We start from the raw sequence: 68197 nt of genomic DNA, 5'->3' as shown, positions 1-68197 counted from the left end.
TGTGGATTGAAAGTGAAACCAACCAAGATACTGTCCCTGTCTTCCAGGGTAAGTGTCTTAGTTAGGGTCTGTATTATTGTAATAAACACCATGAGCAAAAGCAACCTGAGGAGGGAAGGGTTTATTTCAGCTTACACTTCCACATCACAGTCCACTGAAGACAGTCAGGGCAGGAACTCAAGGCAGAAACCTGGAGGCAGACACTGAGGCAGAGATCATAGAGAAATGCTGCTTAGTGGCTTGCCCAGCTTGCCTTCTTATGGTACCCTGGACCACCCACAGTGATCCAATCCCTCCCACAGCAATCAAAAATATATAAAACAGGCTTGCCCACAGAACAATGTGTAGTGGATAGCCATCCCAGCATTGGCCTGGAAGTTCCAACCCCCACTGAGGCTTTGGTAATGGTCACGCCCACAAGGCGGGGCAGAGGAGGAAGCGGAAGACCAAGGATCGGGAGGAGGTCTCTCTCTTGGTTCCCGGACTCTGGACGCTGGAGGTAGACCGAGCAGAGTTCTCCAGAGAACACCGCCGGACTGCGCTATACCCTTGCCAGACCCTGTAACCTACCCCTTCATTTGTAAGTTAGCCCACAAAATAAACCTCCCTTTTAACTACCTGGAGTGGCCTTAATAATTTCACCAATAACAATGTGATGGGAACATTTTCTCAATTGAATCTCCCTCTTTCAAAATGACTGTGGTTTTGTTTCAAATTGGCATAAAACTAGCCAAGACAATGAGAAGATAAAACAGATAACTAAGTGATAATTACTGAGCATTTTTTTATTGTGTGTAAAATTTACCCTATTTAATTCTGAGATGTCATCCTATTTCATAGATTGAAAAAAAAGCAAGCCTTAGTACAATATTCTGAATCTCATCCAAGGCCAAGTCATACAAATAGAAAATGGTAAGTAGACCTAGTTTTGGAACGCAGGAAGACTCACTCAACAGACCAGGTATTTTCACATGCTGACACAGTATGCTAATGTGTTATTAAAGATTGCACTATTGAGGGCACATAGATGCACACTCAACTATACTTTCAACTCTGCTTAACTATTCTAATAAAAAGCTAGAAGGAAGGATCTGGGTGTGGAAACACAGGCTCTAATCCCAGAACTTGGGAGATGAAGGCTGAAGGGTCAGGAGTTCAAGACAACCTTGAAGAAATATAGCAAGTAGTAGGCCAGCCTGGGCTGCATGAGATCCTATCTGAAAAAGATAAACAAATAAACAAACAAACGAGGAGCTGGACATGGGGGTGTCTCACACATTTAATCCCAACACACAGGAGGCAGAAGCAGGCAGATCTCTATGATTCTATGCCAGCCTGATCTACAAGGCAAGTTCTAAGACAGCCTAGACCACATAAAGAAACCCTGTCTCTAAAAAACAAACAAACAAACAAAAAACCCAAAGGCAATTCTCCTTTGGCAAGCCCATACCCACAATTTTAGGTGGTCTTAATTTTTTCTGGAACACTTTATTTTTTCTATTAACCCTAGTGCTAAAAATCTATATTTATACTTTTTAAGTTAAATTTCATTTATTATTATAAGTGTATGTATGTACAAACTGCATATGTGTGCTTTGGGTAAATGTGTACCATGGTGCATTGGGGAGGTCAGAGGACTATTTCAGGAGTCTGTTCACTCTCTCCACTATAAGTGACAAGGCTAGACCTCAGGTTGTCAGGCTTGCGGGCTGAGTGCTTTTACCTCTTGAGCCATCTTACTGGCTATTAAAAATTTCTGTAAATTAACTCCAAGTCTACTTCTAAATAAACAAACAAAAGTGAGAAAGTAATTTAAAATTAAAAAATATTAACATAAAAATAATGAGGTATTAAAATTAAAAATATTAACATAAAAAATAGTGAGACATGGACTGGAGAGATAGCTCAGTAAAGGATCAGCTTGCATGCATGAAGAACTGAGTTCAATACTAAAAACCAATGTAAAAAGTCTAGGCATGGTGGCACAGAGTGTAACCCAGCACTGAGGAGGCAGAGACGGGTGGATCTCTGGGCTTGCTGGGAAGCTAGCCAAGCCGCTTGGCAAGCGTCAAGTCATCAAGAGACTCTCCCCAATCACTCCAAAATAGGTGGATGGTGTTTAAGGAATGGTGCCCCACCCAGGGTGTCCTCTGACTTCTATATGGATGTACAACATGTGCACATGTATACCCCCAACATGTAACCCACACACACACTCTCACAATGGTCATATGTAGTTATTTAACATAAAAAGTGTCTTCAAATGTAGGTCACAGCCAGGTGACAGCCAGGGTTGCCTTTAATCCCAACACTCAGGAGGCAGAGGCAGGCAGGTCTCTGTGAATTTGAGGCCATCCTGGTCTACAGAGTGAGTTCCAGGCCAACCAGTGAGACTTTGTCTCAAAACAGAAAACAAAACAAAACAAAGTAGGTCATAAACCAATACTGTCTGAGCAAGGGTTTAGCTCAGTAGTAGAGTATGTACTTAGCGTGTTCAAGGCCCTGGTTTCTATCCTGAGAACCAAACAAGCAATAACAAACTGATTATGGTGATTTGAGTAAGAATGCCTCCCGTGGACTCCTATATTTAAATGCTTAGGGAGTAGCATTAAGAGGTGTGGCCTAGGGCTGGAGAGAGGTCCTGAGTTCAATTCCCAGCAACCACATGGTGGCTCACAACCATCTATAATGAGATCTGGCGCCCTCTTCTGGCCTGCAATCATACATGCTGTATACTTTAAAAAAAAAAAAAAAAGAGGGCCCAGGTTCAGTTTGGGAACCTACATGATGGCTCACTGTCCAGAACTCTATAGTTTCAGGGATCTGATTCCCTCTTCCAATCTCAGCATGTACCAAACATGTACATGATACAATACATAAATTCATACACATAAAACAAGTGTAAAAAAAATTAAAAAAAAAATAGAGGTGTGGCCTAGTTGGAGGAAGTGTGTCACTGGGGGTGGGCTTGGGGTTTCAAATGCTCAGGCCAGGCCCAGTGTTACTCTCTCTTCCTCCTGCCTTCAGATCTGGATGTAGAACTCTCAGCTCCTTCTCCAGCACCATGTCTACCTGCATACTGCCATGTTTCCCTTCATGACAATCATGGAATAGACCTATGAACTGTAAGCCAGCCCCAGTGAATCATTTTCCTTTATAAGAGTTGCCGTGGTGGTCATGGTGTCTCTTCACAGCACTGATAGAGTCCAATATTTTTAAAAGATATTATGTGTTTACCCATTACACTCTTTTTTTAAATCTGAGGCTGGGTTTGGGGAGAGCATTTAGTTAAAAGTGTTTGCTGTATAAGCTTGAGAATTTGAGTCCAATCTCCAGAAACCACATATAGAAACAAGATAATCTGAGCACAGGGAGACAGAATAGGTGGATCTCTGGGGCTCTCTCATTAGCCAGCCTCGCCTACTGGTGAGTTACAGCCAGTGAGAGACTCAAAAACAAAGTAGACAGCACCAGAGAAACAATACTCAAGGTTAGCCTGGAGCCTCCATATATGTGGACACCCATACACATAGGTATACATATGTCCATTGGAACACAGATACATACACTGAAAACACATAGCGTGGATCATGTGTAGTAAGAGATTTGCTGGCCAATTGTCCAGACATGAGAGTCATGGATCAAGGGGCAATAGTTCCACAGTCTCTTAACTTCAAACTTTACTTCCTCTGTTGGCCAGCAAATCTCTAACTGTTATCCTGGTTTTAACCATTATCCCTCTGTCTTACTCCAAGCTTATTGCCTTAACCCATCAAATCTTTCTCTTCATCTCAATTCCTCCCTTTTAAAAATAAACAATTGGAGCCCCATGCTAAATATCTCCCCTCGGGGGTTTTTGTGGTGATTTGAATGAGAAATATTCCCTATAGTGTTGGGTGTTTGAATGCTTAGCCTCTGTATGTGTTGGCTAGTTTTATATCAACTTGACACAAGGTAGAATCTTTTTAAAGGGGGAACCTCAATTGAGAAAATGTCCCCACCTGATTAGCTGGGTAAGTCTGTGGTGAAATTTGTTGATGTGAGAGGACCCAGCTCACTGTGGGCAGTACTATCCCTAGGCTGGTGGTCCTGGGTACTATAAGAAAACAAACTGAACAAGTCATGAGGAGCAAGTCAGTAAGCAGCAATCCTCTATGGCCTCTGCTTCAGCTCCTGCTCCCAGGTTCCTGTCCTGACTTCTCTGGTTGATGGACTACAAGCTATCAGATGAAATAAACCCCGAAGTGACTTTTAGTCATTTGTAGATGATTTGAAAGAAAATGGCCACCAAAAGGAGTGGCACTATTAGGAAGTATGACATTGTTGGAGTAGGTGTGGCCTTGTTGGAGGACATATGTAACTGTGGAGGCGGGCTTTCAGGTCTCATATATGCTCAAGTCACACCCAGTAAGATAGTTCACTTCCTATTGCCTTTGGATCAAGATGTAGAATTCTCCAGCACCGTGTCTGTCTGCATGCCACCATACTCCCAGCCGCCATGCTTTCTGCCATGATGACAACAGACTAAACCTCTGAAACTGTAAGGGAACCACCTCAATTAAATGGTTTCCTTTGTAAGAGTGCCATGGTCATGGTGTTTCTTCACTGCAATAATAGAAACCCTAACTAAGGCAGTGCTTTATCACACAGCAGTAGAAAGCCTAACTATGGCACTGTATTTGTTACTTTTTTTGTTGCTGTTTTAAGACTCTGACTAAGGCAAGTTATAATAGGAAGCATTTAATAGGGCTTATGGTTCCAGAGCGTTAGAGTCCATGATGGCAGGGTGAAGCCATGGCAGCAGGAACAGCTGAAAGCCCACATCTCAAACCAAATCACAAGCAGAGACACTAAGAATGGCTAAGTCTTGTGAAACCTCAAAGCCATCCCCAGTGACAAACCTCCTCCAGGCCACGATGTAGTGGATAGCCAACCCAGCATTGGCCTGGAAGTTCCAACCCCCATTGAGGCTTCAGTAATTATCACGCCCACAAGGTGGGGCAGAGGAGGGAGGCGAAGACCGAGGATCAGGAGGAGGTCGCGCTCTTGGTTCGGGGCTCTGGACGCTGGAGGTAGACCGAGCAGAGTTCTCCAGAGAACACCGCCGGACTGCGCTATACCTTTGCCAGACCCTACAACCTATCCCTTCATTTGTAAGTTACCCCACAAAATAAACCTCCCTTTTAACTACGTGGAGTGGCCTTAATAATTTCACCAATACCACACCTCCTAGTCCTTTCCAAACAGTTCCACCATTCTGAGCCAAGTATCAAACATGAGAGCCTCTGGGCTCTTACTCCATTCTCAAACCATACAGTCCCCAGGATGGTGGCGCTGTCTATCTGGGGGAGACTCAAGAAGTGTGGCCTTGTTGAGGGGAGTGTGTTTCTGGAAGCAGGCTGATTTTGAGCATTTAAAGATTTAACACTGGGCTGGAGAGATGGCTCAGCAGTTGAGCACTAGCTGTTCTTCCAGAGGTCCTGAGTTCAATTCCCAGCAACCACATGGTGGCTCACAACCATCTGTAATGAAATCTGGTGCCCTCTTCTGGCATGCAGGCAGAACACTGTACATAATAAATCTTTAAAAAAAAAAAAAAAAAAAAGATTTAACACCATTTTCTAGTTTATTCTCTCTGATTTAAAATGGAAGACCTGAGCCCCTGCTCTCAGCATCCAATTCCTAACGCCTGCTGCCTCCACTCCACTATCACAGACTCTAACCCTCTGAGACCATACGCCCAAATAAACTCTCTTCCGTAAGCTGCCTTGGCCAAGGTGTTTTATCACAGCAGTGGGAAAATAACTAACACAGGCTGTTTCCTTCTCAAGTCAGCTGATCTTGAGCCAAATTCTCTAAGCAAGCTGTGTATCAGGGCTGAGCCACACAGGCTGCCATGTTCCTCTGCTGTTGCCAGCTTCCTTCTTTCCTGAGCCTGGCCTGGCCTGGCCTTGAAATAGAGCAGTGGCTGTGATCTGGCTCCCCAGGGGTTCCCAGCTCCATCTGAGTTATATTTATGAAAGATCATAACCTAAGATCAAGAGTTTCCACTGGAGAGGCCAGAAAGGAGTACTGTAAGGTCCCCACTGCTCACAAGGCCCTGTGAGCTCTCCCTCACACCATCCGTTGAAAAGTGCTAGAAGTGCTTCTCCATTCTTTCTAGCCAATTCTCAAAATAGCCACTGTGGGCACTGCATTTCTAGATTTAGCTGTTTGTGACTTGTTGGGGGTGGGGACAGTTAAACTAGCCTCTGTATGGTACTCAGTTGCTCACTGGTCCCTGTCCTCTGCTTCAAATGTTCTGGGTTGTTTTCTAGAAAGCCATCAATTTTAGAAGAATCAGAGTGGTGGTCCGGTACATGTATAGGCAGGCATCAGACCATCCATATTTCAAGTTCATCCGGTGCTCTTTAAGAAAACCTCTTACAAGCACTCATATCTCCAAACATTAACTCAAGAGCTATAACAGATCTGCATGTCTCAGCCTTTTCTTAGCCCCTCATTCGAGGCAGGTGTGGTTCACAAACCTCGCAGGTGGTATGCTCCTGCTTTCTGGTCAGAAATAACAATGGTAAAATGGTCCAGCAAAGCCTTTCTTCTCCTTACAGGATCCAACAAGGAGAGCTGACAGAAATCAAGGACTTGGGAATGTTACCTTACCTTGTTATGTATTATCACATAAATAATACTACTAATCTATTTCTTTTGTATGCATATTAAAAACACTAACATGCTGAGCTATTCTAATAGCTCCATAAAATAGGTATTGTTATTCTCATTTTTTAAACCAGGAACTGAGGTCAAGAGTGATTAATCTTTTGGCCTAAGGTTATAGAGTTAAGTTACAAGGTCATAATTTAAAGCCAGAAAGGCAGTCTAATCTTAGAGTCCAAGCTCTTTTTACCAGGTTCTGGCTATTACAAATAGTGCTGCTATGAACATAGTTGAGCATGTATCTTTGTGGTATGATTGAGCATGCCTTGGGTATATGCCCAAGAGTGGTATGGCTGGGGATTGAGGTAGATCAATTCCCAATTTTCTGAGAAACCGCCATACTGATTTCCACAGTGGTTGTACAAGTTTGCATTCCCACCAACAGTGGAGGAGTGTTCCCTTTGCTCTGCATCCTCTCCAACATAGACTGTCATTAGTGTTTGTTTGTTCTTTGTTTTTTGAGTTGGGGTTTCTCTGGGTAACAGCTCTGGCTGTCCTAGAACTCACTTTGTAGGCCAGGCTGGCTTAGAACTCACAGAGATCCACCTGCCTCTGCCTCCCTGAGTGCTGGCATTCAAGGTGTGCACCACCACTGCCCAGCCAGAGTCCAGGCCCTTGAATATTATGATATATGATATCTAGTTTGACAACTAAAGTGTGCATGTGTGTGCATACACACGCACTCCCATTCACCAACATGCACTCACGGGAGAATTCTAATGTGAAGGCCTTGACTCTGCAAGTCATCCCACAGAGCACAGCAATCCTCAGGTAGGAAGGAAGATCTCAGGAACGATGATTTAATTCTACACCCACAGTTAAGCAGTGGGATCCAAAGTCTAGCTTCTCAATCCATATCCAAAACATCTTCTTCACATATATTCCACAGGGAGCCCTGAGGAGCTGGAACCTGCCTTCTCATGCTGGTACGATCTTACATGCTCTGTGAGGACTTTATCCCAGACTCAGATTCCTGCTCAGCTTGTTGATCTGACTATCTGACTTGCTTCCCGATGCTTGCTCTGTGGACCTCCTGACACACCAAACTGATCTCCAGAGACTAGTCCTATTCTTCACTCACAGGGCCAGATCCTGGCCCTTCAGAGTCTGAGAATTACATGTGCAAGATCATCCCACTCTTTTCCATAGCAAATTACTCCCTCGCTTACATTCAAAACCATTATTCCAGTTCTAGTGAGCTTGGAGCTGGGTTCAGTTCGGTGTCATTGCCCACACAGGACTAATTGTTTCGCACGTCTCAGTACCAAACACTAATTAGCAACTGTGGAGCCCATCAACTCTCACTTTCCCTAGAGAGCCTTAGTTCCTTTCCTTGCCTACCTTCTTGGATTCCTTTCCTCTACTCTCTCCTCTGGGCCTGATGTATTCCAACAATGTTCCATTCCATCATCTTGGCAGGAGGTGCCAATTCCCCATGAGTATTCTTTTGTTTTCTCTGCAGCTCAAAGTTGTGGACTCGACCCTTCCCATGGGGTGGGGTGGGGGGTTGAAGATGAAAGGCCTGCTGGGTTAGGGAACATTTTTCTTTAGTCTTTAAGAGGCAGATTGGGACCCTTTTCTTTCTCTAGTATTTCCCTCTAAAAAGTTATCTACCCTTTTCAATTCTTCCAATTGCAGTACAGGAAAACATCCACCTTCCCAGAACTTTTATCAGCATCTAGATGCGGTCCTGTCCTATCTGAGCTTCCGGTCTCATCCCCTCTGTTTTCTAGGAATCAGGACAATCAGTTCCTTTTACTCTCAAACATAAACACCCTCCTTTTTCTCCCTGCCTGCCCCCCACCCCCCTTGATGTGAATTCCTTTTCCGAGTACCATTAGAATGAAAAGAAGCAGGGCGGGCCTGGGACCAAGGTCTGAGGAACAAATAATATTAAAAGGATAGGGAAGGCCATTGTGGTCAGAGAAATAAGCCAGACTCAGGAAGACAAATAGCAGGTTTTCTCTCATCTGCAGACTCGAGGTGGGAGGGGGTGGGTGTCTTGGGCACATGAGCAAGACGAAAATAGAAAGGGGACCAAGAGATCTTAAGAGAGAGGAGAAAATGATGGAGTGCATGGGACATGAAAGCAGAAGAAGAGACTCTGGGGCAGGAAGGAGAGGAGGGATCTTCTTTTTCAACAAACAGTAAGGGAACAACTGGACGGTCATTGGCAAAGCCAAACAAAAGAAGCCACCTCAAACTATACCTTGTACCTTACAGAAATTAACTACAAATAAACACAAAACCTAAACATTGAAGGTAGAGGCAGGAAGTCTGATGCAAGTTTGAGATCAGCTTGGTCTACACAGCACTGCCGGCTTAGAAATCCTGTCCCAAAGCTGAGCAGGGGTGGCGGGCGCACGCCCTTTATCCCGGCATTCAGGAGGCAGAGGCCGGTGGGATCTCTGAGAGTTCAAGGCCAGCCTGGTCTACAGAATGAGTTCTAGGACGGCCACAGCTGTTCCATAGAGAAACTCTGTCTTGAAAAACTAAAAAGAGAAAAAGAAATCCTGCCTCAATAAGACATCAGCAGCTACAATTAGGTGTAAATTTTTAGACTAAAGCATAGCAGGAAGTTTTTGCAATCTTAGGATAAAAAAAAAAATTTCTTGGATACACCATAAGCAAAACTCATAGAAAAACATTATAAACTGGATTTTTCCTAAGAGAAAAAAGGTACAAGCTACAGGCAGAAAATATTTACAAATCACATATCTGATAAAGAATTTGTATTCAGAAACATTTTTTGTTGTTTGGTTTGGGGTTTGTTGTTCTTTTTTAAACATGGTCTTACACTGTGTAGCTTGGGCTGACCTAGAATTCACTATGTGGCCCTGGCTTATATCAAACTCATGGCAATCCTCCTTAACCTTTTAAGTGCTGGAATTACAGGCATCATTCACCACAGAACAGGTTTTAAAACAAATTTTTTTAAATGTTTTACTAACACTAGGGAGATGACTCGGGTTAGGAGCACTTGCTGCTGTAACAGAGGATCAAAGTTCCCAGAACCCACATGCTGGCTCACAACCATCTGTAACACAGATTGAGTGCCTCCTGGCTTCCTTGGGCACCAGGCAAGCTCACAGTTCACTTGTATGCAGATAAGCAAAACCCTTCTATACATATGAAAATCAGTCTTAAAGGGGGTGGGGGAGGCTGGAGAGATTGCTCAGTAGTTAGGAGCATGCTTTTAATCTCAGCTTTCAGGAGGCAGAGTTAGGCATATCTCTGTGAGTTCGAGGCCAGCCTGGTCTACAATAGTGAGTTCCAGGACAGTCAGAGCTACATAATAGACCATTCTTTAAGGGGCAAAAAAAAAGGAAGGAAGGAAAGGAGGGAGGGAGGGAGAGAGAGAGAGAGAGAGAGAGAGAGAGAGAGAGGGAGGGAGGGAGGGAGGGAGGGAGGGAGGGAGGGAGGAAGGAAGGAAGGAAGGAAGGAAGGAAGAAAGAAAGGAAAAGGAAAAAAAGAGCACTGGCTGCCAATTTCTGGGACACCCACCCCACCACCCCCAGGAAAAACTAAAAAAAAAAAAAAACAAGAACAAAAACAAACAAAAGATAATTGTGTCCAAGCATGGTACAGCATGCCTATAATCTCAGCACTGGGAAAAGCTGAGTTAAGATCATGAGTTCAAAGCCAACATGGGCTATAAACCCTGTCCTTTTTTTTTTTTTTTTTTGGTTTTCGAAACCGGGTTTCTCTGTGTTGTTTTGGTGCCTGTCCTGGCTCTTGTTCTGTAGCCCAGGCTGGCCTCAAACTCACAGAGATCCACCTGGCTCTGCCTCCCAAGTGCTGTGCTCAAAGGCGTGCACCATCATCTCCCGGCTCAAAACTATGTCTTTTAGGGAAAAAAAGAAATAAAACACACACACACACAAAATCCAAAACTAATTGTATGACTCAGCGCTGTCTTGGCAAAGCACCTAAGGGCAGTCCAGGTAACAGCAGCTCAGCTGCTCCTTCCCGGCTGCCACTACCAGGGAACAGGCACCCCAGAACTTAGTGCTACACAGGACCAACTCCCCCTGCCCCTCCCCTGTTTCTTTTCTTCCTTTGTCACTTTCCCCTTTAGTGGTGTTACCACAGCAACCATCCTCACCAGAGGAGGAAGAGAGTGTAGCCCTCCACCCTTTTCCAAGCAACAAGTAAAACCAGTCTGGGAAAGGGTAAAGTAGTCAGCTTCCTTCAAACTCTTCACACTCCGGGCCGCTTTAAAGAGGGATCGCAGATGGTTAATGGCAGCAATCATCAGAATCGAGGATCATTTCATTGTACCTAGGCCAACTGCATCCAGCATTTGCAGAGCATGACTTGGGTGCTGTGCAGATGAAAATACAAATTCGGGTGCTGCAACGATCACAGAGCTTCGATGAACAGCCACGGATACCCACAGTTCTGTCTCTGTAGACCAGGGCAGAGAAACCTAAAAAGACCTTGAAGCCAAAAAAAATTCTAAATGATGGGCTTTAAAAGAGCCCCACCTTTTGTCTTTGTATTATCATGAATCTGAGACTTCACAAACTCCACTTTCAGGAAGTAAAGGGGAACACAAATTAGTGGATGACATTTTTCCAGGTGGTGAAACCCTCCATGGGGGTGTTTCTATGAGTGCTGAAGTGTTCTCCCCAGTATTAAATGAAAGTCATTGCTAAGGACCCTTACAGAAGCCTCGGGGATCCCGTGCCCCTGCACGACCCTGGACTGCTGTTTTTGGAGTACTGTTGGAACTGTTTCAACTCTTCAGCTCAGCAACCAGCTGCAGTCCTCCCAGCCTCAGAAAGACTTGCTCAAGGTCACCCTCAAGATAACAACAGAGAAAGAACCAGGAACCTTTACTCTAATTTCACCAGACGCACATTCCTCTCCTAATCCAGAAAATATAGGCCAGAAGCCTGACATCTCAGACACCCATTACCTCAAGACGAGACCCTAAACAGCACTAGTCCCCTGGCTTGCCCCTCTCCTCTCAGACACCGCACTGTTTCCTGGAATAGCAGTACCCCCCACTAGATTCAGGGGCAGAATTCCTTGCCCATGCCAGCTCATGGTATGTATGCAGTGAGTCAACAGCCCCTGCCCATTCCTCCCAGCCCGGGCTGCCACAGTTTAATGAGTGGTTATTTGTGGCACACAGCTTGGAGCTGTGCCTTTACCCCATACTGAGGAGCAGGGGATGGGGAGAGAGAGAGAGAGAGAGTAAAGCCAAAACTTCATTTATTACTATAATCTTCAATGTGCATCCCACCCATGGCGTTAACGTTCTAAAATAAACGTATTAATCCCCCCACAGCCTACAAAGCAAACACTCAGCTGGAGGGCTTTGTGTGGGAGGGAAGCAGCATTGGGCACAATGGTAAATGGCACCTCTGTCCCCTGGGTGGAGGTTGGGGACCAGGTGAGAGAGCCTTCAGGAGTCACCCAGTGGGAAGCAGAAATCAAGCTTCAGAGTTGATGAGGGTAGCTCACCCCTGTAGTAGCTCACCCCTGTAGTAGCTCACCCCTGTAACATCAGTAGTCAGGAGGCTGAACCAGGAGGATCTCTGAGTTTGAGGCTAGCCTGAGTCAGTGAGCTCTAGGCCAGCCTGGGCTATCAAGGCAGGAAGGGAGGGAGGGAAGGAGGGAGGGAGGAAGCTAGGCTTGGGTAAGCCTGATCAGTGAGAAGAAGGTCTCAGTTCATTGTTTGGGTTTTTTGTTGCTGTTTTAGGATTTTGTATTGTTTCAAAAAAAAAACTAGCTCAGGCTAGTTTTGAACTCTATATACACTGAGCTCCTGATCTTCTTGCTATCATCCCCTAAATACTAGGATTGCAGGTACACACTATCACACCTAGCCATAAAGTCTGGGCTCCTAGGCATTTATTTAAGGACACTTTGAAGAAATGCACATTTTGTGCAAAAAAGGAGGAGGGGCATTGGATGTTTTATTTGCCTGCTCTTTCTCATTCTCATACTCTCTCTCCCTCTCCATCTCATGTAGTACCACAGCCAGGCCCCCAACTCACTACCTGGGGAGGACCTTTTCCACCTTCTGATCCCCCTGCCTCTAACTCCTGAGTGCTAAGATTACAGGATCCTGTTTTATGCGGTACTGGGCAGCAGACTAAGGGTTTTGTCCATGCTAGGCAAGCAATCTACCACCTGAGCTACAGCCTCAGCCTTTGTTTGTTTAGTCATTTATTTTTTGACGCAGCCTCTCCCTTCATACCTGAGACTTGAACTGGCTACACAGCCCAGGGAGCTTCAAACTCATCATCCTCCTGCTTCCTGGATACTAGGATTACAGATGTGTACCATCACCAAGTAGTTATGAATGAGCTTCTGATTTAGCTTACAGTGGGTGTGTGGGTGTGAGTGTGTGTGTATGTATGTGTGTGTGTGTGATGCATGTGGTAGGCATGTGCATACATGTGAGTCTGTGCATGTGGTGGTGGGAGTACAACCTCAGACATCATTCTTCAAGATCTGTCCTCCGACTTTTTTGTGACAGGATCTCCCACTGGCCTCAAGCTGAGCTGACTGGCCAGCAAGGCTCAGGGATCCACTTATGTCTGCCTTCCCAATACTGAGATTACAAATGCACACCACTGCACAAGCTATTTGCTGTTGTTTTGGTTTGGTTTGGGTTGGGTTTTTTTTTTTTTTTTGGTTTTGGGATTTTTTTCTTATGTTGGTTTTGGGGATGAAATTTGGGTCATAGGCAAACACTTTACTAACTCAGCCATCTCCCCATTACCTCCATCCTTAGCTCTATCTTGCAGCTTATTCAAGCCATTTTGAGGATCAGGTTTGGTGTATGAATTTAGAAAATCATGCACATGGCATCCTGGAATCCCAAGAAGTATTCATCACTTACCATCCCAGTTAATAATCCTCCCCCACCCCCTGACCTGCCTTTCTTCCCCGAAAACCTGTGTACTCCTTGCTTGGAAGCAAATTTATCAAATGAAGGAAAACTAAACATCCAGAGCCTACTTAGTTGTCAGATATGCCAACTTTACATGGATAAGAGCTTTCCCACACTGGATCCTCCAAGGCAAATAGAATTGACAGGGGATGTAGTTATAGTTTAGTGGCAGAGTGCTTATCTAATATGAAAAATGCCCATCGTCAAAAGAAAGAGAAAATTAAGAGAGCTGCTATTATAGTCATACACCTTCAGAAAGAAAAGGTCTCCTCATCCTTGATGCTCTACAATTATGGAAAAACTAAGAACCTAGGAAAAGAAAGCCTCCCCCAGAAAGTGGCACTATCTGAGAAGGATCAGGAGGCGTGGCCTTGTTGGAAGAAGATTGTCACTGGGGGTGGGCTTTGAGGTTTTAAAAAGCCAGCAAGGTGTGCTCTCTGTCCCTGTCTCTGTCTCTCTGTCTATCTATGGATCAGGATGTAACTCTCAGTTACTGCTCTAGCATCTGCCTGTGTAGTGGATAGCCATCCCAACATTGGCCTGGAAGTTCCAACCCCCATTGAGGCTTCGGTAATGGTCACGCCCACAAGGTGGGGCAGAGGAGGGAGCGGAAGACCGAGGATCAAGAGGAGGGCTCTCTCTTGGTTCCGGGACCCTGGAGACTGGAGGTAGACCAAGCAGAGTTCTCCAGAGAACACCGCCGGACTGCGCTATACCTTTGCCAGACCCTGCAACCTACCCCTTCATTTATAAGTTACCCCACAAAATAAACCTCCCTTTTAACTACCTGGAGTGGCCTTAATAATTTCACCAATATGCCTGTGTGCCACCATGCTCCCTGCCATGATGACAACGGACCAAACCTCTGAAACTGTGAGACCTTGATGGAATGTTTTTCTCTTATAAAAGTTGTCTGGGGTCAAAGTATATCATCACAGTAATAAAACTGTGACTAATACATCTAGTATTGTACCAAAATGTACCATGTAGGTCTGTGCATCTCTAAAACGTCTATCTTCCTAACCTTTATTAAATCATACTGTTTCTGTTGCTTATAGAAAGTATTTATAATATAAATTCATTAGAAATTAAGCCTGGGGACTGGAGAGGTGGCTCAGTAGTTAAGAGCACTGGCTGCTCTTCCAGAGGACCCGGGTTCAATTCCCAGCACCCACATGGCGGCTCACAACTGTCTGTAACTCCAGTTCCTGGAGACCCAACACCCATGGCAAAACACCATTGTATATGAAATACAAATGAATAAATTTTAAAAAGAGAATGTTTAAAAAGAGAGAGAGAAAGAAGAAATCAAGCCTGCCAGGGGTAGTGCACAGTTTTGATCGTAGCACTTGGGAGGCAGAGGCAGGAGGATCTCAAGTATTTGCTCTGGGCTCAATCTCCAGTGCTATATTTTTAAAAAATCTGCATGTGAGTGAGATTCCTCTGTATTCAATAGAGTGACAAGTTCAAAGAGTCCTGAAGAGAATTCATCTGGACAGAGACAGCAGCAGGGTACTGTGCCCTAGTCTTTTAGTACTGTAAAAACTCAGATAAGATGTGGGCTCAGGTTCTTCATCTGTAAAATAAGACTGGACCAGATGATCTTTAGAGCTCTTCAGCAAATATAAAACTCTATCACTAAAATGTCTTGATAGAGCCAGACAGTGGTGGCGCACGCCTATAATCCCATCACTCGGGAGGCAGAGGCAGGTGGATCTCTGTGAGTTCTAGGCCAGCCTGGTCTACAGAGCTAGTCCCGGACAGGCTCCAAAGCTACAGAGAAACCCTGTCTTGAAAAACCAATATATATCTCCAACTTTATACCTTGAAGAATTTTTGCAAAACAAACTTTATTTTTTCTATGATGAACCAGATTTATGAAAAACGACTTGGAAATTTAGAAAAGTAGAACATAAAAAAGCAGTAAGCATTCACAGAGTCAACATTTTGAAAGGAAAGCTGTTGGTTTTTCTTCTTCCCTTTAGCCAGGATTACAATCATGTCCACTAGTTATATCCGTCCACAAACAGGCAGGAAAGGTACATCAGACTCACCCACTACACTCCCTATGGTCATCTTCCCCACAGAAACTTGACATTCCAAGTGGAATTATGGCTGCTATTCGGAAGAATGAGCCATCTTTACTACACACACACACACACACACCCCCATCACAAGATGACAAAACCATCAACTTCTTACAAACCAGAAATTCTTATTCAAGCAGCTAAAGCCAACAACCTAAATGGGTGAGAAAAGAAGAAAAAAAAAAAAAGGACAAACAAAGTTGGGAACCAAATTCTGGTTTCCCTGTTTTAAAATACAGATTTCCAGAGCTAGAAGACATTCTAGTAATAAGTAGTCAGTCCTATGCTGCATGTCCAACTTAACTATGATAATAATAAACCATTAATGAGGAGGGGGAGAGAGAGAAACTTGAATGGCAAGTTCCCTAACAACTGGCTCACAGAAGAATTAATAGAACTCTGTCACTCTGAATGAATGTCCTCTGTGGGGAAGGCTGCAGACAAGGCAGATGTACATGGCCGGGAGTGGGGTGGGAAGCAATCCCAAGAGAGAAATATCTGTTTCCATTAGGTAAGAACACCTCAAAAGAATAATAAAGGAGAGAGGAGCAGTTTTAAGTTCTTGGCTAGTGATCTAGATGATCTGTCCCTTGTTCTGACAGCTAAAACTCAGGAAAGAAACTGTGGGGACTGTCACCAGTAATCCGTGACTCTCATTTCAGCAGAGTGACTGCTGGACCAAAGGATTCTTCCAGTCAAGTTTCTCACAGATGAGAAATGCACCATGCAAAACCCTGCAGTTCTGCTTTATGCATCCAGCTGCACTGCATAAAAAGGGATTATAGGGAAGAGCCCTGGGGACAGAATTGTTCCCTGCATCCAAGCTTCACAGGCATGAGGGGAAAGTTATTAGACTCCAGGAGACAGACTGATTCACAGCAATCAAGTCCTGCCTCCAGCTGTGAACACAGACAAGCTGGCGACGAGTCCCTGCAGCTCCTCTGCACAGGAGCATGTAGACATGCTCTGCTGCAGTACTGAGTGGCAGCTAGGAGCCACCCAGGGAAAACAGAGCTGGCAGTCCTGCTCAGCAGCCCTACCAGAACCCTGACACTTCCAGTTGCCAAAGGTCCCCACCTCTAGCTGTTGCTAGGTTGAAATGGGAATCTCTTAAAGACATCCCAAACATTCTCATTTCGCACAGTGGCTCCAAAGCCAGGACTTAAGCAGGTGGGGGAGGTGGAACTTACATAACATTCAGGGTACAGGGCTTTCCCGGCCTGGGCACACCAACTTGAAAGAAGTGATCCACAGGGTAGGGCTGAGAGAAGTGAAGCCATTTGGAGTCTCTCGAGAGCTCCAGCGCTCTGGGCAACACTTCCGCTTTTATCATAGATTTTTTTTTACAAGAGGAAGAAAACAGACTGGTTCTTAGCCTTTGGGGAATCAAGAGATCCCCCCCCTTGGGGCTGTGGTTTAGAAACAGCTGGTCTCTGTGTACACCCAGGTGGCTGCCTCTGGGTATTATAAAAAAATCATTCCTGAAGCAAGGCTCCGCTCTGTATCAGGAGGCAGCTTGGATGGCTAAATTACTAGCTAGAACCAGTTTTCTCTGACAGCTGAGGAGGCCGGGCAGCCTTACCCATAGAGTCCCCACTGAAGGATCCCACTCTTATTCTGCAGAGCCCCTAATTAAGGCTAGTCAGATTCAGCTGCTGTCTAGAGTGGCCCCAAGTTTTGACTTCCCCCAAGCACACACCAGATTGTTCTTTGACGGCGCAAACAGCATTATCACTCCACTAAATATCACTTTCAAAGCCCTCTGACTGTCTGTCCTACCCAGGGGCCATGTGTATCTCCTCATATGCACAAAGTAACCACAGATCATGTCAGTATACCCTTCAGATAAACTCCCGGTGTGGGGGGGGAAATGGCTTGGATTAAAATTGTCAGATTTAGAAGCACGATGGTGGGGGAGTGGTTTGAACCTGAGACCTTGGTGGGAGGGGGAGCAAAGAGCGCCTCTCTTCTCATGTTAGAGCTAAAAAAACGACAGAGAAAGTCACTCCTTTTGTTTTTAATATTATTTTCTTCCTGCGAGATTGCCATGGTCACAGTCACGACCAGCTGAGGAGCTGGAAGCTCCTTTCTTTCCTCTGCAGCCCACCAGACTCGCTGGATTTTCCAGGATAAACTCAGCGGACATGGCAACCAAGACAAACACAGCAGCTGGCACTAATTGACTCCCTAGGTGGTAACTTTCAGCAGGAGTCAGCAGAACTACTGAAAATACCCACCTTTCCTATCTAAACTGGGAGCCAGGCTCCAGGGGATTCTCTCTCTGTCTCTGTGTGTGTGTCTCTGTCTCTCTCTGTGTCTGAGTGTGTGTGTCTCTCTGCCTCTCTCTCTTCCCCAACTCTCTCTTTCTCCATCTCTCTCTCTCTGCCCCTCCCTCTTTTTTTTCTCTCCTCTCTCTCTCCTTTCAGTATTGGAGAGTGAATCCAGAACTTCACTCATGCTAGGCCAGTGCTCCATCACCTTGGAAATTCGTATGCTGGTTTTCTGTAACCGACTAACTCTCTCTCTCTCTCTCTCTCTCTCTCTCTCTCTCTCTCTCTCTCACACACACACACACACACACACACACACACACACACACAGAATAGCTAACCCAGACTCCAGATTAAATGTCTAGTCAGAGCCAGGTAGTGTTTTAAGTATTTTGCACATATAATTTAACCTTTTAGAACAATCAGTATTACCTTCGTTTTACAGATTAAAAAAAAGCAGAAGCACAGACCAATTCCTTGATGCTCTTAAGGCCTCAAAGCTAGAAAATAGCAGAACAAGGGGCTGGCAGATGGCTGAGAAACGGATTGAACACAAAGACGTGCTCACTAGGAAAGGGGCCACACAAGGAAAGCATGGGATGCTACTCTCCATACCAACATCATCTTGGAACGACAATCTTGGCCTCATAATATGAGGATGTGCTCGGAGTGTATGACAAATTAAGTCATACAATAGGACAGGTCTTCTCAAAGTCTTATCATGGACAGTGTTCTTTGAAATGAGTCAACCAATTAAAGGACTGGGTTGGCTCGGTGAACACAAAAAAACCTGTCCGAAGACTTCGATGTAACAGGCACTGAAGACTGAGGTCTACTCTGGAAAGGACCATCTCCCCAGGAGTCGGACTTGCTTCTACCACAGTGCTCACGAAAGGCAGGACAGGTACCCGCAAGGTTCCTCCTTGAATGAGTGAAAAGTGCCACCTGGAAGGGGGTGAGGTGGCCAGGGATGGAGCTCTTGTTGGCTGCTGCCTATGGAGAACAACACAAAGCTAGGGATGGCTGGACAGAACCGAAGTGAGGGCAGTAAGGAAAGCCATGGTAACCTCGGAGCAGTAAGATAGATGCGGAGGACCAGCATCCCAAGAGACAGCTTATCACCCCGAGAGCTCACTCAGTTCCTGCCTACAGCTCATTCCAGTCACCCCCTCCCCAAAGCGCTATCCACAGTTGGTAAGCTAAAAACACCCCCTTTCCAGTAGCTTCGGAGAGCCGGGAGCTGTTCTAGAGGGGCAGTGACGTCCACCCAGAGAGTACACCTCGCCTCCCGGGGACCTGGAGCCGCAGCCTCCTCCCCGCCGCAGCCCTGGCCCGGAGCGAGAGCGTGGGAGAAGGGGGGCGAGCAGCACGGCTCACCTCGCTCATCCCGGCGGCCGGACGGGGCGTGGCAGGCGCAGGTGAGGCGAGGGGTCCTCCGGGGGGTGCGTGGACTGTGGCCGAGAGTTGCGGGGCTCCGGGGCAGGCGCCCTAGCGGGCTCGGAGGAGAAAGTGCGCGCCTCGAGCCACTGCTTCGCGCTGCCCTGGGCGCTGTGGCTGAAGCTCTGCCCAGGGGACCACTTCTGACCAGGTCCTGTCGGCAGCTCCGCGCGCCCTGACCGGCCCCATCCTTTATAGTGAGCTCTGGTCCCCGCCTCCAGCCCAACCAATAGAAACTCTGCCTACCGCAGACTGACAGCTCCTTGAACCCAGTGGTGGCAGGCTCAGGAATCTGCTGCATTTCCAAACTAGGGTAAGACAGACAGAGCGCGGGGAAGGAGGGGGAGACGGTCGGGGGATGAGAAGACAGAAAACGAAGTAGGAAAGCTGTGAAGGAGAGAGAGAGAAGTAGTAAGTAGTATCCGGAGGAACTGAACTCTGGTCCTCTGGAAGAACAGCAAATGCTCTTGAGCCTTGTGCTATCTCTCTAACCCCATATGTTTTATGTGTGTGTGTGTGTGTGTGTGTGTGTGTGTGTGTGTGTATGTATACGTAGATATGTATGTATGTGTGTATGTATATGTATACGTAGATATGTATGTATGTGTGTGTATGTATACGTATATATGTATGTATGTGTGTGTGTGTGTGTGGTGGGAAAATAGGGAGGAAGAAAATAACAGGGCACAGGTAAATGCGTGAACTTTCTGATAACTTTAGTTAATGTAGTTCTGTTTATCTATATAGTTTCCATCCCTTTAAGGAAATTCTTTACATTTTCATGCCTGCAATACTCGTTGGCATTGTAAAATCTCTTCCTGCTTCAGTCAGCCAGACCTAGACACGTTCAGCTTTCTTTGGTTGATACCTTTACAACCTGTTAAAACTATAATTGCCCTTGTCTCAACCATGCAGTGGTTTGGTCTCTTCTCAACAACCAAGTTCAAATAAGACCTCAAATAGTTTTTGTTTTGTTTTGTTTTTTGTTTTTTTCTATCTTGACTTTCTGTACTTACACATTTCCCCTGGAAATAAGATCCACCTGAGTTCCTCTGATTCTGTCTCTAACAAGAATCTGGTTGCCTCAGTTACTAAAGTTCTAACTAGGTTAGCTCCTACTCACTTAATGCAGCCTACTCCTCTGGAATCTTTCTAATGAACAATTAATTAGCACTGAAAAGGATTGCCTAGCACTAAAAGTGAAACAGACCTCAATTCTTAGGCTGCTATGAAAATATTCTAATGAGAATTCAGCCTCTAGGTTAGGGATGGGCAAGCGTCCCAGGTAACAATCAAATTAATAAATGTTTTGTCTTTAAGGGACATATGTCCTCTTTGCTGAGACATCTCCTATTATTCTTGAATACAGGCACAATTACATCAACAAACAAGTTTGGCTGTGGCTGATAAAATGTATTTGTGACCATGGAAGTTTGAATTTCATGAGCTACAAAATTTCTTCAAGTTTTAGTGGAAGAGTTGGAGAGATGGCTCAGCAGATGGCTGACTTGCTGATCTTCCAGAGGAGCCGAGGACAGTTCCTAGAACCACATCCAATAGCTCCCAACTGTCTGTAACTCCAGCTCCAGGGTATCTAGAACCTTCTTCTGGCCTCCACACTTGCACACATATGGCAACATGGCATATACTCACACATACTAAGTCAATTTTATTATTAAAAACATTCTTGGCCAGGCAGTTGTGGCACATGCCTTTGATCCCAGCACTTGGGAGGCAGAGGCAGGCAGATCTCTGTGAGTTTAAGGCCAGCCTTGTCTACAGAGTGAGATCCAGGACAGGCACCAAAACTACACAGAGAAACTCCCAAAGAAGCTAACTATACCACATCTATACCACATGATAGGAAACAATGATCTAACTGTAGGATCTGATTTTTTTTTCAGTTATTTCATTTTTTGTTGTTGTTTTGAGATAAGCTTTCTCTGTGTAGCTTTGGAATCTTTCCTGGAACTCATTCTGTAGACCAGGCTGGCCTCAAACTCACAGAGATCTGCCTGCCTCTGCCTCCTGAGTGCTGGGATTACAGGCGTGTGCCACCACAGCCCAGCTCAGTTGTTTCATTTTCTAAAAGATTTATTTTTGCTGGGTATGGTGATGCACACCTTTAATCTCAGTACTTGGGAGGCAGAGGTAGGTGGATTTCTGTGAGTTTGAGGCCAGCCTGGTCTACATATCAAGTTCCAGAACAGCCACAACTACACAACAGAGAGACCCTCTCTCTCTCTCTCTCAAAAAAAAAAAAAAAACCCCACAAAACAACAGCAACAAAAATAATTGTTTCTTAATGTATGTAAATATTTCCCTGCATATATATACATATATACCTGGTACCCAAGGAACCCAGAAGAGGGTGTTAGTCCTACAGGTGGTTGTGAGCTTCCATGTGAATGCTGGGAACTGAACTTAGGTCCTCTGCCAGAGCAGCATGTGCTCTTAACCAACCCTCTTTTTAAAATTATTTAATTTTTTTTTTACCTGCATTGGTGTTTTGTCTGCACATGTGTCTATGTGAGGGTGTCAGGTCCCCTAGAACCAGAGTTACAGACAGTTGTGAGCAACCACATGATTGCATGGAATTGAACCCAGGTCCTCTGGAAGAGCAATCACTGCTCTAAATCACTGGGCCATCTCTCCAGCCCTATTTTATTTCTTTTTAAAATTATTTTATTTTGTTTTATGTGTATAAGTGTTTTTTTCTGTGCACCATATGTGTGCCTGGTGCCCACTGAGGCCAGAAGAGGGCATTGAATCCCTGGGACTCGAGTTATAGTTATGAGCTACCATGTGAGTGCTGAGAATTGAACCTTGGTCCTCTGGAAGAGCATCTAGTACTCTTAATTGCTGAGCCATCTCTCCAGCCCATGATTTATTTTACTTTTAATTATGTCTATGTGGGGGGAGGGGCGGAGAGGAAACACAATACAAGTAAGTACAGGTTCTGATAAAGGCCAGAAGAGGGCATTAAATTGTGTGAAGCTGGAGTTCTGAGTAGTCGTAAGCCATCTTGATGTGGATACTGGGAGCCAAACTCTAGTCTTCTGCAAGAACAGTCCATGCTCTTAACTCCTGAGCCATCTCTCCAGCCCCAGCAAAACCATTCTTACTTGTAGTAAGCTGTCTTTGGCTCATAGATCAATCCCTGGCACAGATGATTCATATAATAATATAAATATGCCGAAGTGTGCTATAATAGTAAGTCATATAATGATAAATACTAATATGTCAAAGAAGAAAGACATTAGTTAGGACCAAAAAAGTCAAAAGTTTCCTGGGGAAAGTAAGATTGAAGTTGGGCCTTAAAGGAAGGAAAGACTTTGGACAAATGGAAGAAGGAAATCTGAGTGATATCAACAATTAAGGTAGACATGGAAAAGTACAATTGAAGATCTATGGAAGGGTCTTGAATATCAGAGGAATTTTTTACCTAGCCCCGTACACATAGCATTGCTGTGGCCAAGAAAATGGCTCAGCAGTGGAAAGTGCTTGCCACATAAGCCTGATGACATGAGTTTGCTCCCTGAAACCTAGTCAAAGGTAGAAAGGGAGAACTGATCTCACAAAGTTGTCCTCTGACCTCCACACATGTGTCATGGCATGAGTTCCTCCCATCATACACACGACAATAATAAATAAAATAAATACGTAAATAGCATTTGTCGATTTTTTTACAGAGAAAACAGGGTTGGTTTTACAAGAGAAACACTTAACAACAAGAAGGCCATAATAGGAACCCTGCAGTTGTACAAAGAATAGAAGCCTAGGAGACAGGAACAGGAGAAAAAGGACGGCATCCAGAAACAGACAACGCCGGGCAGTGGTGGCGCACGCCTTTAATCCCAGCACTCAGGAGGCAGAGCCAGGCGGATCTCTGTGAGTTCCAGGCCAGCCTGGTCTACAGAGCAAGATCCAAGACAAGCACCAAAACTACATGGAGAAACCCTGTCTCGAAAAACCAAAGAAAAAGAAAGAAAGGAAGGAAGGGAGGGAGAGAGAGAGAGAGAGAGAGAGAGAGAAAGAAAGAAAGAAAGAAAGAAAGAAAGAAAGAAAGAAAGAAAGAAAGAAAGAAAGAAAGAGAAAGGAAAGAAAAGAAACAGACAACAGGCTAGGGGAGGGGGTACACACCTTTAATCCCAGCACTCAGGAGGCAGAGGCAGGTGGATCACTGTGAGTTCTGGGCCAGCCTGGTCTACAGAGTGAGTTCCAGGACAGCCAGGGCTGTTACACAGAGAAACTCTGTCTCGAAAAACCAAAAGAAAAGAAAGGAGTTCCAGAAACAGAGAGGAGGAGGTAGAAATAAGTACCATGAGTTTTAGGCCAATATGGGCTAAACAATCCTTTCTCAAAAAATAAAAATCCTCATGCAGTCTAGACTTTATAGTCTATCAGGAAAAACACTAGCATGCAACAGAAAGGCATATTGTTTTAAGTGATGTGCTAGAAGTCTAGGGAAGTGTGGAGTCCCATAAAAGTAATAAAAGTAATTGAAATTTCTGGGCGTGGTGGTCCAGGCACAGGCCTTTGACCCCAACATTTAGGCAGCACAGGCAGGCAAATCTCTAAGAGTTCAAGGCCTGACAGGGCTACATAGTGAGACCTGTCTCCAAAGAACTGGGGGGAGAAGGAGGAGAGAGAGAGAGAGAGAGAGAGAGAGAGAGAGAGAGAGATTTAACTTGAGAAAGCACCAGAAATGACTATTAAGAACAGCAATTTTAGTTGTTGGGTTTTTGTTTTGTTTTTTGATATAGGGTCTTTCTGTGTAGCCCTGGCTATCCTGGAACTCAGACATGACAGGCATAGAATTCATAGGAATTCACCTGCCTCTGCCTCCCACGTGTTGGCAAAAATAGAAATTTTTTTAAAAAGTTAAAAGCCAAGTGTTGCAGGGCATACCTTTAATTCTAGTCTCAAGAAGCTGAATCAGGCAGAGCTCTACAAGTTCAAGGTCAACCTGGTCTACACCTCAAGCTCCAGACCAGCCAAGGATACTCAGTGAGACCCTGTCTCAAAACACAAGCAAACAAACAAATAGCAAGATTCTGTGAAACTAGTTACAGATTCTGGAGACCCTCCCACGCTAAGATGAGGATAAATAAAGTAGAGCTGATAAAGGTACTTTGCAAACTCTTATCTTAAGCTATTAGATATTTTCGATTCTGATTCGTGCCTTGTGAATAGATGGATTAGAGGAGGACATAGAAGGTGAAAGGAAGCAAAGTTGAGACTGGGCCCGGGTAGACAATACTCACAGTTGCTCTCAGAGTCTCAGGGAAAGAAACACCTTTGAAGAGGAAGAAAACAGCTGTTAGAATATAGGGAGGTGGGGCTGGAGGTGGGGCTCAGTGGCAGCAGGGTGTTTCTCTGGTCCTTTAATCCCCAGCACTGGGAAAGGATGAAGAAAGAATAATACTGTAGAGGTTATGGGAGAAAAGTGTCACAGAAGACTGTGTCTATCAGAGGTTCGAAAGCAGCAGAGATATTGATAGGGAAAAACGTAAGAGAAAGCCCACTGAATTCAAGAGACTATTAGAGATCATTGGTGAATTTAAAATAAAAAAAAATAAAGATTATAAAACCCAAATGAAAGGAGCCCTTCCTGCTCAGGGTGTTTGTGCCAGTACCTGGGAGGTCAAACAGAATGGAGCAGGCCCAGACTGGAAAGTTGGCTCAATGGACACCTGAGTAAGGTCAGCCAATATCAAATGCAAACACGGAAGGTAGGAACACGGTGTAGCAACAGTTCAGAAGTCAGAAAGGAGCCAGAATCAGCATGAGAGACTAATGGGCATCTGGCCAGAGAGTCGGAACAACAAAGGGCAACCAGGTCTGAAAGACAGCAGCTAAAAGAAAAATAGGAATGCGTCCAGATGCACATTGGGACTCCAGTGTAGCAAAGTGCCCTACACAGACAAGATACCCATCAAACACTTAGTGAAAGAATGAGTGCATTCACTCACCACTTGCTGAATGAATGGATAACACAAATCATTGCACATGGAGAGCGTAAGTTTAGAATGAGACTATGTTTTATTTTATATTATTTTATGTGTATCATTGTTTTTCCTTCATCTGTGTGCTATGTGCGTTACCTGGAACTCTCTGATGTCAGAAAGGGGGCACTGGATCCTTTGGAACTGGAGTTACAGGTGGTTGTGAGGCAACGTGTAGGTGCTGGGAACGGAACCAGGTCCTCTGCAAGGGACAAGTGCTCTTAATTACTAAGCCATCTCTTCAGCCCCTGGAATGAGACTTTAATTTGTATTAGTCAATTTTTCCACCCATAAACATTTCTATGTACCTGGGGTACTTAAGCCTCTGTATGTCCCACCCAGGAGTCAAGGTTTGTATTTGGTTTTGTTTTTATTTGTTGTTTGTTTTTCAAGACACGATTTCTCTGTGTAGCCCTGGCTGTCCTAGAACTCACTCTGTAGACCAGGATGTCCTCAAACTCACAGAGATCCACCTGCCTCTGCCTCCCAAGTGCTACGACTAAAGGCATGTGCCACCACCGCCCAGTTCAGGGTTCATGCTTGTAATCCTAGCATTTGGGGGGCCAAGGCAAGAAGATTGCCATGAATTTGAGGTCAGCCTGGACTGCAAAGCAAGACACTATCTCAAAAAAACAAACATCATACTTAAAAGCCTCTGTGAATCAAAAAATAAAAGATGCAGACTTCAGTCTGGCTTGGTGGTTCATGGACGTGTTCACAGTACTCAGGAGGCAAAGGTGAACTATGTAGTCATATGATGCAGACTTCAGTCTGGCTTTATGGTTCTTGGATCACTCACAGAACTCAGGAGGCTTAGGTGGGCTATGTAGTGATAAATCTCAAAAAGAAAAGGAGAGGGGTTGGGGATTTAGCTCAGTGGTAGAGCACTTGCCTAGCAAGCGCAAGGCCTTGGGTTTGATCCTCAGCTCAAAAAAAAAAAAAAAAAGAAAGAAAGAAAGAAAAAGAAAACAGAAAAGAAAAAAAAAGAAAAGGAGAGATGGCTCAGTAGTTAAGAGCATTTCTGCTCTTCCAAAAGACCTGGGTTTGATTCCCAGCACCCACAACTGTCTATACAATGCCTTCTTCTGACATCCAATAGGTATCAGGCAGGTAAGTGATATACAGACATATATGTAGGCAAAACACCCATACACATAAAATAAAACTTGAAAATGAAGAAAAAAATGAAACAAAAAAGCAGTTCTTGGGCTAGAGAGATTGCTCAGTGGTTAAGAGCACATAGTATTCTTGCAGAGGACCCGAGTTTTGATTCCCAACACCCAAATCAGGCAGCTCACAACTACCTGTAACTCCAGCTCCAGGAGATCTGCTACCTTTCTGGCCTCCTATACATAATCACACACACACATACAATGAATAATAATTAATTTTTTTAAGAAAATGTTTTTAAAGCTCTATTTTTAAAAAGCAGTTCTTGCCATGTGGCAGTGGCACACATCTTTAATCCTAGCACTAGGGAGGCAGAGGCAGGCAGATCTCTATGAGTTCAAGGCCAGCCTGGTCTACAGAGTGAGATCCAGGACAGCCAGGACTACACAGAGAAACCCTGTCTCGAAAACCAAAACAAGACAAAAACAAAAAACAAACAAACAAAAAGGCAGTTCTTTAATCCAGCAACTTACAATTGATTGATAGTCAAAGCCTATAATTGTTCTTCAGTTAGTGCTGTGACAAATATTTGTGTGCAGATATAACTTATAGGCCCCTAGAGGTGATCTGCTATACTTAAGGCTGAAGGGCCAGGGGGACCAAGGGAGAAGGGATTGAAAGTGGTGCGTGGGGGGGGGGATATGAGGTGATGCCATCTGAGTAAAACAACAAGGGCAGATGTCAGAGGTAAGTGAGCACAGCCTGTTCAGGGCACTCTAAATGTTTAAGCACATTGAGAGCCAAGTGTGATGTACCAGGTCAAGTCAGGGAAGGGACGGAATAGAAAAGGGCAGAGTGATAAATAGAGGCCAGATCACAAAGGACTTTGTGTTACATGCTAAAGAGATTGGCCTTTTTCCCCCCTGAAGGTGATGGAAATCAAATGAAGAATTTTAAGCAGGGGAGAGACATGATCAAATTTGCATTTTAGAAATAGCAACCATGGAGGATGGGTTGGGAGATGAGGCTGGGAGCAAGGAGAATAATTTAGTAGGCTACTGCAGTGGGGAGGGAAGAACGATGAGAGCCTGAACTCAGCGAAGAGGTAGTGGGCATTTAGAGGTGAGGGGACAGCAATGACAAATCATGACTTCTGGTCAGTTTTAGGGAGAGAAAAGAGGCCAGGTGACTCCATCTGCCAGTTTAGCATCTGGGAGAAGGTGGAAATGGAGGAGCAAAGAAGGAAGACAGTAAGGGAATGAACACATATAGACCCTTTCTATGTTTTAAGCATTGTGCAAAGAATATTACATATTACTTTATTCTTTACAATACAGTTGTCTGGTAGTTCCCCAACCCAAGGTAAAGGAACTAAGAATTCAGAGAGCTTAACATTCAGGTCTCAGCCAGCACAGGTGCTTTTCAGATCCTGGCCTGAGGTAGGTGTGTAGGGAGAGGGTGAAGACATCAAGTAACTGAAAGCGTACTTTCCATGGATGCCAATGACCTATGTAAAAGATTCCACTCTTGATCTGCTCCACAGAAGAGACCCCCGAGGCTGGAGAAGCTGTTCTGAACATAGGAAAGCCCAGAGAAGTTTGTTTCTAAGGCAGCCCTGTCTCAAAGAAGTACAAGATATCCTATACGTTGTGCTACATATCTATAATCTCAGCACACAGGAGGCAAAAGCCAGAAGAAAGGGAGTTCAGTGCCAGTCTCAGCTACATAATACATTCCAGATAAGCTGAGGCTACATGAGACCCTGTCTCAGACAACAGCAACAGCAACAACAGAAGTACAACGTAAGCTGGGCGGTGGTGGCACACACCTTTAATCCCAGCACTGGGAGGCAGAGACAGGTGGATCTCTGTGAGTTCGAGGCCAGTCTAGTCTCCAAATCGAGTTCCAGGAAAGGCGCAAGGCTACACAGAGAAACCCTGTCTTGAAGGAAAAAAAAAAAGTACAAGGTAGACTTCTCCAAGAACAAGGCTCAGTATAATTTCCAGACCCCAGTAAATAAATAGCCCCAGGCTCAAATGTTTTTCCTCCATTTGACCTCTCCCTAAGCATCCTGTGCTGTCTTAGATGGTGTTCTATTGCTGTGAAGAGACACCATGCCAAAGCAACTCTTATAAAGGAAAGCATTTAATTGGGGCTGGCTTACAGTTTCAGAGATGCTGTGGAACAATCCTTTTCTACATGATGAATATGCATTACTCTCATTGGTTAATAAAAAGCTGATAGGTGGGTAGCTTGGCAGGAAGTTAGGCTGGAAAGCCAAACTGAGAATAATGGGAAGAAGGAGGACACTGTCGGAAGAGATGCCAGCCAGCTGCCCAGGAAGCAAGAAATGCTAGAGGACAGGTAAAGCCACGAGCTGCATGGCTCTACATAGGTTAATAGAAATGGGTTAATTTAAATGTAAGAGTTAGCTAGTATAAGCCTGAGCTATTGGCTGAGCATTTGTAATTTATATAGGCCTCTGAGTGATTATTTGAGATCAGGCAGTTGGATCAGGAAACATCCATCTACACAGAGGTTTAACGTTGGGATAACCTTTTTGTACACTGTATAAAGATGTGTCTCTATCCTTCCTCACCTGCCTAAGGCATCTTCTGATTGGTTCAATAAAGAGCTAAATGGCTAATAGCTAGGCAGAAGAGGACAGGTGGGACTTCCAGGCAGAAATCTTTAATATCTTTAATCCCAGCACTCGGGAGACAGAAGTAGGTGGATCTTTGTGAGTTCAAGGCCAGCCTGGTCTACAGAGTGAGATCCAGGAAAGGCACAAAGCTACACAGAGAAACCCTGTCTCAAAAAACAAAAAGAAAAAAAAAGAAAGAAAGAAAGAAAGAAAAGAAAAGAAAAAAAGTGAGGAGAAAAGGGTTTTGCTTCAGCTTAACACTTTACAGTCTATCATTAGGGAAAATCAGGGTGGATGTGATGTGAGCAGTTGCTAGAGTCCCTGCCTTGCCTTCCCTGAAATGATGAATTGTAACCTGGAATTTTATGCTGCTTTTTTTGCCAGAGTGTCTTTTCACAGCAGCAGAAAGGAGCTAGATTAACTCCATAATTAAATTCCTTTGTAATAGGATCTCTCTCCATTCCTGCTCCTCACAGTGTCTAACCACAGAACAGGCACTTGATAGGAGGTTGCTGAAATGCATTGTCACTGGAGAAGGGGATCAGGAACCAAATGGAGGACATTAGTCCTTCCCCTGTAGCCTCTTTGCCCCTTGGTACCACCGTCCCCAGTCAGCCATGCTAGACACCCAGAGTCAACATTAACTTCTCTTCCCCTGTTTCAATCCAGTGATCTCATTTCCTGTGTATATTTTAACACTCCCAAATGTCCTGCCTCTGCTCTAGAGTAGGCTTAATCTCTCACCTGCAATATGGCAATAGCTTGCTGGTCTCTACTTCCAGGCCTCCATCCTCACATTTACCTATCAGTCAGTCACCAAAGTGAGCTACCCAAAGTACAGACCTGACTATATCTCACCACTCTTTAATTTTTCTTACATTGGGGTGTGTGTGTGTGTGTGTGTGTGTGTGTGTGTGTGTGTGTGTTTACCCAGGACATGTGTCGAAGTCAGAGGACAACTAGCAGAAGTTGGTCCCCTCCTTCTGTCATGAGGGTCCCTGGGATTGAACTCTGATCACCAGGCTTAGCAGCAGGCACCTTTAACTTGGAGCCATTGTTCCGGTCGCTGGTAAACCAGCTGCAGAACTATACTCCTGCCATCCTGAAACAGAGAAGGCTGAGGGGGTAAAACTGCAAGAATTCCAGCCTGGCCTACACAGCAAGAGCTGAGACCTAATGTAAAAGAATAAATAAATAAAGCTTCCCAGTGGGTTCAGACTGCTTAACCTGACATATGAGATGTCCCAGTCTGGCCCTGCCAAATCTCAGCCTCATATCGCTTCTCTCTAGCTAGCCCTTTGTCCCTTCTCACTCTCAGCAAAAGTCCTATGCTAAGCAAGAAGCCTGTTCATGGCTCTACCATGCCTGCCTCTGTGTTTCTGGCTTCTTGAACATCTTGGTTGCTGTAGATGTTGCGCTCTCTGCTTGGATTTGTTTTAATTTTCTCCTTGCTAATTCTTCAATGTCTTTTAAAAATCAAGTCAGTTGCCACTCATCCAAGAAGGAGATGGAAAACAGCATCCCTCAAATCAGGACCAGGGCCCCTCTTTTGGTCATGTAGTCCTCTGGACATAGTAGCACCATCATGGATCTGAATATATTTCTTTATATCTGCTTAAAGGGCTGACTCCTTAACAGGTTTAAGCCTCATGACTACAAGAGAGTGTCTTACTCATCTTTTTATGTCTAACACATGGTAGGGTCTCAGTATTTGTTGTTGTTGTTGCTGCTGGATTTGTTTGTTTGTTTGGTTTTTGGTTTTTTGAGACAGGGTTTCTCTGTGTAGCCCTGGCTGTCCTGGAAATCACTCTGTAGACCAGGTTGGCCTTGAACTCACAGCGATCTTCTTGCCTCTGCCTCCCAAGTGCTGGGATTAAAAGCATATGCCACTACTGCCCGGCTTCAGTCATTGTTTGTTAATAGAAATAATTACTACACCATCTTCTGAAGTTCATGGATACATGCATACACGTGGTACACATGTGAACACTCTGGCATGCACATACACATAAAATAAATAATTTTAAGGCCTACTGTTGTGGAATAATCTTTTTGTACACTGTGAAGATGTATCACTCTGATTGGTTTAATAAAAAGCTGAACGTCTAATAGCTAGGTAGGATTTCCAGGCACAGAGGACACCAGGAAGAAGAGCAGAGATTCGAGGAAACACGGAGGAAGGAGGAAAGCAGAGTGGAGGGTATGTAAATGAGATAATGTGCTCGAGACAGCACATAGATGAATAGAAACAGGCTCATTGAAGTTTTTTTTTTTTTTTTCTTTTTTTAAAGGCTAGCTAGAAACAAGCTTAAGCTAAGGCTGAGCGTTCATAACTAATAATAAGTCTCCCATGTCATGATTTGGGGGCTGGCAGTCCAAGAAAGCCTGCTACAACTGGGGGTGGGCTTTAAAGGTTTCAAAAGCCCAAGCCAGTCCCAGTCTCTCTCTCTCTCTCTCTCTCTCTCTCTCTCTCTCTCTCTCTCTCTCTCTCCACTGCCTGCAGATCTGGATGTAGAACCCTCAGCTACTTCTCAAGCATACCACCATGCTTCCTGCCATGATGATAAACCTCTGAAACTGTAAGCAATCACCAGTTAAATGCTGTCTTTCATAAGAGTTTGCTTGAGCCGGGCGGTGGTGGCACTCGCCTTTAATCCCAGCACTCAGGAGGCAGAGGCAGGCGGATCGCTGAGTTGAAGGCCTGCCTGGTCTACAGAGCAAGTTCCAGGACAGCCAAGACTATACAGAGAAACCTTGTCTTGAAAATCAATCAATCAATCAAACAAACAAACAAACAAATGGCAACGGCAATATTGAATCAAGTATGGGAATCCTCTGATTACTAGGTCTTATGTGATCACACAGGTCACAACCCATGAACTCAGCTCTAGGACAAGAGTTCCCAAATCAAATTCAACTACCTCTAATTTATTAGAGGCTGTGTGTGTGTGTGTATACCTGTGGAGACCAGGGGACAATCTTGGGTAGTGTTCATTTCTCAGGTGCCCTCCATTTTGCTTTTTGAGGATTATTTGTGGTTTTTACATTCCTTTATTTGGGAAGGGGTGCACATATGCCACCGAGCATTTATAGAGGTCAGAGGACAACTTGAAGGGGCCATTTCTCTCCTTCCACCATGTGGATTCTGGGTATCAAAGAGGTCATCATGCTTGGCAGCAAGTGCCTTTACCCACTGAGTCATTCACCAGCCCCACCTTGTTTTTTGAGACAGTCTCTCACTGGTCTGGAATTTGCCAACTAGGCTAGACTTGCCACAGGGATCCACTTGTCTCTGCCTCCTTGGCATTGAGATTACAAGTGTGTCCTACTGTAATGGGTCTTTGTCTGTCCTGCCAGCTCCCAAATAATGATACAAAGACTTATCGTTAATTATGAAAGATCAGCCTATAGCTTAGGCTTGTTCCTAATTAGCTCTTATAACTTAAATTAACCCATTTATATTCATCTACATCCTGCCACATGACTCGTGGCTGTTACCTCCCCTCCTACACATCCTGCTTGCTCTGTATCTCCTGGCATGTGGTGATATAGTGTGTACCCTCATAAACTTGTCTGAGGATCAGAGGACAGAGCCAGCCACTAGATTAGACATAGAGGTTTAATCCAAGCACTTGAGATCTCATGCTTTTGCTTGGGAAGCACACATGCCTTTAATCCCAGGAAGTAATATGGCAGGGCAGAGAAAGGTATATAAGGTGTGAGGAAACAGGAACTCACTCTCTTTAGCCTGAAGATTTCATAGAGGTAAGAACTGGTGGCTGGCTGTTCTGCTTCTCTGATCTTTCAGCTTTCACCCTGATATCTGGCTCTGGGTTTTTTTGTTAAAAGACTGCCTAAGATTTGAACAACACTGGTATCTCTGCCTTTCTTCTTCCCAGAGTTCTCTCTCTTGTCCAGAAGTCCCACTCATACCTCCTGCCTAGCTATTGGCCATTTAGCTTTTTATTAAACCAATCACAGTGGCACATCTTTACACAGTGTAAAGTGATATTCCACAACATCCCACTGTGCCTTTTAAAACAATGTGAGTTTGGGGTCGGTGAGATGGCTCATTGGTTAACAGCATTGGCTGCTCTTCTAGGGGACCCGGGTTCGATATCCAACAACCACATGGCCGCTCGATATTGTCTGTGTTCCAAGGGATCTGGAACCCTCACACAGACATGCATGTAGGCAAGAAACACCAATACACACAAAATAAAAAATAAATCTTTAAAAAAAAGCAGGTTCTAAGATCTACACCCAGGGCCTACCCTTGCACAGTGAGCACTTCACTGAACTCTCCCTCTCCCGCCTAGAGTTCACTCTGACTCCCATCCCAGTCATCGCAAGTGAGGAAGGGGTCGCTTCTGGCTTTCTGCCTAAGTTCTTAGTCTCCTGAAGTCTTTTTTAAACAAATTTCTGGGGCTATAGAGAAGGCTCAGAAGGTAAGAGAATGTTCACTCTTGCAAAGGATTCAGGTTCAGTTCCTAGTACTGGAATGGTAGCTCACAGCTGCCTATAACCTCAGGCCCAGAAGATCAGATGCTGTCCTCCATTATCTGTGAGTACTTAGGTGTACACATTAAAAGGGGAAAAAAATCAATAAATCTTTTTTTTTTTTTTTAAAGGAAGAAAGAATCAGGCAGTTGGTAGCACGTGCCTTTAATCCTAGCACTTGGAAGGCAGAGGCAAGTGGATCTCTGTGAGTTCAAGGCCAGTCTGGTCTACAGAGTGCATTCAAGGACAGCCAGGGCTATACACAGAGAAACCCTATCTGGAAGAAAGAAAGAAGGAAAGAAAGAAAGAAAGAAAGAAAGAAAGAAAGAAAGAAAGAAAGAAAGAAAGAAAGAAAGAAAGAAAGAAAGGAAGGAAGGAAGGAAGGAAGGAAGGAAGGAAGAGAAAGAGAGACATAGAGAGAGAAGAAAGGAAGGAAGGGAGAGAGAAAAAAGAAAGAGAGAAAGGAAAGAAAGAAAATAGAGAAAAATCTTTGGGAGCCTGGTGTAACTATTAAAGCTATCCTATTGGCATACTGTACGTGAAAAAGCTTGCCCTCTCTCCTCAGTTTATCCAGGATTCATGTAAGAGGGGACTATAGATTTAGCCTAAAGCTCACCGATAGGAAAAACTTCCATTAGTCTGATAAATAGCAGCTCTTAATGAGTTATGAGGTCCCCACCTACCATAGTCCATCCCCATCTGCTGCCAACCAACAGTAGGGGCATGCTAGGAAAACCTCCCGCCCCAGGTCTTTGCCCTGGGTCCAAAGTCTGCATCCTACCTACATATGGCACAGAGAGTTCCTGAACTTCACATGCACGAGACCTAGAAAACGGGGTTCCAAGAACAATCCCTAATTCCTGCAGTTCCTGAGATCACAAGGAAAGCAGGGTCAGAGTGGAGGCTTGGGAGAGGCACCTCACCCAGATTACATGTGACATTCTGCCTAAGAGAAACAGGTGAGTATTCTGTGGGAGGCCAGAGACTGAAAACAACGTTTTTGCTTTTAGTGTAGACAGTGCTGGGGGGATCGGGTGGAGGGTAGTTGAGGGAAGGGACTCCACAGAAGAAGAAAAAGAGAGTCTAGTGTGGCCCAGAGCTGACTGTTAACTCCCCCTCCACATTCAGGAGACCATGACAGCTGTGCTAACACTTGAAACCATGGCCAGGGGAGAGGAATATGGGCCAAGGAACTGTGTGGTGTGTGGAGACCGAGCCACAGGCTATCATTTCCATGCCCTGACTTGTGAGGGCTGCAAAGGCTTCTTCAGGTGAATGCGTCCTCCCCAACAGAAACAACCCCTACGCTCCTATCAGTCTGCCTTGGAACACTGGCACATCTGCAAGCTTATTGTGGTATAATACCCTTAGAGCTAAGCTCATCTACCCTGTGTCTAGCACCCTCAATCTTGCTGACCACAACACTGCATGGAACTGGTGACATAATAAAAGACAGGCCTTACAGGAAAGGCGCAAAGTTACACAGAGAAACCCTGTCTGTTGGGGGGGGGGGGGGCGGAGCAGGCCAACCATGTGTCCTAGAGACACAGCCTATTAGTCAAGAGCACTTGTTTAGTACATAGTACCTGTAAAGTACCAAGTTAGCACTATACAAAGAGGGTTCCTGAGTGACCTTGTATCCTCAAGAAAAACGCTTCAGCTACCTCCAAAGATCTTTGGACATAACTCTGATTAGCCTGTTGTTAAATCAATTAGTCTTTTAGGCCATACCCTTTCAGCCTCTTCTTATACCCACCTGCCTGTTCACTGCCATCTCAAATCCTGTAGTGTCTTTCTCTATCTCACAGGAGAACAGTCAGCAAAACCATTGGTCCCATCTGTCCCTTCTCTGGAAGCTGTGAGGTCAGCAAAGCCCAGAGACGCCACTGTCCAGCCTGCAGGTTGCAGAAGTGTCTAAACGCTGGCATGAGGAAAGACAGTGAGTTGGCCCACTACTATCCCAGGAATCCTTCGAGTGTGCTTCTCTGCTATATTGTGTACCTAATAGCTCTCATGTCCCACAGAGCAGGCAGAGTAAACTTTTTGAAACTAATCAGATTATGCCACTGTTTCCAAAATATCCAGTCTCTCTTTTTTAAAATATGTATTTATTTTTAATGTGTATAAGTTGTGTTTACTTGCATATATATCTGTGTACCATGTGTATGCCTGGTGTCCACAGAGGCTCGAAAGAGCATGTCGGAACCCCAGGAACTGAAGTCACAGATGGCTATAAGTTGCCATGTGGGTGCTTGGAATTGAACCCAGGTTCTCTGCAAGATGGTTTTTAACCCTGAGCCATTTCTCCAGTCTCTCTCCCCACTCCAATCTCTTTTAAGGGGAATGATTTCACCCAGATCCCACTTCAGACTTTGTCTCTTAAGACCCTTCCATACAGTCCAGCCACATTGGCTCAATGCTATCCTTGAGCAGATCAAGCATACTCTTCACCGGGACTTTCCCATTTGCCAGTCCCTCTACCTGAAATGCCCTTCTCCTTCATATTCACGTGGCTTGCTTTTTCTCTTCCATCTCTTGAGTACACAGTACCTGCCATCTCATAGGTACTTCATTGCTGCTCTCTCTGAGCCAGGTAGCTGTGCTATGCTCCCAACAGATAATGGAGATGGCCTCCCACAACTCAAGGCAGTCAGCTAAACAGCAGAGTCCCACTTCAGCATCAGACCTGTCTGCCTCTCAAACTCTTGCTTTACAATATCACACTCCTTTCAACACGGAGCAGGGGAAAGGATGCTGTACAAGCCAAATGACATTGATTTGGGTTCTGCCTGTACCACTTATTTTATGACTGTGTTAGTGTTGCTGGGGCCCATGTTTCTGAAAAATAGGAAGCCTGCCCTGCCTAGGTTAGAGTTGCTGTATCCAATGAAATCTAGCCATAGAACTTTTGAAGTTACAATGCTATGCAAATATAGTGACATTTTTAATATTAAGACCCTTCTTCAGTGTTCCCAGGGAGCCAAACATCTTATACCCTTCCCATTTTTCTCTCCACCCTTCCCTTCCCATGGTGCATTGTTCTCTGCTACAGTGTATCACAGATAAATATGAAGTTGGCAGAAGCGTGCAGGGATCCCCTGCCACCTGAAGGCACTTGTTCAGTGAAGTCTAAGTAAGCCTCAGAAACCTTCCTTTCTTCCTCAGTCCTTCCTTACATGGGGACATTGAGTAGCCTCGACTCAAGGAGTGGCAGAAAGGTGTTCTCTGCTGCTCTGAACAGCTTTGTCATCTCTCTTGCCTGACGCAGTGATACTGTCAGCAGAAGCCTTGGCGTTGCGGCGAGCCAGGCAGGCACAGCGGCGGGCACAGAAAGCACCTTTGCCAATGAGTCAGGAGCAGAAAGAGCTGGTCCAGACCCTCCTGGGGGCCCATACTCGCCATGTGGTCCCCATGTTTGACCAGTTTGTGAAGTTCAGGGTGAGAACTTACAGGATTTGGCTTGGGTGCCTGAGAAGGTGGCCTGAGGGAGAGGACCATGCCCTGACAGAGGACAGTTCTCCAGAACCCTAGAGTGGGCAGGTTCCTCAGCCAAAAACCCTTCTAGGGCTGGTGAGGCCCAAAGGACAGCCAAGGTTGAGGTCTCTCACTCATGCACTGAACTCTACAGCCTCCAGATTACCTGTTCATCCATCACCGGCCCTTCCCTCCTCTGGTCCCTGTGAGGCCTCTGCTCACACACTTTGCAGATATTAACACTTTCATGGTGCAGCAGATTATCAAGTTCACCAAGGAACTGCCCCTTTTTCGGTGAGTATCAGATGATCTTTCAGGAAGTAAATGCTGCATAAATCATACCAGTCTCTTAATAATGTCACATACCCCTTAAACTTTCCAAGCAGTGGGTCTTAAATTTTCAGCTCTAAGTGTGTCCTTCAGGCCTCTTTGATGCGCAGACTTAAGTCTAAAGTGCCTTTGTTTTCTGCCCACACAGGTCCCTACCCATGGAGGACCAGATCTCCCTTCTCAAGGGAGCAGCTGTGGAAATACTGCATATCTCACTCAACGCTACTTTCTGTCTTCAAACCCAGAATTTCTTCTGTGGGCCTCTTTGCTACAAAATGGAAGATGCAGCCTATGGTAGAGCAGTACAGGGTATGGATCCTTGTGGAATAAGGTATGAAGCCATGCCCAGGAGGCTCCTAAGCCTACCACCTCTCACAGTAGGGTTCCAGGGGGAATTTTTGGACCTGATCTTTCGCTTCCATGGGACATTGAAACGACTGCAACTCCAGGAACCTGAGTATGTGCTCCTGGCTGCCATGGCCCTCTTCTCTCCAGGTGAGAATCATCCAAAAGCCAAGGGACTCCGGCCCCGCCACCTCTACCAAAACTCAAAACTTTAATCTATCCTTGACCATCTAGTTTCCAAGCCCATAGAGTGGGTCTATCCCTCCCACTCTCAGCCCCTGGACAATGTGATGCTCTCCACCCATGTCCCCTGCCACCTTGTCCTTCCCAGTTTTCCATCTCAGACAGGCCTGGAGTGACCCAGAGAGAAGAGATTGATCAGCGGCAAGAGGAGATGGCACTGATCTTGAACAACTACATTATGGAACAACAGTCAAGGCCCCAAAGTCGGTAGGTAGGAGGTTGGGGGGCTCAGGTAGAAGGCTGGGGGCTCAAAGGCTGCTGTGGGGGAAGAAAGGGATCTGAGAAACATTGAGGTCAGGATGAATGCATTTTACTGTTGTTTCCTTTGGGAAACCAAGTACTTAGGAATCCAGGCCTTACCTTGGGCCACCCTATCACACATAGTTCCAGTATCTAAATTATTCATACTGCTGTTCCATCTCACTTTTCCAAGGTTTTTTGTTTTGTTTTGTTTTTTATTCAGTAGAGATGCAAAGTAGTAGCTCTTGGCCTGTGTATGATAGCATTCCTGAGATTGGTGATATCCATCACCTTACCTCTCCAACTTTTCCAAACTAAAGCAAAATTTCCAAAGTCTTGTTCATTCTTCCTTTTGGCCCTCTCCTCTCCCTTGGGTCTCAGTTCCTTGAATTTTTCGGTTCCGTTAGAAGTCACAGTCCTTCACAGCTTCATGGACAAAGCCCGTCCTGAGTTCAGTAGTCCAGGCTCTGAAGTTCATGCCACTTCTGTTCTGCTCACTCCTTGACAAGTCAGTTTGCTAAGAGGGGGATGCTTTATACCATCGAACAACATGCCCTCCTCCTAGAACTCCATCTAGAAGGCCCCACCTTCAGACTCTATACAGTTGAAGTTCTGGCCAGGTCTAGCCATACCTTTACACTTGACCTCTAAGCCCTGGGCTCAGGAAAAACTAGGCACAAAGAAGGAAGACAGTGTTGACAGAACCCCTTTTGGGGACTTCTGAACATTTTCAAATATAGTATGTGCCATCCACAGCATGATTCTCCAGTGTTCAGACTTAGCCTCCTTGAGGGACAGTTCAGGGGACTGGGGCCTCAGGACAAGACTCAGCTGCCTTATTTCCTCTTCTTTCCCTGGCAATCCTACTACTCTCTCCAAAGGTTTCTGTACCCAAAGCTGATGGGCCTGCTGGCTGAGCTCCGGAGCATAAACAATGCATACGCATATGAAATCCAGCGCATCCAGGGACTGTCTGCTATGATGCCACTGCTTGGGGAAATCTGCAGCTGAGGCCCAGGCTTTTCTCCTTCCCCAGACTTCCCAGACACTGGACTGGAAAGGGGAAATTGCTGGTACCCAAGATGGGGACCAGCCTAAGGGAGCTCAGTGACAGCAATGAAATGCTGAACAGGAACTGTCTGGTCGTGTGGTCATCTGTGGGGCGTGGAGAGGGCAGGGATCAGAGAGTGGGGAGCTGGGGTGACCATAGGGACAAAGCTGTTCTCTGGAAACACAGAGGATGGGAAAACTTTACCTTAGGAGGTAAAGTTCCTTCTGGGAATGGGTGGTCTTTCTATGGCCAAAGATTTAGCTCTTTAACCCTACTTTCCCGACCTTGAAAGGCAGAGGGATGGAAAAATGGGAGAAATGGGGCAGGGGGCTGATCCCATGCAGATTTTTCTGCTCTGAAGAAGGAGCTAATGTCGTCATCAAACAAAAATAACAAAGAAGAAAGTAGGGTGCAGGGAGCCAGATGACGCCCCTCAATCCTTCTCCTCCAGTCCAGAGCCATAGAGCTTGTGGAAAATGATAGTGGGACTGATGGCAGAATTGGGGACCTCAAACCACTGCCTCATTGGAAAGTGATCCTGCGGCAAGCTCCAGTTCTGAGAAGGACATGATCCTGTCCCCCACTCTGCCCAGGGGACCTAGAAGTCATCCAGCAAGGTAGGCTCTGGGGTGGGACCTAGTTAGTCTCTGGCCCTAGGGCATCTGACTCAAAGGTTCCAGCTGCTGTGGAGGTTGCCTCCAGGACAGCTTCAGCCCACAGTGATGCTAAAGCCACAATGGAATCTGTTACGCCAGTGATTGAGGAAGGCTCCGAGGGCCAGAGTGACAGGTAGGGGAGGCATCTTCTTCTCCAACACAGCACCTACACACCAGTTACTATCCACCAAGCCTGCCAGGGAAAAGAATACTGATCAGGTTGTTTATAGGACTTGGAGGAAGGAATCAGCTTTAGTAGGGCAGAGTCTTCCTCCTTGCACATCCCCAGATTCCTCGGCAGTTCCCGGTCACAGTAACCCTCACCTCGAAACACCATATTGGCCTGGGGCAGAGTCAGGTGGTAACCAAAGGAGAAGGTTGTATCTTGTAGCCTTGTATTTGCCTCAAACTCCACTCCAACCTGAACCTGAGAAACAGGGACAAAAATAAGAAGAGGACCAGTCACCATGACTACCAGAAGAGTCCTGACAGAGCACCAGCATGCTGAACTCGTGTGTGAAAATGTATACCAATACCAATGGAGGGTAGGAAGAATAATAGGCCAGGAGCCTGGGGAGACTTGAGGGGCAGAGTTTCTGACGGACTAGGATAGAAGATTAGCTCAGTAATCTTACCTGTTCATTCGCCCTGTGGTAATAACTTGCATGGGCCCCACCTGACCCAACATTCAACGTAGCTACCCAGTGTACAGCTGGGGGTAAAATGTACAGAGGGAAAAGACAGTTACTGAAGTAAACCCTGGCAAGGAACCCCAGAAAGCCCAAAGTCGCGCCTCCGCACCCCTGTGTCACTTGGCACCGTACCTGAGTACTTCCCAGCCAGAGTCAAGATGGCCCCCTCTTCGCCCGGGCGTCGGTGATAAACTAGCTCTCCTCCTAGCACCAGCCGATGAGTGATGCTCTGCAGGAAGTGAGCAACCATGATCACTGTGGGGGAGTGAGGAGACAAGAGTCAGGTTTGCACCCTTACCATCCCGTCACCCCAACTCTAGCCGGCCCAGAAAGTTCCTCTTCTAGTCCCCAAACTGTACCGAAGATGAGACGGCATGATTGACTTTATTGTTTTGCAAATGGACGGGCAAGAACTCTGTCCCACTTCCCCACCTGATTCCCCGATCAGGTCAGGATTTCCCAGCGTCAGAGTGGCTGTGTAGTCGTCTCCCCGATATTCGCCATCAAACTGCCAGGTCAGGAACTTGGCCTGCTGTGTCTGGTGAGGAGAGGAAGAAATAAAATACCCTTCCCTCTTTCTATGTTCAGTATTGCTCCTCCCCCTGGGTCCCCCAAGGCAGGATACCCATGGAAGAGAGAGGAGTGCCTCAGTAGATGGAGGCAGGAACTGTGGGTCACCTGGAAGACAGCCTTAGCTCGCAGACGCTCTGCCAACAGAAGCAAGATCTGGGCGTTGAGACTGCCACTGCTGTCCATATCCCCCACCACAGTGGGGAACACCTGTTAAGGAATGTAGACGTAAGGCTGAGATGGGTAGGTCGTTTTATTCACCTAAACAAGGGATTTCAGTAACACCACACAGTGCCCCCTGGTGGACAAACTCTGGCATCTTTGCGCAGGAAGATGTCTAGCCTCTCTCCCATTCAGAAGAGACACAGAAAACACAGTTGCTGAACAATCTTCCTGACAACACACACATTTCCTCCTTCTCGAGAGCTACGCCCGTGCGGGTTCTAGAGAGTTGATGACGCACGTGTGGTGGAGCCCTCACCTCAGTGGGGCTAAGCTGCCAGTCCCCTGCATAGGCGGCATGGAGGTGATAGCCTGGTAAACCCAGAGCACTCATGTGCACAGTATGAGCTACCTGAGGAAAGAAGAGACGACGGAGAACATGACATTGTACTTCACTTCAATTCCCTATCCCACCCTCGATCTTTTTCCACCCATGAGATTCTTTTAAAAACCTCAACTATTCCAGCATATGCGGGGGTCACTGGATTTTAAGCAACAAGTCCCACAAGCAAAGAAAGTAAAAGGGACCCCTTCGTCCCTCCTTCGTCCCACATAGCCTGGCTAAGACTGGAGTAAAGGGTGTGAAGAAGAGGATCCGGGGACAGGCAGGGAGGGCAAGTGGAGCACCTGGAAATGGCTGCTCAGAACCTTGTTGACAACCAGCTTCACGCCCTCCATCTGTGCTGGAAATACATCTGAAAGAAGCGAGGGCAAGGGAAGGCGTGAGTACAGACCAGGACTCCTAACCAAGGAGGCTAGACTTCCCTTTCAGTCCCATAGGAAGCACTGGAGGAAATGACCTCCTTTCAAATCCTGCAACAAAATGCTCGGCTTTGGACATCTGATCCTTCTTGACTGCTGGGTGTTCCGGCTGCGATCTCTCCTCTCTGTTCGCATGACTGGACATCAGCACTCCAGACCCTCCCCTCCTCTACCCCTTCAACCGGAGACACCCAAAGGCCAAGTCCTCACCTTTGCACAACCGGTGCAGCTCATCGAAGCTCCCGGGGTTGGGCAGCGGTTCCTCTCGACGGGGGCTCCGGCGGGATAAAGTCCCCATCGGTGCCAGGCCCAGGGTGTTCCCCATTTTAGTCCAGGGGACAGGGAGGGTTTGGGGTTCGCCTGGGGAAACAATCTACTGCTCCCTCTATCCCCCACGGGCTCCACCCCCCGTCATCAGGCTCCCCAGTTTCAGAAACTTCCATATGGTTCAATGCTAGACCTGCAACAAGGAACAGGAGGGGGAAAAAGCACCGATGGGAAAATTGAATCCCAAGCACACTCCCGCCCCATCGTAGATCCCTCACCCCCACCTGTCACCCTGTCCGCTCTCCTATTATCTATTCCTATCCACCACCACAGGCTTCAACTAGCTCCCTGGTTCCTCTAGTCTTCATTCCCAAGTCCCAAAGTTTTGCCCGCAATGGAACACTAGCCCTTACCATCTCAAACCATCCTGCTGCCCCTTTCCCCCAGGCACACCCCGGTCATCTTGATGGGGGCAGCCATCTTGAGTGATGGCAGAACCATAGCTTCACCCTGCATTTCAAGCATGGCCATAGGCGCCATCTTGGAAATGGGCAAAGGAAGCGCTCAAAGACCCAACCCACTCAATGATGAAAAAAGGTGCTTCAATTTCCCAGTGACCAATGGGAGAGGAGGAAACAGAAGAGTGGCAGGCCTGGCAGCCCCAGAGCCGCACTCGGGCGCTGCAGTGGCTAGGGGGAGTTCGTGGGTGGTACTTCAGAGTTGAGTCGAAGGCCACCTTACTGAGATCGCCCAGCCTCTTCAAGGTCGAGATAAACTTTTGAGCACTTGAGACACTAGAGGGAGCGTTTTGTCGCTTGGACCACTGGAGCTCCTTTAACCGGACGTGAGAAAAGTGAAACTACCTTTTGAGCTTGGAGACGTATTTTAAGAAGGGACGCTCAGGGACTGTGAAGACGTAGTTCACATCACTCTCAACCTTCCTGAAATCCTCTGGGGAATCCACCACACATCTCCAAAGGACTGCTGCTCACAAACACAGCTCTCCTCCCCTAGAACACAGAACCAACCCCACCACTCCCTCCCCACTCTGGAATTCTACAAGCCTTCTTGTTAGAACAGGAATGATGGGTGAGGGTTTGAGGGAGGCGAGCGGGTTGTGGGCAGAACTAATTTCTGAAGCAGCTGCCCTCTCTGGTTAGTCCTTCCTTGCAGAAAGGACTAATAAAATCCAGGAAGACGACTACAGCCTGTACGGACACTCTTCCCCCGGGGCCAGGGTCAAGCCGTAGTGTGCACGAGAACCCTTCACAAGAGGACAGCTGGAAAGGGGGAAGATTTCATAGACATTGTTTGCACCACCCACCCCTCGCTAGCTCCCACACTTCCACCCCGTATCTCTCAGTAGCGTTCCAGTGCACATAGGGTAAGCTTCAGGGGCAAAAGGGTGAAAGATAGGAATGTTTTCAGTCTCTACTTAGCTAATCCACAGGAAAGCTCTGGGCCTAGCGAATGTCCTCTGTCCTCCCACACAATTAGAGCTGGGCCAAGGGCCAGGACCTAAGCGATAAGGTGATCAAATGACCAGGCACCTTCGACCTGGACAGAAACCTCTTAACTGTTGCATTTGGGAGCAGGAGGGCAGAGGCTATTTTTCTGAATTTGTTTTTTGGGGGGTAGGGTACACTCATCAGTGAGAACCCAGGAATGTTATTCTACATTCTCATGCCCCTCTTCCTGTCTCATTACACATTAACTCAAAAAGGGACAGAGTCAGCTGTATCTGCTCTGGTTTGTATCCCCTAAAGCCCCATCCCACCTTTTTCCTTATTTCTTGTCTTTTTCTTTCCCTTTTTTTTTTTTAGTCAGGGTCTCTCTATGCAACCCTAGAACCCACTATATTGACCAGGCCTGCCTCTGCCTTCCCAGTGCTGGGATTAAAGGCGTGCGCCACATACCTGGCTTCTTTCTCCTTTCTTTTGTTCCCAAATACCTCTTTGCCAAGTTGCTATGAAGGGATGTAGGGTTGGAGAAATGCAGTCTCTCCATTATGAGGTAAAGACAGCAAGGGCCAAGGGCTTCATGTCCGAACTTTCCAGAGAAACAACTTAGAATCCTGATTCCCTGCTACACATTAACCCATCAACTTCAGCCCTCGGTCCCCAAAGAATAAATCATAAGCAGATCTTGGTCTTCATGAGAGTTTATACCCCCGCCTCTCATTCTAACACCAAGGGCCCCTTTGGCTTGTTCTTTCATCCATTTCTCCAACTTGTTTACTCCAGCATGATCTCTGCCCCCTCTGGACTTGCTCTTCTCTGTGTCACCTGACGGGGTGGGGAAGTAGATGTGTATATAGCCCCTGCCTCCAGTCAGGCCCGGAGTAGATGCCAAGGACAGCGACACTGAACAGGTATGATAAGGGAGTGAGCCATGTGGGCAACATGTAAAGAGGATGGGGCTTTAACCGTGGAAAAGGAAAGAATTAGGTTTGGCATGCATGGGGGGTGGGGGGAACCCCTGGAAGGGGCTAAAGCCCATCTGACTTCAGTGTCCTTTCCCAGCAGCAGTTCTGTTCCTAGGCCACATCCTCCCTGCTGCCATCATGAAGCTGCTTACAATGGTTGCACTGCTTGTCACCATCTGTAGCCTGGAAGGTGAGTTCGTAATATGGAGAAAGGAAACCAAAGAAAAGAAGGTGCTGGGGGTCCTGGCTGCCCAACTCCCTTGTGCCTCTAAAGCTGAGTGTGCCAACCAGAACTCAAGAGGAAAATCATTCCCTTTCTAAAGTGGGGGGGGGGGCGGCAGGACACAAAACAAATACCTAGCAGGACACCAATTTGAGGAAGGAACTAAAAGCTGGGGTGGATCTTGTAGGGTGTGAGGGGAGACCAAGATTCATTGCTGGAAATCCAAGTGAAAAGCTCATGCATATGTGTTTGTGTAGGGGCTTTGGTTCGGAGGCAGGCAGAGGAGCCGGATATGAAGAGCCTGGTCAGTCATTATTTTCAGGCCATGACTGACTATGGCAAGGACTTGATGGAAAAGGCCAAGAGCTCGGAGATTCAGGCCCAAGCCAGGTAAGTCTCCAGGAGAGGGCTCAAAGGCTCAAGGGCACCAGGACTACAGAAAATAGGAAGATAGGAATTCTCATGGGACTCTTCACTTAGCAGCTGGGGTTCCAGAAGATTGGGCTTAAATTGGGAAGAAAAATCCCCCCCTTACCCAATCGATCAAGTGTATTCCTCAGACAGATGGGGGCAGCAGGAAGTGGACCTTGGACTCCCGTCCCTAGTGTCTGATCCCCTGCTGCATGGAAGGTCTACTCCTCTTACAGACTTTGATATACCAGGATACATCGGGGTGTATTGCTTGGGAAGCTGGGTCAGTCTGCTCTGACCTTCACTACCAAGAAAGACCCTGTCAGTGACTAGGGCCCTTCACACTAATCTCTGGTCCTTCCCCTCCCCAGGGTTTACTTTGAAAAGACACAAGAGCATCTGACACCCCTGGTCAAGACAGCCGGAACTAGTCTGATGAGCTTCCTCAGCAATTTGATGAACTCGGAGAAAGCAGATCCTGGTGCTAAGTGAGGTGTCGGGCACCAGTCTTCCTGCCCCAGCTGCCTCTCTCCCTACCTTCTGCCCATTTTCTACAATAAATGCAGAAGGAGTCAAGCTGTGTCTCGTGTTTTTGGGTGATTGGGAGAAGTAGCGAGAGGTGGTGGAGGAGGAGGAGGAAGTAAAAAGATCAATCTGCTTCTAAAAGGGGAAGGGGACTTTTGGAGGAACCTGTGAAGAAAGGACTGAAGGAAGAAAGAAATGATGGACGTGATAGAGTAGATGCCTGTGATTTGTCACCAGACCCAAGGAGTGTCCCCAGGATGCTCTGAAGCATCAGTGAAGGACATGGACCCAAGAAAGGAACGAAGGACTCACAGACAAAATCCCTTGAGTTGGGGTCATAGGAAACAAAGGTAGCCCTTAGAATTTCTTCTTAAACTTTCTATGAAAAGATCGTGGGTTTGTTGTTTTGTTTTGTTTAAAAAGAGCCCCACGCTGGGCAGTAGAGGCACACGCCTTTAATCCCAGCACTCAGGAGGCAGAGCCAGGGGGATCTCTGTGGGTTCAAGGCCAGCCTGGGCTACAGAGTGAGTTCCAGGAAAGGCACCAAAGCTACAGAAAAATCCTGTTTCGAAAAAACAAAAACAAACAAACAAACAAACAAACAAACAAAAAAAGAGCCCCACAGTGTGATTCAAGGGCCCCATCTTTCCTTTTGATCCTGGGGAACACTGTGTTTTGTCATCCCACAATAAAAGGTTAGGTTAACCCTTTTCTCCCAAAGCACTCTAGTGTCTTCACTCCAAACCTCTCATTCAGCTGGGTGTGGTGGCACATGACTGCCTTTAATCCCAGCAGTCGGGAGTTCCAGGACAGCCAGAGCTACAAAATAGACTGTCTCAAAATGAAACAAGCCAACAAACCAACCCAAAAGGAAAAGGAAACAAAACAGACCAGCTAAGGATATAGTTTAATGGTAGAGTCCTTACCTAGCATGTGTGAAGCCCTAGGTTCAATTCCCAGCATTTGAACAGCCAATATAAAAACAAAACAAAACAAAAAAAAAATCTTTTTGTTTTATGTAGAACAATGTATATAGACAAGAAAGTCGGTGTCCCTACTTTCAAGGTGACCTTAGACAAGATAATATGTCAAAGCCTGAATTTCTTATACAGGTTAGTGAGCAGATAAAATGATACAGCGGGAAAATACTTTGAAAATATAAGACACTATGCAGTGCTGTGTTGTCCAGCACAGGGGATTGCCAGGGGTGAGCTTGGGCACTCTGGAGTGCAGTGCTGTGTTATCTGGCACAGGGGATTGCCAGGGGTGAGCTTGGGCACTCTGGAGTGCAGTGCTGTGTTATCTGGCACAGGGGATTGCCAGGAGTGAGCTTGGACACTCTGGCCCTTTCTGGAAGAAGGCAGGCAGGTCAGAGACCAGCTCACTGCACCCTACATGGCTTAAACATCTCCACGAGGAGCTTCCTGGGGACTCTGGGGAGAGGACAGTCACTGGCAGGGGATTCCTTGACTACCCACTGTGGAGGAAATGACCTCCCATTTGGACCCAGCTTGTTCCCCTTGACCTGTCCTATCTCCAACCTCTATGAGGTTCTCTAAGGTTCTTCTTGCTCCCAAATCTTCTGAAAATTCCTTGTCCTTATAAAATCTTCCACTAGGAGAGTCACATGACCCTTGTCATCACATTCCTTCAGCATGCTTAGCTTTCCAGCTATGCTAACTCAAACATGCACAAGCTGGATTGATATTATCTAGATTGGTGACTATTTTGGGTTAGACATACAGGCTTCTCCATAAACTGATCATGATTCATTTTTCAGACACAAAAAGCCACATTGAGAACAGAAGTAATTTTTTAGGTTCCAATGTCTCCGAACACATCTATACTCCCAACACTGAGTGAAAGTGTAAGAATGCTCCGTGTTCTATTTCCATCTCAGAGCACCAAGAGACTGAGGGTCTTATTACTCATGTAGATACAGTCAGCATTCACACCCCAGAACAAAGTAGCCAGGGCAGTGGTGGTGGCGGTGGCCCAAGCCTTTAATCCCAGCACTTGGGAGGCAGAGGCAGGTGGATCTCTGTGAGTTTGAGGCCAGCCTGAACTACAGAGCCAGTTCCAGGACAGCCAGGGCTACCCAGAGAAACCCTGTTTTGAAAAACAAACAAACAAAGCAAAGTAGCCCTGCAGTCCTGTGTTCTCAGCAGCTGAGTTTGCCTTACTCAAAACTGTACCTTCAACATCTAGCCCTAATGCTTTGTACAAGCTGAACCAACCAGTATATGAGAAATGACAAAGGAATCGGAGTCAGATCTGTGACAGCTTTATTGGAAGGTCATCCCTTTCTGCTGTTTAGCAAGGGTTGGGGATCAGGGAAGGAGAGAGGAATGAAGCAAAGGAATACGTAAAAAAATAAACATCGGTGAGTAAGTGTTTAATGGAGACTCGGGACTGCTAGTGTACATTAATTTAGAGCCTAGCATCATTATGGGAGTAAGGTCAGCTAGCATCACAGGCATGGAGGTAGCATAGTGGTGTCAACCATGAGGGCTAAGAGAGAACTAGAAGCAGGAAAAGAATACAACCAAGGACAAATGTTCTCAAGCTATTGGGGTGGTTTCTCATGCTTCAGAGTCTCGTATGTCTCTTGGCTCCGGGGATTCAGGCCCTGCAGGAGAGTCAGAGGATGATCAGGAGTTGGAGCTCACCACAGGGCCCCCATCCTCCTCACAGACCCCATTCCTATCAAGGTCACTCCAGCCTCTTTTTCTGACCTCTCAAATAGGGAAAAGAGGGTCACTCACCGTGTAAACAGCCTCTGATTTCTGTAGAGATGAAAGGAGCAAGGCATTAGAGACCAATACCTTCTTCGGGGCCTCCCATCATCCTTTCCCACCCAGGGAGTATCTGGGTCAAGGTGAGTGTTAGCTGCCTTAACCCAGGAGCACTCACGTGACTGCTTATTTACCCATATGGCTATAAATACACTTCAGTACAGCATACAACTCTCGAGTGTATTATCACCTCTACTTGATTCTTTCCTGTCCAGATACTTTATTTGCCAACTAGATGGCAGGGTGCTACCCATCCTGAGGTGAGGGGCAGGGTGCTGTTTAGTACCCAAAACACATGCCTTCCCAGAGGCCTCAGACCTAAGGCTAGCAACCCAGGAAGGTTGAAAGCCTGAAAAAAAAGTGCGGACGCGCAGGTGTGGGAGACTCCATACCTCATAGCTGGCTACAGCTGCCTTTCGGACCTGGATCTGAAGTGGGGGAAAGGCAATCAGTAAAGGAGAACTTGGAGGCCCATCTCCTTTCCCTCCAAACCATGGAGAATCCCTTCGGTTCCCCTTCCCGCTAGCCTCCCACTTCTGGGTCCCGTTCTTAGACCACCCCACCCCACCTTACCTTGAGTCGACAGTAGAGCAGGGTGAGAACAATACCGTACAAAAACAGGATGGCATCCAGGATATAGCAGAGCTGGGGCTCTCCCAGGGCAGCTAGGGGGATACAGGGTGCCCATGGGACCCGGTGCACAGGGAGGGGGAGGGTTGTTGCTCAGAGGAAGGGAAAGGGGTCAGGGAGGTGGGACAGGGCCTTGTGGGGGCCCTTCTAATGGAAGAAACTAACAGTCTTTAGACTGTTGCTTCTTACCTTCCCTCTTCCCCCACAGACTACGGTAGGGGTCAGATAGGAAGCGTGAAGGAGTCTGCTGTGGTAGGACTTGGGTTTGCTGAGGGTTAGAGACTTCCCTGTCAGCCCCAGACCTCCCTTTTCAGTTCTGTGGTTCCTCAGGCATCATTGAGCACTTCTTCTACCTCAAGGACCCATCAGAGTTTACTGAGCCGAGACAAAAACCTCAGCCCGGAGGGGGAGGGGGGAGAGAATGGTAGCAAATTTCAGCAAAGAAACCACAAGAGTGTGTCTCTGCTAAGTCCTGTGACCTGTGGCTGAGGGCTGGACAGGAAGGATGTGAGCTGGTGAAGGGAGGAAGGCAATTACTCTGGTATTGGCCATCTTCTCAGACTCACTGCTTTTTGGCCCACAAGGCACTTGACTAAATCAAAAAACAAACAAAAACCAAAGTGACTACTTTTTGAGGCGGTACAGATACCGCTGACTCTGCACGGAAAGCGGGATGGTGACCACGGCTCAAAGGAATGACCACAAACTAAATCTAAAATATGGATTCTTCCTCCTGCTACTCTGCCCTGTTACTGCTACCCTTCCCCTCGAAGAGGGGAAGTTTGTGCAACAACAACAACAAAAATCACACAGGAGCTGAGAGTGGCAGGTCATGCCTATAATCCAGATCAGCCTAGAATATAGAGTGAGATCCTGTCAAATTAAAAATTAAAAAAAAAAAAAAAAAAAAAGGCTGGATAGTGGCGGCACCCGCCTAGGAGGCAGAAGTAGGTGGAACTCTGAGTTTGAGGCAGTGTGGTCTACAGAGTTCCAGGACAGCCAGGGCTACACAGAGAAACCCTGTCTTGAAAACAAACAATAATTTGCAACAAATAACCCTCTTACCCGCCCACCCACTAAAAAAAAAATCAAGAAATGAAACCCCACCACCAACCGCGGGCACAGGAACTGAACATGATGGCCACACACACTCCCATATGGCTGAGGCAGGAAGAATCTGAGTGATGCCAGCCTGGGCTACATAACGAGCCCCTGCCTCCAGTGACCGCACAGGACCTGGGCTCCAGGGACTGCTCCCAGCTTCATCAGGACCAACGCAGTGAATGTCAGCCTGCTCTGGGGCCTCGATGTTTTTGCCTTTATTTCTCATCTGATGCATGAGTCTCTAAGACTGGGCACTTTATGCTACCCATCCCCTCACCAGTTAACAAAATGCTGTAGCCCTGTCCACTTCCACACAAGTCAGTTACCAAGACTGGTAAAGTACTTTTTATTCTACAATACTCCCAGGCGAGATTGCACAAATCTCAAAACTACCTTGTGAGAGAAACATCAACATCACCATTTTTACGGATGATGAAATACAGGTACTCAGAAAAGCTTAGAAACATTCAGGGCCAGAGGTAAGCAACAGAATTGGACCTCAAACCCAGTGTTTCTGTCTCCAAAGCACATTTGGAGACCCTCCTTGCCAGTCATTCTTTCTGTTTCCCTACGGTTTAACCCCCCATCTGTAAAAAGCCAGCTCTCAACCAGTTCTCTTCAAACTCCTTGCTGGGCATGGTCGTTCAGGCCTATCAATCCAGCACTTGGGAGTTGGAGACAGAAGGTTAGGAAATCAAGGTTAGCCTCAGCTAAATAGGGAGTTTCCAGGCTAGCCTGGGCTACATAATACTCTGTCTCCCCACAAGACAAACACCTCACACTGACAGAATGCAAAATAAGCAAAAGCTGAGGGGAGGAGCCCTTGGGCAGCCTAGAACCTTAGAGCCGCTGGGTCTTAGGGCCTTTGCTGTTACTTCTCAGCTGGTGATTGAGAACACAGGACTTGGCACTCTGCTGCCTACTGATGTCAGCTGACCGAAAGGTGTGGCCCTGACCATCCCCAGAAACAGTATTCATGTCTACTTGGACTCCCTTGCCTTACCCCCACGCTCACAGACAGGCCCTAGCCTATCTAGAGGGCTTTATATATATATAACTATCTAGAGACCAGCTCCCAGCAGAGACCGAGAACATCCACGGTATTGCTGACCAAGAGATGGATCTTTCCCAGAGAAGCTCTTCATGCTGTACAGTCCCCACCCCTGACAAACTAACCCTTCATATTGGTCCTGAAGTCACTCGGAAGGTAAAAAAGGGACAATAAAAATGGAAATGATGAGTAGTGCCTGGGAGGGGACCCAACAGGGCTAACTTCAGAATCTGCCTCAGCCCCGTGCCCACCCGGCCAGCACCAGCCTTCTTCCTTCCATCCCCAATTCGTGCCCTGACTCCCACTCAAGTACAGCTAATGGTCCTCCCCAAACCCTTTCACCTACCTGCTTGTTCGACCAGAAGGAGCAGGACCAAGACCACGGCTGGAATCATCTTGGGCAGGGGCTTCGGAGCCAGGAACTGGTGATCAGACGACAGACTGCACAGCTGTGCCCATGAGCAGCTCCCTGACCACAGCTCCCCCTTCCTGCCCCGCCTTCCCCCCACACTTTGGCCCCTTCCCCTTCCTGCACTGCAGGCCAGGCGGCTCCCGGAAGGGCCAACTAGGGGAGCTGGAAGATCTGGCCTCTAAGCCTCAGCCCTTTCAGGGACCAACCTCCTAAGCCACAGCATGAGCAGACGTTTTCATGCTTGGGAAGGGCTGTCTCTATCCGCCATGTTTTAACAAGCCCTCATCCACCATTCAGACAGTTGTACACATGAGGGAAACTGCCCGAGACTCGCTTAGATCCCACCACAGCCCCTTACCTTCCTGTCTGGAACTTTACACCCAGTCTTCACTTGAGTTAACAGTTTGCATAGACGCTAAGAGGGTTTGGGCAGGAGGAACTGAGGGGAAAGGGGAAATGGGGAATGGAGAAGTGGAAAGGGCAAGAGTCAGAGAAGGGGTGGAGATTCAGCTGGGAAAACCGAACAGAGAAACACAAAGTGAAAGACAGTAAGACACCAAGAAAGACTCATTAGAAGCTTGAGCATAGGGGCCGCAAGGCGGCTAATTTAATATAATTTCTCTTTTTCTAGTACATGCACAGAAAGCCTGTACAGCTAAGTCAGCATGTACATATATGTTTGTTTATACACACGGAGACACACAGCCTCATTTTCTGTGAGGGATAGGCCTTGCAGAGGAAGCTGCCAGGCACGGGGGCTCAAAGGCTGTGACTTTGCTCATCGGTCTATTTCTCCAAACACAATATCCTGAGTACCTAGAGGGTTAGAGGATGAAGGTTATTGCCAGCGGTTCAGAGCACATGACTGTGTCCAAGACACTCTGGCCTAGAGTCCAGAACATAGTTTATACTGAACATTGAGTGTTTGGTTTTGTTCCTAAACAGAATCCCAAACCCCTTGTTTTAGACACCTTACTACATAATAGGTCTCATACCTATAATGGCTACAACATCTGCCAACATGTGTCCCTTCGACATCTTGTCCAAACCAGCCTGTGGAGAGGACATAGGAACATGTTAATACAAGTTTTCAGAGAAGAGCTCTTCAAAATCCCATCCAAAGGCAGGGTATGGTAGTATATACAGCTAATCTCAGCACACGGGAGAATGTTTATGAGTCTGAAACCAGACTAGTCTACATTCTAGACCAGCCAGAGCTACATACTGAGACCTCACCTCAAAAACAAAACACCGCAATAACAAAAACCCCAAGCCAAAATCCTCATCCAGCCAGGCACAGGAGCTTATATCTGTAATTCTAGCACTTGAAAGGCTAAAGCAGGAGGGTCACTGTTGAATCCAAGGAAAGCCAACACACATATAGTGAGCTCCAGGCTAATTGGGTTTGTAGCAAAATTCTGTCTTAAACAAACAAATGGAGCAAAACAAAATCTCATCCAAGAGTTGGGTGTGGAGGTGTACGCCTGTAATCCTTGAACCTGGGAGGCTAAAGTCCAGAGAGACAGTAAGTCTGAGGCCAGCCTTAGCTACATAGGGAGTTCTAGACAAGCCAGGGCTGTATAGCAAAGCCCTATCTCAAAAAGCAAGGTGCTGGAGAGGTGGTTCAGCCGCTAAGAGCGCGTACTGCTCTTGCAGAGGACCTGAGATTGGCTCCCGAAACCAACAACTGCCTATAACTCCAGCTCCAGGGATCTGATGTCCTCTTTGGCCTCTGAAGGCACCTGCACTCATGTAGCATACATATACACACATACATACACATATAAAAGCAAAAAATAAATAAAATTTTTAAGTAGCTGAAAATCAACAAAAATCCTCAATCAAGGTGAATAAATTATTAATGTATTACAGTTAGAACCACTGAGATTGTCATACCAGGTGGGCAAAACCAGGAGCCTTGATCTTGCACCGATAAGGGCGGCTGCTGCCATCAGACACCAGATATACCCCAAACTCTCCCTGTTTAAGGAAGAAAATTGGATGCCTCCTTAGTAGGAAGAACGTTCTTCTCTTCTACCCAAGCCTCTCTGGTCACTAGTGAGGGAGCACTCTGTTCACTTCTATCTCCAGCCCCCACTTCTATACCCTTTTTCTTCCCTCCTCCCTCACCTTAGGAGCTTCAATAGCGGTGTATGTGGCTCCCGGAGGAACTTGGTAGCCCTCAGTGTACAGCTTAAAGTGATGAATTAGTGACTCCATGGATGTCTGAAGGGAGCAAAAAGGGAGCATCAGAAAACCAGATCCAGTCAGGCAGTGGCGGCACACGCCTTTAATCCCAGCACTCAGGAGGCAGAGGCAGGTGGATCTCTGGGAGTTCGAGGCCAGCATGGTCTACAAAGTGAGTTCTAGGACAACCGGGACTGTTACACAGAGAAATCTTGTCTTGAAAAACCAATAAAAGAAAAAGGAAGAAGCCAGATCCGAGTTCTGCCCTTGGGCTTTCCCCCAGCATACATAACAATCCCTGCCCTTTGGGATACTAACAACACACATGTAAATCAGGAAGCAGTAGACAGAATAAAAGATGAGTGTGGTGAAAGGTCAGTCTTCAAAAGTTAAACTGAAAGGCAGGATTTAATCTGAGGACATTTCTCCGTGGCCACCAGTCCCATTCCCACACCCAATCTTTCTTCCCTCTCCCTGCAGCCAACCTTCATCTCTGCTCGTTTAGGTGGAGACACTTTGGCATCATCAACCTTGATCTCCCCCGGAGGCATCTTGTTCAGACACTGTAAAATGATTCGAAGGGACTGGCGCATCTCCTCCACACGACACAGGTACCTGCAGTAGATGAGACAGACTTAGAACAAGAGAAAGCAGAGAGGAGAAAGAAGCAGGAATCCGGACAGACGCCCTTGGGAGACATGAAAACTGTTAGGAAATGTTCCTGTTTCTCCTGGTACAGAATCTCTGCCTGCTTTGGCTGCCCAGATAAACCCTGCAGTGTTTGGATTCTACCATTGAGTCCTTCTCCAAATCTCTCTCTCTCTCTCTTTTTTCCAGCACGTGGCCTGTAGTTGTTCTCCTTTACCCTCTTAAACCCAGTTTGGACCACAGAGTCCGGGAGTCGAATGGAAAGATAAACAAAGAGAACAACAGTAGCTAATCTCACTCAGGGTCAGTAAACAGGAATGGACTGTGTAGCTTAGAATCAAGAGGGAAGAGCGCTGGGTCAGGAGGACTCCAATCTCAATCACTAACAGGCTGACCCCTAACTTATGCTTCAGCTTTATCAGCTACAAAAGCAGCCAAACTAGCTCTATCTAAGGCGGGATGGCAGGATAAGGGTGAAAGTAAACAGCTCCATCATTCGGTGTGTGCTGGAGGAGAATACCGGGGTTGTGAATGCTATGCACGGCTCTACCAGGTTTCACACATTATGCAGGCTCCTACAGACACCAGGAAACAGAGCAAAGAACTCGGCAATGACAAAGAGCTGAGCAAGGGTTTGGATCTTACCTATCGTAGCAGTCCCCCTGAGAACCAATAGGAACATCAAATTCGACCTGGTCATACACATCATAGGGCTGGGTCTTCCGCAAGTCCCACTGGATGCCTGAGCCTCGGAGCATCACTCCACTGTAGGGTACAATGGGCATAAAACTCCACAAAAACAAGAAAGGACACACATGCTGCCTATTTCCCTCTCCCTCCTGAACACTTTGGTTATGGAACACAAACTCAAGGCATGGACAGGAGAGTACCAAACATGCTGGGAACCAAGACACTGGGCTGTAACGCTCTACAGTCCCTCCCACCCCTAAGGAAAGAAGTTGTATTCTACCTGAATCCATAGTTAAGTGCGTCTTCTGCTGATACGACCCCGATATCAATCGTCCTATTCCGCCAGATCCTATTGTTGGTCAGCATCTATGGGTAGAGAAACCCAGTGTGCTAATATTCTTCATGACATCTTCGAAAGCCTCTGTACCTATGTAACACTGGGCACTAGAATTCCACAAGCCCTTTTAGGGGATAAAGATATTTTTTCCCATTGATTTCTATCTTACCTCCTCCACCTCATCAATCCGAAGAGAGAAGTTCTTAGAAAACTCATAAATGTCATCCATAAGCCCAAGAGGTAGGTCCTAGAAACCAAGTGGTGATTCTTGTTATAGCACCCCTTCCCATGGGGCCAGAGTCCCGTTCCATCAGCCCACACTGCCCTCCAGTGGTCAAAGAGGAAAGAGGCCTGGACGGGAAGTGTGGAGGCAGGCTAGCCACTCACCTGGTGCACACCTCCTGGTCGGATATAAGCAGCGTGCATCCGGGCTCCAGATACCCGCTCATAGAACTCAAACATCTAGACAGAATGCACTAGGGGTGAGAAATAGAGTCCAGGGACCCCCAAGTCCAGCAACATAGTAGCTCATTGCCCCACCCCTGACTTCTAGTGGCTAGCCAAACACCTCACGATACACGATTCTCACAAATACAATCCAACAAAATATACTGCTCCCTTCCCGTTTTCATCTGTCTCCCTCTCTGCCCTCTCTACTTCATGTACTTCTTTCCCTGTTCCTATCCATGCCTCCCTTATACCTTCTCTCTTTCTTCAAACATCCAAAAGAAAGGAGTCATGGCACCAATGTCCAGGGCATGTGTGGTCACAGCCATGATATGGTTCAAAATCCGGGTGATCTCTCCAAACAGCACTGTGAGATGGAAAGACAAGAAGTGATGGACAGGACTGGAGGGATGACTCAGTGGGTAACGGCTTGCTGACAAGTCTGAAGCCACATGGCAGAAGCAGGGAACTGACTCCCAAGAGTTGTCCTCTAACCTCGCCATACACGCCTTGACACATGCAATGTCACATGCCTCCACACACACAATAAACATCCAAAATGAATGTTTATACATAGTGTGTGTTTTTAGAAAGGACAGAGGAGCCAAGGGCTCATTCTGTGTGAGTGGAATCTGGAATCTTAATATCAAAGTTGAGTTCAATGCACTGAGATGTCCTGTGCTCACAGGGCAGCAGAAATAAGGATCAGAACATACCTCGGATCCACTGTGCCCGGGGAGGAGGCTGGATGTTTAGCAGCTTCTCCACAGCCAGAGAATAGGCCTGTTCATTACACATCATGGACACATAGTCTAACCGGTCAAAGTATGGAAGGGCCTATTGAAAGGGAGGAATGAAGGTCACATTTAACAGGCCCAGGAGTGCACTGTCTGAGGCAGGAAGCCTTCCTCTTGTTAGCACTGAAAGTCAGTACTTACCTTTAGACACTCAGGAGTCCCAGCAAAGCAGAATGAAAGCTCCCATAACATGCTTATCTAAAACTAGCATCAAATGTTTAAAAACTAGCTCTCTAAAATGATGAGACCTTGATTTATCATGTTTGACAATTTCCATGGTGATAATACTCCCACCACGGTCAATTTTAAACTATCAAAATGTAACTAAATGTACCCTTGAGACACATGGCACATTTTACACTATCTTTATGATACGGATCAAAAATCTGTGAGTCTACATAAAGAGTTCTAGGACAAGCAGAGCTATACAGTGAGACCCTGTCTAAAACACACACACACACACACACACACACACACACACACACACACACACACACAAATGTATAGTCTAACTTTAATAATAACTTCAGCAACTAAGTCATAAAATTTCTAAAAACTTCATACTCAGGCTCTTACGAGGCTCTTCAGCACTGTAGCCTTTCTCAAAGTATGCCCTGGACTTCTATGTCTTTTTCCTCTTAGTCCCTTAAAATGGAGATTTTGAAGGAGAAAAGTCAGTTTTACATTAGCCTTCCCCCAGAATGTCAGGAAAGCAAAGTCCCAGCTGCCTACCAAGCCAGTTCCAGCTTCCAGGAAGAAGGCGAAGTTAAACTGCTTCTCACAGGGACAGCCTGTTCCTGTCCTGATGTCATTTGTGACGCAGGATGATGCTACAGGGGTTAACCCACAGAAGTGTGAACAGAAGCCACTAGGCTCCCTGGAAGAAGCACATTGTAGTCACAGGGCTGGGTCGAAGCCCTGATTCCACTATTCTGTTCAGGGCCCTTTCTGTTGTAACAGGAAGAAGAAGAAGAAGAAAAAAAAAAAAAAACCCAACTAACCAACCAAACAGAAAAACATCTGGAAGTATATTCCAGATCCAACTCCAACTCCTTCAAATCCGACCTTCAACTATTTAGGTCACCCAGTTCTTCTAAACACGGCAAATTTTGTCACAAACCTCCTCCGGTCACTCTGACTCACGGAGTGTTTTGAAAACAGATTTTAAGAGAGTGGGAAGACACAAGAATCCGCTGCTAATCCTGAAGAGCTGACGTCTCATTCCTCTTCCTCTGCCCATGGGGACACTAGCTTTGACGCACTCACTTAAGAGGGAAACTGAGGCACTGAAGTAATGACAGAAGGGCCATTCCAAAATGAGACAGAGGAAAGCTGGGAGTGTGGTCCAGCTATAAAGTGCCGCTGCTGGAAGAACCCCAGAGATTCCTGCATCCTTCAGCACTTTCTCCAAGCTCCCATCCAACAATGACCTCAAAGGACTGATGCAGTTGGCTGTTACTTACTCCTAGCTCTTGGGGGGACCTGCCACCCAGCTCCCCAATAAATAAACAGTATTATTCTTACTTATGAATACGCAGCCTTAGTTTGGCTTATTTCTAGCCAGCTTTTCTTAAATTATCCCATCTACCTTTTGCCTCTGGGCTTTTATCTTTCTCTGTTCTATATGCCTTTACTTCTTAATCCATGGCTGACTGTGGTTGGTCCCTGGCACCCTCCTCTCCTTCTTTTCCAGTTCCTCAATCTCTCGTTCCAGATTTCTCCTCCTATGTATTCTCTCAGCCTGCCAGCCCCGCCTATCCCTCTCTTGCCTAGCTACTAGCTGTTCAGCTCTTTATAAGACTAATCAAGTGTTACAGACAGGCAAAGTAGCACAGCTTCACAGAGTTAAACAAATGCAAATTAAAGAACGCAACAATCTGATTCATTAAACACACATTCCACAGCATAAACCAAGGTAACATATCTTAAAATGATAGTACACAACAGACTAACCCTTACTACCCTCCTGCCCTGAAGCTGGGGGCAGCAAAGCCATCGGTCTCAAGCTACAGCTCAGACCCCACCCACAGGCCCCTGTTCACCCCACACCTGCAGATAGGTCTTGTACTCAATGAGCTTTTCAGTGCCCCGGTGCAGGAGCCCGATGTGAGGGTCACACTTCCGCACCATCTCTCCACTCAGCTCCATCACCAGCCTCAGGACGCCATGGGCTGCTGGGTGCTGGGGCCCAAAGTTCAGGGTCACGTTGGAGACCACTTTGTCCTTCAGAATGTCCACATCTGAGAAGCAGGAAATAGTTCTGAGCCAAATGGTAATTCCCTTGGGCACCCCCAAGACACAGTAAGGAATTAGTTCTCTCTAAATATCTTCTGGCTCACCATCCCATACCTTATTAGCATCCTCATTCCAATATAACTAGGAAGATGGCCAAGAAATGGGGGAAAGGGAGGAAGCTCCAAATTTTCCAATGAGGGATCATGAAGTCCATTTATAGCCCCTAGAACAGTGATTCTCAACATGTCGGTCATGACCCCTTTAGGAACTGAAAGACCCTTTCACAGGGATCACCTAAGACCACTGGAAAAACACAGATCTATACATTACAAGTCATAACACTGGCAAAATTACAGTTATGAAGTAGTAATGAAATAATCTTATGGTTGGGGTTCAGCACAACAGGAGGAACTGTGTTAAAAGGGTCACAGCATTAGAAAGGTTGGGAACCCCTGCCCTAGAACACCTTTTTTTTTTTTTTTAAACTGAGGATCGAACCCAGGGCCTTGCGCTTGCCTGGCAAGTGCTCTACCACTGAACCAAATCTCCAACCTCTAGAACACCTTTTATTTTGTTGTTGTGCTAAGAATTAAACCCAGGGCACTGCTTGTCTGAGGCAAGTACTCTACCACTGAGCTATTCTCCCACCTCCTTCTAATTTTCAGACAGGATCCCACTAGATTACCCAGGATGGCCTTGAACTCAATAGTCCAGGCTAGTACTGAACCCTTAATGATCCTCCTACCTCAGCCTCCTGAAGAGTTGGGCTTATAAGTTTGTATCATGAGACTTGGCTACTATTCTCCTTCTTCCCCTCCTCCTCCTCCTCCTCCTCCTCCTCCTCCTCCTCCTTCTTTTTATTTTCTGAGATGGAATTTCACTATTGTAGCCCCAACTGGTCTGGAACCCACTCTGTAGACCAGGATGACTTTGAATTCGGAGATCTGCCTGCCTCTGCCTAAGTGCTGGAATTAAAGATCCTTCTGGGGCTGGAGAGATGGCTCAGAGGTTAAGAGCACCAACTGCTCTACCAGAGGTCCTGAGTTCAATTCCCAGCACCCATATGGTGACTCACAACCATCTGTAATGAGATCTGGTGCCCTGTTCTGTGTACATAATAAATAAAAAATAATAAATAAATAAATAAATAAATAAATAAATAAATAAGATCCTCTATCCATAGTCTACTATCACTTCTGGTTTATGCCATGCTGGGTATTAAACCCAGGACCCTGTCATTGCTAAGCAGGCACTCTATCAACTGAGCTACATTCCTAGCCCAAACGGCAGTTTTTTGTTTTGTTTTGTTTTGATTTTGGAGCAGGGTCTCTCTACAGAGTCCTGGCTGCTCTGGAACTCAATATGTATACTAGGCTGGTCTTGAACTTACAGAGATCTGCTGGCCTCTGCCTCACTGGTGCTGAAATTAAAGGCATATGATACCATGCCTGTCCTCCAAATGGCAGTTTTTTACCCTCAAGAAACTTAAGACTTCTGGGCCAGGCATGATTAATATAATCTTAATGCTCAGGAGGTGGAGGCAAGCAGACCACTGAGTTTGGGGCCAGCTTGGTTCACAAAGTAAGCTCCAAACCAATCAAGGATACATGGTGAGACCCTATCTCAAAAAAAAAAAAAAAGAAAGAAAGAAAGAAAGAGAGAGAGAGAGGAAGAAAGAAAGAAAGAAAGGAAGGAAGGAAGGAAGGAAGGAAGGAAGGAAGGAAGGAAGGAAGGAAGGAAAGAATAAAAGAGAAACATACTTTAACTTGGAAAACAATTACAAGTGAAAAGTAGTCATGAGGTCAAATTTATGTTACCAGGTAGCTGACTTAGCTGTCAACTATTGGCAGAAAGAGGTTAAGCAGGACTTCCGGGGACAGAGGAGAAGAAGGCAGGTCGCCAGCCAGAAGTGGAAAGGCAGCATGAGCAATACGGGAATGTGAGGTAACAAGCCACACAACAGAACACAGGGTAAAGTAAACGGGTTAATTTAAGTTATAAGAGGTAGTGGGCAAGCCTAGACTAAAACCAAGCTTTTAAAATTAATAATAAGTCTCCATGTTGACATTTGGGAGCTGGTTGGTAGAACAGAGAAACTTATTATGCATAAAAACTTAAAAATAGAGGGATGAGCCGGGCAGTGGTGGCGCACGCCTTTGATCCCAGCACTTGGGAGGCAGAGGCAGGAGAATCTTTGTGAGTTCAAGGCCAGCCTGGTCTATAGAGCGAGATCCAGGAAAGGCACAAAGCTACACAGAGAAACCCTGTCTCAAAAAACAAAACAAGCCAGGCAGTGGTGGCGCACACCTTTAATCCCAGCACTCAGGAGGCAGAGGCAGGTGGATCTCTGTTTTCTGTCTTGAAAACAAAACAAAACAAAAAACAAAAAAATAGAGGGATGAAACATCCCATGCTCTACAATCAATACAGGCCAAGTCTTAGAAGCAAGTATCTAAGAAACTGTTTATGATGAGTTTTTTTTTTTGAGCTGAGGATTGAACCCAGGGCCTCAAGCGCTCTACCACTGAGCTAAATCCCCAACCCAGGCGATCTTAAGTAGCAGAAAAATAATGTCTGGAGGCAGTAAGAGAATATTATTAGTAGAGGGATCCATATTAGTAATGCTAATAATATTTACATAAGACTTACAGGACTGGAGACATGGCTCAGTGGTTAAGAGCAATGGCTACTTTTCCAGAGGACCCAGGATCAATTCCTAGCACCCATATGTCGGCTCACAACTAGTAACTCCAGTTCCAGAGAATTACAATGCCCTTTTCTGTCTCCCTTGGGCACAAAGCATGCACATGGTGAACACATACACATATAAAGGATTTACATATTCAAGGTGGCCCTTACAAGTTGCAGAACTTACATATGACAGGCCTTTAATTCTTACAACAGTGGTTCTCAACCTGTGGGTTGTAACTCCTTGGGGTGAAAAGACCTTTACACAGGGGTCACCTGGAACCATTGGAAAACATTAGTGAGTCAGGAGGTACAGCCCAGACTTCTGGACAGAGAGAGAACTCTGGGAAGAAAAAAAGGAGTTGCCAGCCAGACTCAGAGAGAGAATAAGACATGCAGGAGGAGAGGTAAAAGCTATGTGCCACATGGTAACACGTTGATGAATAGAAATGGGTTAATTTAAGTTGTAAGAGCTAGGGGAACAAGCCTAAGCTACAGGCCAAGTTTTCATAATTAACAATAAGTCTCCAAGTCATTATTTGTGAGCTGACAGTCCCAATGAGAAAGATCATCTAAAAGCAGCAAAATTACAGTTAGAGGGTAACAACAAAAATGATTTTATGGTTGGGGGTCACCACAACATGGGGAACTGTATTAAAGGATCACAGCCTTAGGAAGGTTGAGAACCACTGTCTTACAAAGTCATGAAATGCAGTAGGCACTCAATTCACTGGTAAATGGAGAGTTAAGACTGGAAACCAGGGCTAGAGAGATGGCTCAGTGGGCAAGAACACTGACTGCTCTTCCACAGGACCCGGGTTCAATTCCCCGCACCACAAGGCAGCTCCTCAGAACTGTCTGTAATTCCAAGATCTGACATCCTCACAGAGAAACACATGCAGGAAAAACACCAATGCACATAAAACAAAAGACTTGAAACCAAAGCCCCGTTTCGACCAACATTCTTCAGTTTGTGTTTTGTGGTCTGACAGATCTGAGTACAAATCTGGCTTTGTGTCCTGGATCAGGTTTTAATTGAGTACCATCATTTCTTCACAACTAGGGTAATACCCCATAGAATTATGATGATTAAGTAAAATAATGCATATAGACTGCTTTAACCCATGACAAACAGCTATCATTATTGCATTTCTGAAAAGGTAACTGTTAGATTCTTAGTTTTTAAAGAAAAGAATAACATGTAAGGGGGCTGGAGAGATGGCTGGAGAGATGGCTCACTCCTGGTCTTCCAGAGGTCCTGAGTTCAATTCTCAGCAACCACATGGTGACTAACAACCATCTGTGATGAGACCTGATGCCCTCTTCTGGCATGTACAGATTCATGCAGGTAGAATACAATAAATAAATAAATCATTAAAATGATGCTTGCATGGGCTGGGGATTTAGCTCAGTGGTAGAGCACTTGCCTAGCAAGCACAAGGCCCTGGGTTTGGTCCTCAGCTCTGGCAAGGAAGAAGCTTCCTTGGGGAAGAAGTGGGTGACACTATACAGGATTCTTAGAGATGGGACAAAAATTCTGTATACCCTTTTTGTTGGTTGGTTGGTTGTGTTTTTTGGCTACATAGTGAAACAATATGGGGGTGGGGGGAGGAGCCGACGAAAAACAAGCAAACAAAAAAATTAAGCAAAAAACAAGTAACTGCATGATTGTTTGTTTGCTTGTTTGTTTCTTGAGACAGAGTTTCTCTCTGTAGCCCTGGCTGTCCTGGAACGAGCTCTGTAGACCAGGCTGGCCTCAGACTCAGAAATCCACCTGCCTCTGCCTCAGGAAGGCTCAGATTAAAGGCGTGTACCACCACTGCCCGTGACAATGAAATTTTAGAAGGACAGGCTGAAGAAATGGTTTGGCCGTTAGGAATACTTGCTATTCTTGCGGAGGATCCAGGTTTGGTTCCTAGGACTCATACAGGACTGGTTCACAACCACCTATGACTCCAGTTCTAGGGGACAGGATGTCTCATATGCCCTCTGCAGGCCACTGTACACACATAACTGTCCTAATAAAAAATGCCAGGTACACATATGGACAAGCAAGCATTCACACACGCACACAAAGTAACCTAAAAACATCAACAGGGAGAGCTGGAAAGATGTCTCAGTTATTAAGAGCACTTGTTGCTCTTACAGAAGATCGGGTTCAGTTCCTAGCACCCACGAGGTGGCTGACAACCATCCTTAACTCCAATTCTACAGAATCGGATGCCCTCTTCTGAACTCCACGGGTGCCAGACACACATGTGGCATACTTACATGCACATAGGCTAAACACTCAGACACGTGAAATACATCTTAGAGTATTTTTAATTAAAAGAGAGAAATGATGAAAACCTCTACCTGGCTTGTTGACTTACTGGACAAAGATATGGAGGGCGAAAGAGAGACAAAAGCCAAAGATAACTATAAAGTTTCCATCTTGAAGGACTGCTGCAGGATATTTGACCACACCGTGAACGCTGAGATTGCGTTATATGCTGAAAAAGAGTTGTGGTGTGGCTCAGCCCTAGCACACACCTTTAATCCAAGACCTTTCTGCTTAAATACTGTAAATAGGATTAAATAAAGCCAACCATAGGTCAAGAGGCAGACCAAGCAGCCAGTTGACAGGAAGTGAACTATTGAGGGATATTTGTTCTCACTGAAACTCCAAAACTATGTTTAAAAAATTAACTTTGGATGTTGGGGGGAGAGCTGTAGAGTGCAGAGCCAGTGCCATTGAGAGTACAGAGGACAGAGGGAAATGGATAGAAAGATGCACAGGAAGTACATAAGTAGGGTTTTATGAGACTTTGTGATCTTTTTTGATCAGGGACCTGTGGAGAGAGACACTCTCTTGCCGGGTCTCCAGCCAAAAGAGGTCAGGTGGTTGCTTCTCAGCTTCTCTGATCTAGCAAATTTTCACCCCAATATCTGACTCGAGTCTTTGTTGGAAAACAGAACAATAGAGACTTAGTTAAAATCTACACTGCTGCATCCCTCCAGGCTGCAGCCTTAATGGCCAGTAGGACACTGACTTGGGCGGGGAGGGTGGCTGTGTGGCTGCAGACAGTAGTTAAAATATCAGTAGATTCAGGTGCAGCTGATAAGCTAACAGGGAGAAAAAAAAAGTAAACATAGGATTATTAAGAAAAAGACAGAGAGTAAGAGGGAGTCTGGAGGACAGAGAGAGATACACAGGAAGTAGAAGGACATTCAGTTTGAAGCCGAGGAAGGAAGAAGGCTTCTGGGCTGTCTGCTGAGGAGGAAGGTCAGCTGGATGCTTTCTCTGCCTCTCTGAGCTAGCAGGCTTTCACCCCAGCAATCTAGCAGCAAACCACTCCAGTCTTTACTGGTAAAATGGGAAAGTTTTGAGATTTTGTTAAAAACAACAAAGAAAACCATGTGGTGATGGCTTTAATCCTAGCTCTCAGGAGGCAGAGGCAGGTGGGTCTCATAGTTCAAGGCCAGCCTGGTCTACAGAGAGTTCCAGGACAGCCAGGATAGATACACAGAGAAACCTTGTCTGGGAAACACAAAAACAAAAAACAAAAAAACAACTAACAAACAAGAAAAAAGGACAATCTTGGTACCACTGATCAAAATTGAAAGATCAAGAAGAAGAGTTATTCCAGCACTTGGGAGGATCAGGGAGGAAGATCTTGATTCTGAGGCCAGCCTGGACAATACAGGAAGACCCTGTTGCTTTCTTTCTTTTTAAAATTTCATTTATTTTATGTGTATGATGGGGGTGTGGGGTGTGGGGTGTGTGTGTGTGTGTGTGTGTGTGTGTGTGTGTGTGTGTGTGTGGAGGGTAGAAGAAAGCATCAGATTCCCTGGAAGTGGAGTTACACATGGTTGTGAGCTGCCATGTGAGTGCAGAAAACTGAACTCAGGTCCTCTCAAAGACCAGAAAGTGCCCTTAACCACTGAGCCATAACCACAGCACAAGACCTGGTTTCAAAACATGAAAAACAAAAGAGCCAACTTGTTGGGTTTTGTTTCATTATTGTTTTGTTTTTGAAGACTTTTTTAAATTTTATTTTATGTGTATATGTGTATGAGTGCTTTGCCTCTATATATGAATGTTTACCACCTATATGCAGTTGCCTGAAGAGGCCAATAAATCCTTTGGAACTGGAGTTACAGGTGGTTGGTTATAAGGCACCTGATATGGATGTGGGGAATTGAACCTGGGTCCTCTGCAGAAACATCAAGTGCTCTTAACTCTCAGGCATCTCTCTAGTCCCAAAACACCTAGTTTTGATTGGGGAAAGATGCTTGTATTTAAGTAGGTTTCCATTCAAATGCTCTTAGGAAAACGATGCTGTCCACAAAGAGACAGACGTGTATGGAATCTGGAAAGAGCTGCCATTAATTAAATAATGGTAAGGACCTTTCAGTATTAATTGAGGATGACTGTCATTCCTTTGTCTCTGACCAATAAATCCCTACTATTATCACTTTGTCTGAAATAGAGGGAACTCAATAGCACTTAAAAAATCAGCCAAGATTTCTGATGACTTGAGACAGCAGCTCTGAAAACTCACCATTCCAAGGAGGAGGCTTCCAGTGGGCTGTTTCCTTGGAGGGGTACATGAGAGCTCCTGCAAACTGCTGTGCCCATTCTATATCTGGCTGCCACTGCCGAGCACCTCTGAGGAATTAAAGATAGATCCTATACAAACAGCATGAACAGTGTGCTTGGTTCCTGTGTTCCCATTCATTTTTTTTTTTCAAAACTTTTTTTGAGATTTTAATTTAATTACATTTCTCCCTTCCCTTTCCTCCTTCCAAACCCTCCCATAGGCCCCTCCCCACTCTCCTTCAAATATATGGTCTTTTTTCACCAACTGTTAGTGCACACGTACATATATTTGTATACACATACATATTCCTAAATATCCTATTCACTCTTATGTGGGTGGGTCCAAGGAAGGATGGCCTGTATTGCAGGGCTGGTATTCTTCAATCCCATAGTGCAGTTTGGGACATACAAGCTGGGGTCCAAGCTCCTGCACTACCACGAATGTTCAGAACATCATTTGTTCACGGTAAACCTGAGATTGCTGGGGGGGGGGGGGGGGGGGAGAGGGATGGAGGAAGGAGAGAGAGAACAAACTCGCATAGCGAGAGAAAAAGGGAGAGTGAGAAACTGGGGGAACGGGCTCAGAGAGGAGGGGGTCTCCCTTCTTCGGATATGAGAGGAGGTACGCTCGATCATTAATTTGAAGGGTAGTGTCTTCCACCTCACCTATTTCGCCGCTGGCAAAACAAATTCACCCTCCTTTTCCCCATCCTCCGCTACAGGACGCACACTGCATCTAGGGACCTGAGCAATCTGGCCTGCGCAAGGAGGGTCACAGGCCTGGGTCATTCTTTCCTAAGGGGTCACAGGGCCCTTGAAAATGTCCTCAGACTCGGGAAATTCTAGTTTTGAAGAGAACGCATGCAGGAAAGGCCTCCTCCTCACCTGCTGGGCTGACTCGGCAGTCGGATCCCAGACCCGGGCCGCAGCACCTGGGCCCCGACGCCGCGGAGGCAGCACACAGCCCTCAGTGCCGCCATGTTCCCCAGGCTGCAGAACGTAGGAAGGAGAACCGGGCGGAAGTGAATCCCGTGCGCCTCCTTGTGGGCTTCTCTGCTATTGGCACAGTGGGGTCACCATCTTGGAAGCTGGCAGTGCGGTCAATTGCAAACGCGACGACATCCGGATTCCGCTTCTCCGCTTCACTTGGGCTTAAATAACTACGCCTGCAGTCATCTTTAGTAAGGGCGTCCCTCTTTCTAGGCGAAAGAGAAATTAACTGCTTTTTCTTGAGGCAACTCCGCGATGAATCCCAACCCAACACTTGGCGCTGAGTCCACTCCCTGCACTCGAAAGTTACCTTACAAACTTCCCTCCCACTAGGACCCGATCGCACACTCTGTATGGGTGTTCCTTCACTGTTCCTTTCCATACTGGTCATCCTCCTGTGGTAGTCCTTCCTGCTTTCCGACTGAAGGCTCGGGTTTTGATAACTATCTTTTCTTTACGGAATCAAAGAGTTAATTTCCAGATGTCCG

At 46.1% G+C, this 68197-nt stretch overlaps 6 protein-coding genes across 16 annotated transcripts in view; 2 read left to right on the top strand and 4 right to left on the bottom strand.

Annotated features, from left to right (window-relative positions):
- Pcp4l1 (Purkinje cell protein 4 like 1) overlaps positions 1–19622 on the bottom strand; it is a 24687-nt gene extending 5065 nt beyond the window's left edge. The window contains exon 1 of the mRNA XM_036202458.1: positions 19359–19622. Within this exon, the coding sequence (XP_036058351.1) occupies positions 19359–19367 (9 nt within the window). The 5' untranslated portion in view covers positions 19368–19622. The remainder of the gene's footprint in view (positions 1–19358) is intronic.
- Positions 19623–34814: 15192 nt separating this feature from the next.
- Positions 34815–39444, top strand: Nr1i3 (nuclear receptor subfamily 1 group I member 3). 7 transcript variants are annotated; one of them, XM_036202853.1, is made up of 8 exons: positions 34815–34951; positions 35489–35619; positions 36949–37118; positions 37309–37448; positions 37633–37778; positions 37866–37979; positions 38174–38279; positions 39194–39444. In XM_036202853.1, the coding sequence occupies exons 1-8, from the start codon at positions 34815–34817 to the stop codon at positions 39321–39323; spliced, it is 1074 nt and encodes a 357-aa protein (XP_036058746.1). In that variant the 3' UTR covers positions 39324–39444. The 7 variants fall into 7 exon arrangements, with proteins under 7 accessions (XP_036058746.1, XP_036058745.1, XP_036058750.1 ...); XM_036202852.1 differs by having other exon boundaries at positions 37863–37979; XM_036202854.1 differs by having other exon boundaries at positions 34842–34951; positions 37824–37979; positions 39194–39434.
- Positions 38367–43032, bottom strand: Tomm40l (translocase of outer mitochondrial membrane 40 like). Its single transcript, XM_036202859.1, has 10 exons — positions 42946–43032; positions 42476–42725; positions 42131–42198; positions 41763–41855; positions 41390–41491; positions 41144–41249; positions 40844–40966; positions 40655–40731; positions 40344–40446; positions 38367–40212 (listed from the first exon to the last, which is right to left on the bottom strand). The coding sequence occupies exons 2-10, from the start codon at positions 42588–42590 to the stop codon at positions 40073–40075; spliced, it is 927 nt and encodes a 308-aa protein (XP_036058752.1). The 5' UTR covers positions 42591–42725; positions 42946–43032; the 3' UTR covers positions 38367–40072.
- A 231-nt stretch (positions 43033–43263) lies between these two features.
- Positions 43264–46083, top strand: Apoa2 (apolipoprotein A2). Of its 2 annotated transcripts, XM_036202925.1 has the most exons (5): positions 43264–43916; positions 44776–44903; positions 45055–45147; positions 45438–45570; positions 45963–46083. In XM_036202925.1, the coding sequence occupies exons 3-5, from the start codon at positions 45096–45098 to the stop codon at positions 46081–46083; spliced, it is 306 nt and encodes a 101-aa protein (XP_036058818.1). In that variant the 5' UTR covers positions 43264–43916; positions 44776–44903; positions 45055–45095. The 2 variants fall into 2 exon arrangements, with proteins under 2 accessions (XP_036058818.1, XP_036058819.1); XM_036202926.1 differs by lacking the exon at positions 44776–44903 and having other exon boundaries at positions 43264–43376; positions 45058–45147.
- Positions 46084–48384: 2301 nt separating this feature from the next.
- Positions 48385–52613, bottom strand: Fcer1g (Fc fragment of IgE receptor Ig). 3 transcript variants are annotated; one of them, XM_036201874.1, is made up of 6 exons: positions 52467–52613; positions 52043–52137; positions 49485–49576; positions 49304–49339; positions 48882–48902; positions 48385–48745 (listed from the first exon to the last, which is right to left on the bottom strand). In XM_036201874.1, the coding sequence occupies exons 2-6, from the start codon at positions 52089–52091 to the stop codon at positions 48683–48685; spliced, it is 261 nt and encodes an 86-aa protein (XP_036057767.1). In that variant the 5' UTR covers positions 52092–52137; positions 52467–52613; the 3' UTR covers positions 48385–48682. The 3 variants fall into 3 exon arrangements, with proteins under 3 accessions (XP_036057767.1, XP_036057768.1, XP_036057766.1); XM_036201875.1 differs by having other exon boundaries at positions 52043–52118; XM_036201873.1 differs by lacking the exon at positions 52467–52613 and having other exon boundaries at positions 52043–52182.
- Positions 52614–52691: 78 nt separating this feature from the next.
- On the bottom strand, positions 52692–67905 carry Ndufs2 (NADH:ubiquinone oxidoreductase core subunit S2). Of its 2 annotated transcripts, none has more exons than XM_036201871.1 (14): positions 67605–67905; positions 66682–66788; positions 59264–59454; positions 57134–57254; positions 56672–56784; positions 56358–56432; positions 56140–56217; positions 55914–55999; positions 55589–55708; positions 54781–54910; positions 54239–54334; positions 54005–54088; positions 53104–53161; positions 52692–52924 (listed from the first exon to the last, which is right to left on the bottom strand). In XM_036201871.1, exons 1-14 carry the CDS (start codon positions 67697–67699, stop codon positions 52887–52889), a joined length of 1392 nt encoding a protein of 463 aa, XP_036057764.1. In that variant the 5' UTR covers positions 67700–67905; the 3' UTR covers positions 52692–52886. The 2 variants fall into 2 exon arrangements, with proteins under 2 accessions (XP_036057764.1, XP_036057765.1); XM_036201872.1 differs by having other exon boundaries at positions 66682–66809; positions 67605–67667.
- Positions 67906–68197: the final 292 nt, after the last annotated feature.

The sequence above is a fragment of the Onychomys torridus genome, chromosome 11 (genome assembly GCF_903995425.1).
Source record: "Onychomys torridus chromosome 11, mOncTor1.1, whole genome shotgun sequence".
NCBI lineage: Eukaryota > Metazoa > Chordata > Mammalia > Rodentia > Cricetidae > Onychomys > Onychomys torridus.
This window is presented reverse-complemented; position numbering and strand designations above follow the sequence as displayed.

Bases quoted from the DNA above. Each gene is read 5' to 3' on its own strand.
- Fcer1g (XM_036201874.1), bottom strand. From the start codon at position 52,091: ATGATTCCAGCCGTGGTCTTGGTCCTGCTCCTTCTGGTCGAACAAGCA. The intron at 49,577-52,042 runs GTAGGTGAAAGG...GTATCCCCCTAG, and splicing joins CCTTCTGGTCGAACAAGCAG to CTGCCCTGGGAGAGCCCCAG. The intron at 49,340-49,484 runs GTAAGGTGGGGT...CCCCCACTTCAG, and splicing joins TGCTCTACTGTCGACTCAAG to ATCCAGGTCCGAAAGGCAGC.
- Apoa2 (XM_036202926.1), top strand. From the start codon at position 45,096: ATGAAGCTGCTTACAATGGTTGCACTGCTTGTCACCATCTGTAGCCTG. The intron at 45,148-45,437 runs GTGAGTTCGTAA...GTGTTTGTGTAG, and splicing joins CACCATCTGTAGCCTGGAAG to GGGCTTTGGTTCGGAGGCAG. The intron at 45,571-45,962 runs GTAAGTCTCCAG...TCCCCTCCCCAG, and splicing joins GAGATTCAGGCCCAAGCCAG to GGTTTACTTTGAAAAGACAC.
- Ndufs2 (XM_036201871.1), bottom strand. From the start codon at position 67,699: ATGGCGGCACTGAGGGCTGTGTGCTGCCTCCGCGGCGTCGGGGCCCAG. The intron at 56,433-56,671 runs GTATAAGGGAGG...CATTCTGTCTAG, and splicing joins TGTTTGAAGAAAGAGAGAAG to ATGTTTGAGTTCTATGAGCG. The intron at 56,000-56,139 runs GTAAGATAGAAA...CTCTACCCATAG, and splicing joins GGATTGATGAGGTGGAGGAG to ATGCTGACCAACAATAGGAT.
- Nr1i3 (XM_036202854.1), top strand. From the start codon at position 34,842: ATGGCCAGGGGAGAGGAATATGGGCCAAGGAACTGTGTGGTGTGTGGA. The intron at 37,779-37,823 runs GTAGAGCAGTAC...TAAGGTATGAAG, and splicing joins AATGGAAGATGCAGCCTATG to CCATGCCCAGGAGGCTCCTA. The intron at 37,980-38,173 runs GTGAGAATCATC...TTTCCATCTCAG, and splicing joins CATGGCCCTCTTCTCTCCAG to ACAGGCCTGGAGTGACCCAG.
- Tomm40l (XM_036202859.1), bottom strand. From the start codon at position 42,590: ATGGGGAACACCCTGGGCCTGGCACCGATGGGGACTTTATCCCGCCGG. The intron at 40,732-40,843 runs GTACGGTGCCAA...TTTTACCCCCAG, and splicing joins TCTGGCTGGGAAGTACTCAG to CTGTACACTGGGTAGCTACG. The intron at 40,447-40,654 runs GTAAGATTACTG...CCTGTTTCTCAG, and splicing joins ACCACAGGGCGAATGAACAG to GTTCAGGTTGGAGTGGAGTT.